The sequence below is a fragment of the Dermacentor andersoni genome, chromosome 11, assembly GCF_023375885.2.
Source record: "Dermacentor andersoni chromosome 11, qqDerAnde1_hic_scaffold, whole genome shotgun sequence".
Lineage (NCBI taxonomy): Eukaryota > Metazoa > Arthropoda > Arachnida > Ixodida > Ixodidae > Dermacentor > Dermacentor andersoni.
In genome coordinates, this window is record NC_092824.1 from 113,306,948 (window position 1) to 113,379,036 (window position 72,089).

Here is a 72,089-nt window from a genome sequence, read left to right on the forward strand (position 1 = left end):
GCCATGCACCGCTTTGCATGACGTAGCAACTCAATTCTACAGGGTGTTCCAGCTAACTTTAGCCATAGTTTAAAAGTATGCAGATGCCACGTACCTGGACAGAACAATGGTAATGTTGTTTGCCGTGGCTCGGAGATTCTCAAACTATATTTTTTCATTCCACCTAATTAGATCATTCTTAATTAATTTACCAACAGCTCAAATATTTTAATTAGATGAAAAGTGTAAATGAGAAAATTGCAGAGCGACATAAAAAACTCCCGATACAGCTTTCTGTTCTTCGATACGTCCTACATAAAAGTGTTTTTTTCGAGCGTGAAAGGAGCCCGCCACTACACGCAAAGTGTCTTGCGTGAATTTGCGGGCTTCTTTCACACTGTTACCGCACAGCATCGGTATGCGCTACCCATTCGGCCACGGACTGTGTAGTGAACCAGGTAGCTGGGAAAACGGTTAGATACAAACATTCTAACGTACATAGATACAAACATAGATATCCCATGGAAAGTGCGTGAAGTAACCTAAGGATGCCAACGCCTTAAAACGGCTTCATTTCTAAATTTCATTCTTGGGGGAGTTACGACTACTTTTCTGTATCGGATGTATCCGTTTTTATTCTGTTTGTAGCTTCTTTCGCGGGCCGATCCCGAAGATAGCGCAGCCTAAAACGCGTACCACTGGGTATGCGCCTCAGGGTATGTGCCCCTGATGTTGCCGGGTGTGTGATGACATTGCGTGTGGGGCACTATGGTTACTGGCGCTGTGCCTCTGTATATGTGCGACAGGAACAATTGCGAATGTAATGAATATGACCATGATTATGATGATGATGATAAATGATGACAAAAACTTGGAATGCGATTCACCCTGTAGTTGACGTCGATCAAACGTTGTCGCTCCAGCGCAGACTTCACAATAAGTCATGTGGTTCCTACACCCAACTACCTCCCCCAACTCGCCCAAGAAGACATCTGACTTTCATCGACTTCAGCTAGACATTGAATCGCCCTCCAACTTTTTGTTTGTTAAATAGAACCTTCTCGCAGTAAAAAAAAAATACTAATAATATAATAAGTATAAACAGCAAGCAAAAGCCGCAGACATCTCAAATGCGCATATTACAACTTGGGCACGAAAGTAATGAAACCCGCCGTGGTTGCTCAGTGGCTATGGTGTTGGGCTGCTGAGCACGAGGTCGCGGAATCGAATCCCGGCCATGGCGGCCGCATTTCGATGGAGGCGAAATGCGAAAACACCCGTGTACTTAGATTTAGGTGCACGTTAAAGATCCCCAGGTGGTCGAAATTTCCGGAGTCCTCCACTACGGCGTGCCTCATAATCAGAAAGTGGTTTTGGCACGTAAAACCCCATAATTTTTTTTTTTGAAAGTAATGAAGGAGGCTATGATCGTGTACAATATGATGGAGCTATCACAAAGGTATCTACAACTCAAAGTGACATAATCGTATCGAGAGCGGTGACATAGTGCAATCGCAGAAGCATAACAAAGTTTGCTTTTATAGAAAATAATACAACTTAAACTGTTTCTTTTATTTGTTAAGGTAATTTCCAGAAAGACTTTACAACTTTTTACATAGCTTTTCACAGAATGTCTCGGATCTATGCGGAACACCCGCATTTGCTAACATTTAACCTAATATCCGTTTATCTGTGTAATTTATGGCATAATGAACGAAAAAAAAATCGATGAGCGCTGTACAATTTAAGGGGAGTGTAGAGTGCCGCGAAAAAAGCCAGCAGATATTCAATGTAAGCTTGCAAGTTTGAATAGCGTGCGGCATCAAGGTCTCAAAATGTTCATGCGTACCACGAAGTGCTGCTTGCGTGAAGGCATCGATGAATTGCAGTTTGCAGTGATAGCATATGCGATAACGGCATAACGATCGATAGCAAAACGAAGACCGCGATGAAAGGAAACCAAACAGTGACCGACACCTATGCTACTCGGGTTAACTCTGCTCGGTCGCCTAGGAAACGGTCCCGCATGCGCAATACAGTTGTGACAGCAGCAGAATGCTGTCGGGGCCTGGCTGCGGACGACGTGGCTGCAAGCGCGGTAAGTGGCACTGAAATTTTTTGTAATAATGAGCTGTAAACTGTGTTGCGAGCATGGTTACTATATTTCAGTCATCAGAAGAGTAACTATACGTTGGTGGAAAGGAAGGCCACAATCTAATTTTGTTTAGGAAAGCTGAAAAACGCTTTCGCTTGTTCTTGCTGAAACTAATGATAGCCTTGCCATCACACACATACTCTCTTCTAGCCGATGGCATTCTCTTGTTAGCGCGCAATGGCACACGTGTGTTTTTCGGAAGCCGCAGGTTTTTAACCGACACTTGCCTTTCTACCTAAAAAGCTTGCATGTAAAAACCGTGTAAACCAACGAGTTTTATCAAACTGATATAATTGAGTCTGTTTTGTTAGTGCCTACACTGGTTTGCGCTGACACCTATACTTACAATTTCCGGCCATCATATTTTGGGCTTGTGTTTGGGCTAGTTGGAGTAGCATAATTCGAATACAGCGCTGTCATATGTTATGCCACATTGAAGCTGTGGACACGCTTTACGCGCATTTCTGCTTATGCGGACGGTGCTGGATATTTCTGGCTCGAATGCTTTCAATTGTGCTAGCTTAATGCGTCTTCCTTCCAAAGCACTGAGTTTTGGGCGCTGTAGGTGTGGCCTCATTGTTAGAATTAATTCTGGTGGCAGCTGCACTTGTGGCGATTTGACAGGAGGCTTGAATGCCACCGCCGTGGTAAGCCGCGAGAGCTGGACTGGTACGCATAATTTTGGCTTCGCTGGTCGTGATGCCATGCCTTCAGGTCACGGTGCCACCTTGACACTGTGTTTATTCTGCGATTCCTTAAATTTAATTCCCACGTGGCGTCATGTAGAAGCTCACAAATGAAAACGCGGTTAGCCTTGATATAGGAGCAACTGACATTTCGGGATGTTCTAATCAGAACCGCTGGATATACTATACTGGCCGGGATATTTATCTGGGGGCGAGTTAATGAAACAAGGCATGAAGATGGCGTTCGATCGATCATATTGTTCTGTTTCGCTAAGCATTATTTCACGCAAATTTCTTCGCATTTCTTGCAGCTATCAGAATCGCAATGCATGGTAGTTTGTTTGCCCCCTGATACCAGTTATCGCTTCTGCAGAAATGTCGCTCTTATCAGATCATTCACTCGGGCACGACGTGCTTTTGCCGCATTCTAGCTTCGTGAACGTTGTCGCCAATTCGATAGCAAGGCAGGCTTATATGATTGCATGTACTACATACAGTCGACCGATTAACAGTACCGCGCGAGCGGCAACTGGCCGGCCGGTCAGCGCCTTCTTACCGCGCCAACGACGAGATCAGCGAGCGTTGCGCATGCGCACGAAGCTCACTGTAAGCCGTGATCTCCGCTAAGCCGGGGAGCTTGCACCGAGTTAATCGTGCCAGGGGCTGTGCCGTGCTGGTACGGAAAGAACCTAACACGAAATTTGCGCTTCCAGGGTACTCGGTGCGCATGCGCTACGCTTGCCGATCTCGTCGCTTCGCGCTGTTAGAAGGCGCTGACCGGCCGCGCAGTCGACGCTAGCGCGGTACTGTTAAAGAATCGATCGACTGTGTTATCGCGACGGAATGGCGGAAAGCGCGACTTTTGGCATAACCTTGCGCCGTGTAGCTGCACCCGTTGGCAGACATTCGTCGACAAACGTCGGGCACAGAATTTGACGCAAGGAAGACTTCTCGGGTGTGGGTGCTGCGCGAGGACGCTGAATAAACGCACGTCGGAGAGCTGTTATGAAAATAGATCGTGACTATTTCGAAAGCTGAAATAGGTTCTGTGAATTTTTGCGCTTCAGTGTAACACGTAGTGTGATCATAGAGTTAAGAAAAGAATAATGTACACTGCACGGAAAAATATTTTGAGACTCTATGCAGAAATTGTCGCTCATTGTTGTCTGAGATTTGGATGTACGTTAAAGAACTTCATGCGACCTCTTGTTGGTGCATGAAGGACCTCTTGGTGGCGCAGGGGTTAGGAGGTTGTGCTGCCAAGCCGAAGGGCGCGGGATCGAATCACGGCCGTGGCGGCCGTATTTCGGTGGGGGCCAAATGGCAAGAACGCCCGTGTACTTAGCATTCAACGCACGATGAAATACCACAGATGGTCGAAAAAAAGTTGACAGTGGCTTTATCCAACGCTAAAGGGCATTAAGATGAAAGCCTGCGCGCTCACGAGACATTCAATAAACTACTTGACCTTTTCATTCGAATGCTTGGTTACGTCCCTTTGTTTTCTCCTACCAAAGGTCGTTGGTTCGAGTGCTTTAGTTAACTGTGCCTTAATTCGCCCTAAACAACATCAAAGGTCGTGGATCCGAGTACATTAATGAACTATATCTTAATTAAGTATGCCTTAATTAACTTTGCTTTAATAAACGCCAAAAGTAGTGGACTCGACTCTCGACCTTCGCAATGTCAATTGGGACCCAACTTAAAGATATGACCGGTTCGCCTATATCTTCAAGTTGGTGCGCTTGGATTTTAGTGCCGTAACGCCGCACAACAGTTTTCGGGAAAGGAACAAAGGGAAAGGAAAGCTTAAAAGAAGCATTACGTACTAATTACGGTGAGATAAGACACGGAACAATGCGACGTAATACCAGGACAGGGAAGAGCGTCACCCGCAACATTATCGATTTGCATCAGCGAATGCCTCTTTGGCTGTACACAGTACTTTATATATAGATGCCTCAAAAGTACGAAGCGGGGTCTTCTATTTATTAATTATTCGCCTCTTTCTCCCAATATTTCCTAACATTGATCGCATTCAATCTACGCTATCAGAAAAGCATTGGGCTTATGCCACTACGTTATTCATTGTTCAAAACTGTTGTGGAACTCTTGCAGACTAGTCACCCTCATCGCTTTCTCCACATTAGTTCCATCTTCCGTACACGTACCTTGAAGTTGTCACGCCAGTTTGGAGAGGGGAGTTCGCAAGAAGCGAGATAAGTGGAGCATACAGGGTGAGGCAAGTCAGCCTTGTCATCCCATGTTTGTCGGGATGTGCTGCACGTTCAGTGCGTTATCAGTGCGCAAAAGTGTTGTCTCGGGTCGAGAGAGTCCAGATGGGGGTCGAAGTCGAAGGGGCGGGTCCATTCGGGGCAGACGTGTGTGCCTCAAACTTGGTGTGTTCCATAAAGATCTTATGGCTTCATTTGCGAGCACACGAAGTTTCATGAATGAATACCTTCTTCCGCAAGCGGGATTACCGAAAGTGGATGTGAAGGAGTCCCAATGGCGAGACTAGAAATGAAATAGACTTCAAACTCTGCGCTAACCCTGACATCATACAAGATGTGGACGTGCTCGGCAAGGTGCTCTGCAGTCACCATAGGATGGTAAGAGCTCAAATTAGCCTAGACTTGAGGAGGGAATGGAAGAAACTGGTACATAAGAACCCGATCAATGAGTTAGCAATAAGAGGGAAAATAGAGGAATTCCAGATCAAGCTACAGAACAGGTATTCGGCTTTAACTCAGGAACAGGACCTTAGTGTTGAATCAATGAACGACAATCTTGTGGGCATCATTAAGGAGTGTGCAATAGAAGTCGGTGGTAACTTCGTTAGACAGGATACCAGTAAGCTATCGCAGGAGACGAAAGATCTGATCAAGAAACGCCAATGTATGAAAGCCTCTAACCCTACAGCTAGAATAGAACTGGCAGAACTTTCGAAGTTAATCAACAAGCGTAAGACAGCTGACATAAGGAAGTATAATATGGATAGAATTGAACATGCTCTCAGGAACGGAGGAAGCCTAAAAGCAGTGAAGAAGAAACTAGGAATAGGCAAGAATCCTATGTATGCGTTAAGAGACAAAGCCGGCAATATCATTACTAATATGGATCAGATCGTTCAAGTGGCTGAGGAGTTCTATAGAGATTTGCACAGTACCAGTGGCACCAACGATGATAATGGAAGAGAGAATAGTCTAGATGAATTTGAAATCCCACAAGTAACGCCGGAAGAAGTAAAGAACGCCTTGGGATCTTTGCAAAGGGGGAAGGCAGCTGGGGAGAACCAGGTTACAGCAGATTTGCTCAAGGATAGTGGGCAGATTGTTCTGGAAGAACTGGCCACCCTCTATACGCAATGCCTCATGACTTCGAGCGTACCGGAATCTTGGAAGCACGCTAACATAATCCTAATCCATAAGAAAGGGGACGCCAAAGACTTGAAAAATTATAGACCGATCAGCCTACTGCCCGTTGCCTACAAAGTATTTACTAAGGTAATCGCAAATAGAATCAGGAACACCTTAGACTTCAGTCAACCAAAGGACCAGGCAGGATTCCGTAAAGGCTACTCAACAATAGACCATATTCACACTATCAGTCAGGTGATAGAGAAATGTGCGGTATATAACCAACCCTTATATATAGCTTTCATTGATTATACGAGAAAGCGTTTGATTCTGTCAAAACCACAGTAGTCATGGAGGCATTACGGAATCAGGGTGTAGACGAGCCGTATGTAAAAATACTGAAAGATATGTGTAGCGGCTCCACAGCTACCGTAGTCCTCCATAAAGAAAGTAACAAAATCGCAATAAAGAAGGGAGTCAGGCAGGGAGATACGATCTCTCCAATGCTATTCACAGCGTGTTTACAGCAGGTATTCAGAGACTTGGATTGGGAAGAACTGGGAAGAAGATTTAATGGAGAATACCTTAGTAACTTGCGCTTCGCTGATGATATTGCCTTGCTTAGTAACTCAGGGGACCAATTGCAATGCATGCTCACTGACCTGGACAGGCAAGGCACAAAGGGGGGTCTAAAAAGTAATCTGCAGAAAACTAAAGTAATGTTTAACAGTCTCGGAAGAAAACAGCAGTTTACGATAGGTAGCGAGGCACTGGAAGTGGTAAGGGAATGCATCTACTTAGGACAGGTAGTGACTGCGGATCTGGATAATGAGACTGAAATAATCAGAAGAATAAGAATGGGCTGGGGTGTGTTTGGCAGGCATTCTCAGATCATGAACAGCTGTTTGCCATTATCCCTCAAGAGAAATATGTATAACAGCTGTGTCTTACAAGTACTCACCTACGAGGCAGGAACATGGAGGCTTATGAAAAGGGTTCTACTTAAATTGAGGACGACGCAACGAGCTATGGAAAGAAGAATTATAGGTGTAAAGTTAAGGGATAAAGAGCAGATTGGGCGAGGGAACAAACGCGAGTTAATGCCATCTTAGTTGAAATCAAGAAAAAGAAATGGACATGGGCAGGACATGTAATGAGGAGGGAAGATAACCGATGGTCATTAAGGGCTACGGAGTGGATTCCAAGGGAAGGGAAGCGTAGCAGGGGGCGGCAGAAGGTTAGGTGGGCGGATGAGATTAAGAAGTTTGCAGGGACAACACGGCCACAGTTAGTACATGACCGAGGTAGTTGGAGAAGTATGGGAGAGGCCTTTGCCCTGCAGTGGGCGTAACCAGGCTGCCGCTGCTGCTGCTGCTGCTGATGATGATGGTGATGAATTAAGGTTCTCAACGACGAAAAGAAATTTCACTTTGAGTCCCACAAACGCTATCTTTTGGTTCGCGCTTCGACTTCACCTCATAAAAAGCTGGCGGGACAGCCAAACTAAGTGAATTGGCTGCGCGAAAAAAGAAAAAAAAAAGTGATTACTCGCTGGATATGATTTTCGTTTTTTTTTGTACTGCATTCTATTACGGGGTGATCATTTTCATGTTTCTCGTAATTTTTACAAATCGCCTGTGGTTGACAGCATAATGCGTGCTCTTGAGTTAGAATAATTAAATAGGCGGAGATTACTAGCATGGGAAATCGAAACGCATATTCAAATGATTTAAGAAGCACTAATTACTATTAATCCGCTTTGCTGCGTATTGGACCCCCTTAGTGGGTTACCGACTTCTAAACAAACGCAAAAATAGTGTTTTTTTCCAAATTCAGGCTTTTATTTTGATTCTGTGCGCACCAGAGGCGAAAGTAAATGTTTCAGTTAGAGTCCTATGTAAATAGTTCCTGGTTTTCTTCCGCGACCATCGTTTGTGAAAAGTAGCGTCGGAACGCCATAACTTGTTAAGTATCAAAGAAAAGAAAATCATTGTGCGAAGCTCCTTTCTAATGAAAGAAAAATGTGCAGGAAATGCAAAAATGTAAGTTTCCAATAAATGCGCAAAACGATCAATTTGTGGCCAAAGTTTGTTTCGTACCTGGTTTTGCACCGTTTCGTGAAACTTACATAGCCATCAGAGGCGCAAAAAATTTATCCGCTCGAAATATTTTGGGTCGCATGCTGTGCAAGTATCGCTTATGTGCGTGTATTTTCTTTATGTAATTTTCAGAGCGAAGTGCATATTACTCGAGCGCCACGGTTGGGACAGTTGGCGTGAAATGGCGCTGCTTTAAGTGGGTTTCGTTCACACTCTGGAACCGTGTTTCATGTGTCACTTTTTTAAAGAAATCCGGAAGACAACGATGGCGAACTCAGAAGCATGCGATGTTATTTCCAAATAAGAACTCCGCTCGGTACGCAGTATGCAGATCAGCGTATACAAGGCGTAACGCAGGGCGGAGGAGCTCAGAGCAGATGCGTGCTTTTCCCTCCGGTAAATGCGTATAATGACCAATCTTTTCAGCACTGCATGGACTGAAGCAACTTCGGCCGGTAATTGCCACTTGAGCGCCAGAAAAGTGAAAACCACACATTAGGGTGTTCCCTCTAATTAAGAGTAGGCTGTACTTTACCTGCTTTTATTTTCAGTTTCAGTTTATTATTCTTTAATTACAACGAATTGGTAAGATGCAGTATACAGACGAGGGTCCCAAAGTCAAAGACTGCAACGGGACCCTCGGTTAATAATAACAATGTGGTGATGTATTAAAGAAGAGCAAGCTAATTAAAAGAAACAAAGACAATCGCGGAAATACAACATAGAAAAATAAAATAAATGAAAACAAATTGTAAGTATACAAGCCTATAGTGCATAAAAAAAAACTCAATACATACAAATGGCAAATGTAGTGTAATGAATGAGGTAAACTTAGTTACATATAAAACAGCTTAAGGGCATGACTAAATGCATGAAAGGCTGCAGATTTAATGCTGACGGGTAAACCATTCCACAGTTTTATAGTAGCGAGTGATGGTGTCATTTTTCCATAGTTAGAATGAACCATAGGTAGTAGAAAATTAGAGTTACGTGCAAAGTACGTGCAAACCTGGTATTATTGTTATTGATGAGGTTCCTGTTATCAATCAATTGGTATGCGAGCTGTTTAGTAAGTAATTTATAAAACATAATTATTAGATGATAGTTGAACAAGTTCGTTACAAGAAGGATGTTATTTTCACGTAGTAGTGGAGTAGCACTCGTGAAAAATCCACTGTTAGTGATAATACGTATTGCTTAGTTTTGTAAGTGCTGAATAGACGAGGTATGACAGTTATGTTTCCCCAGGAAACAATGCCATAACTAATGTGACTATGAATGAGGGTAAAGTATAATGCTAATAATGCGTCTTTAGATAAGTATGTTCTTGTTTTCATTAATGCTCTAATACCGAAGGCACAGTTTTGCTTAATGAAGGCAATGTGTTGAGAAAACTTACGGTTAGAATCCCATTTTATGCTCAAAAATGATACACAGTCGGAAACGGGAATGTGATGAACATCTAAAGTTATCTCAGGCAAGCCAGATAGTATTCTTTGGCTAGAACGGAAAATCATGAATTGATTTTTTGAAGGATTGATAATTAAATGATTGGACGAACACCAAGTAGCAATATGGTCAAGCTCATTGTTTAGTTTAAGGATTAAGGTTGTTAAAGAATTGTCACGCAACGAGATAGTAGTATCGTCTGCGTATAGTACACAATGTGCCTACTTAAGACAAGTGGATAAATCATTAATATATATAGAGAATAGTAAGGGACCTAGTATGGAGCCTTGGGTACACCTTGGTTAATAATTTTAGTATCAGAATAAGCACCTCCAAAAAAAAAAAAAGGAAGACTTTGTTCTCTATCATGTACATAACTTTCTGGGAGTTTTAGTACTGGACCGGTAATTCCCAGGGCTTCTAGCTTGGTAAAAGTATGTTATGATTAATTGTATCAAAAGCTATAGTGAAGTCCAAGAATACCGAACCAACGAAGTTACCCGTATCAATCGGGTGACGAATGCAGTCGGTTAGGGATATTAAAGCTAAGAGTCCAACTGCCATCGTGAAGAGCAAATTGAGAAGATTGCAACAAATTAAATGTCTTAAAGTAATTATTTAGGTGCTTACAAAATAACTTCTCAACAACTTGGTAAATTCGATAACCAGGGCAACGTCATTATCGAGGTTCTCAGTGGTTGACGAAATGTTCTGACGCAATACTAGTTTTGGAAATGGATAATGTTAGTTTTGGATATGCATAATGTCGCTGCTTGCACGACGGACTTAACTCGTGAGCAAACTTAATCTCCGAAGGCCTATGTTGTGCTGCGTAGTAAATTCCAGCGTAGAAAATATACGGTGTGGAAGGCTTTTAGACGCGGGAAAGCTGACGCGTGGTGGAACGGCATAGCTCAGGTCAACCATGAGTGCTTTAACCGTAGGAGTGCCGCAGCACATACGAAAAGCCAGGCGTCGGCAGGTACCTACAACCCAGATGCCAGGGGGAAAGCGAGAGGAAACAATATGCCCGAAAAGACACAAAGCTCCATCTTGTCCACTATACTCCGGTGGCCGAATGTGCAGCCGGGTACTTCACTTATACCTGGCACGACGCGCACCGTCACATGGTGCCCACGCTCAAGGAAAAAGGAAGCCTAATCCTGTGTACTGCTTCCTGCATCGCGGGAACTGCACTCTAACATTCCAAATTTCTCCAGGTGTGCGTGGAGTGGGGTCCTCGAGCCGCCTGCGGTGTCAGTTCCAGCGCCACCATATGTGCTCCTAGCCAGGCCATTCGGGTGTATGTAGGCACCTTTCTACACGTTTCACGGCGGTTTGTGCGACGCTGTTACCCTCGGTGAATGCGTTTCACGCTAGTAATATCGTAATACATCCAGAATAAGTCGTGGAGTCGCAACACACATGGTTTACTTTGCGGTAGCACATTGTCGCTGGCGCGAAGTTCCGGGCGCAAACGTGTCGTACAAGGTGCCCCTAGTGTAAAAACTGGCTAGGAAAGGGTCGGCCACATCGTCGTCCACTATGTCCTGTGTCCGCCAATCGTGCGAAACAGCAGCTGCTAAATGGGGAAGAAAGCAAACTTAGCTTGAAAAAACTATTTATGCTCCTACTTACAGAACGCGGCACGTCCAACATCCAGTCAAATACGGTACATAACTGCTTTACGCGATGGAGTCGTGTGTAGAAATACTATAATGCCTGTACCAAGTACTCTGAAATCTTGCCCTATTGAGTACGCTGAGGATTCAAGTTACCCGAAGCTCAATATTGGGTTTTCTTTCTCTCGCCACTGCAAGATAGAAATCACAGGAACAAATGGCCGACACAAAATCCTGCAGCTTGGCTGCAGCAGAGCACGACGATTGAAGCAAGCAAACATTCAATGTAAGATTGCAAGATTGAAGAACGTTTTTCCCTGTACGCAGTGCGGCATATCTGATAGGCGATAAAGATGTCGGAAACGGCGACCGCGCTTGAAGAAAAATGATGACGAGCCGTACGCTGCGCAGGTTAACTCTGCTCGGTTGCCTAGGAAACGGCTCCGCATGCGCTGTGCCGAGTGAGAGTGGCAGAACGCGATCGGCGGCTGGCTGCGCGCGACGTAGCTGCAGGTGCGGTAAGTGGCGCTGATATGTTTTGTAATAATAAGCTGAAAATTGTGTTCGCGAGCACGGTCACTGTATTTGGGTTATCACAAGAATAGGTAGATGTTGGTGGAACAATAATTTATTGCGCTTAGAAGAAAACGCGAGAAAAGGCATTTTGAGACCATAAATATCGGCACCAGCATCATATTAGACACGATAAAGGTGCTTAAAATGTCTCTATAGACTCATAGTTCGTTTAAACAAGCAAGACGAAAACGTGGGGAAATAATTGACGAAACTAATGTTACGGTCTCCATTCATGAAACAAGGCATGAAGATGTTCACTTGATTATATTGTTTGGTTGTAAGTATTAATTCATGCAGGTTTGGTTACATTTGCCGTGGGTATCGATATTGTGCCGGGTACATCGTTTTAATATTTATATCGGTTGACTGTTCGTACTGAAGCGTCGCTGTTATTGCATAACTGCTTTACACAATACGCAAACTTAGGGCACATTCGGGTGGTCATTTCAGAGTGCTCCAGAGGTACGTATCTTGTTCGGGCAGTCGAAAAAGGGTGCTCTTAGTATGTTCGGTCGCCCGGAAGGTGTGAAGCTTCTGTCAGCGTGATTTTGCCGGTGTTTGCTCGGCCGTTTAGGTGTTTTCGTAATGGTGCTGTCATGCTTGTGTCCCCCGCGTCGATGATGGTGACACGACAAGTTTTGAGTTTGTAGTGGTACGTTCAGTGCTTCTTTTGAGTCGACGGATGAGCAGTCGCAGGCGTCTCATTATTGTGCTCAAGAGTTGATGTGCTTGCGTAAGGGCTAACTTGCGAGCGACTGCAACTATTGCCATCGCTTTCGTACAGACACTAGAGGCTGACTGGGGATCCTCAACTCTTGCTCGGCTATTGATCATTATCTTTGTATTCTGCACAGTTATCTTCAATCCCACTCTTACACTCTCTCTGTTAAGGTTCTCAATCATTTGTTGTAACTAGTCTTCAGTGTTGCTGAATATAACAATGTCATCTGCAAACCGAAGGTTGCTGAGATATTGGCCGTTGATCCTCAATCCGTCGTCTTCCCAGTTTAATAGCTTGAATACTTTTTCCAAGCATGCATTGAATAGTATTGCAGAGATTGTCTCATTGTCTGACCTCTTTCATTATAGGTACCTTTCTACTTGTGGAGAATCAAGGTAGGATCCGGTAGGAATCAAGATAGGAAGCCGTGACGCGTTCTTCGAGCGTTGAGAGGACAAACACAACTTGGTCGAGTGAGATATTTTCCTTTCAGGCTTATGCAAAGCCAAACGATTGATTTTCATTAGTTTAATTCTGATATGTGGTTTGCTGACATAACGAGGGAAGACTAAGCTTGCTTTGTTGCAGGCCCGTTAATAGACCAGCGCGAACATGGAGGAAGGAAATAAACTACGAAGTAGTATTACGTCCCGCAGTCAGCATAGAGTAATTTCAGTGACCTATGGCAGCCTAAATATTCATTGTATTCATTGCAAACTGCAACTGCGGCAGCAATAACCACTGTCTTTCCGGAAGAGCGTACACTGGAAGACACTAAAACATACTGTGACGTGACCCCGTTTTGGGCCGACTCTTTCTGGCTTCAAATTAATCACATTATTCTCCTTCCTAACGCATCCTTTACCCCATATAGAGTCACAATGTTGCCATGTCTGGCTACCTTGTGCGAGATAGGGTGAATTTTCGGGAAAGCTTAGTTACAAGATGTTTGACTTTTTTGACACGAGCCGTTTTAGCCGCTTTGGTTACATAGTGTCTATGGTGTTGGGCTGCTAAGCATGGGGTCGCGGAAGGGAATCCAGTCCACGACGGCCGCATTTCGATGGAGGCGAAATGCGAAAACACCCGTGTACTTAAATTTAAAGGGACACTAAAGAGAAAAATTATTTCTTCTGCATCGGTAAATTACCTTTCTGCAACACCAAAAACACCTTTCTTACCACGATGAGACGCTTGGTAAGCCGGAAAAGGCGCAAGAACGAAAGACGCGTGGCGACGCCTCCTTGAAGTTCCCGCACCTATTCGCTGTGACGTCATGGATTTTGATGGCATCTTCTGAGGCCTACTTAAAATTATATAGCGGTACAATTTGACATTGTGTTCTAAAGGAACCAAACATTAAAAATGGCAAGTTTCGGGAACCTTTACTCAGCCAAAGTGGCCCAATTGCGAAAATATACTTTGGAAACCCTGACGTCACACTGACGTACCGGCGTTGGGGTTTCGGCACGAAATTCGAATACTTATATTTCGGCCTTCGTTTTCTCATCTAATAATCAAAATATTTTTTTTGAAATGACTGCCTGCAGGGTTCTCGAACAATGCTTTATTAGCCTAAACTGATTTATTGTTGCGCTTTAGTGTCCCTTTAAGTCATATTAAGGAACACCACGTGTTTCAAGTCAATTATTCCGGAGGCGCCCACTACGGCATGCCTCATAATCGCATCGTGGTTTTGGCAGGTAAAGCGCCCCATAACTGAATTTGGCGTAGTCAAATCATACGGCACCGGTAATGAGTTAAAACATGTCACTTCCACATTTCTTTTCTCCGAAAGGTCCAGCTTGAACTCGACTTGAGGCTGTCAAAGCTGTATGAAATATTGTGCCAACTGCGAGATTTTAACTCTCTCATGTTCCGTGTATGATGTGATGTGCCTTCCTCATCTTTTCATTCGGGTATGCATGGTGCCTCATTGAGGAGACTACTTTATGCCTGCTTCTCTGTGCGCCAGTGTATGTCTGGTGCGAAATATATAAGTCAGTATTTGCAATATTATGTGGACATAAACAGCTGAATTTACTAGCGTAGGGGAGAAGGGAGTGACTAGTATGTGAAGTGGGCATATTGTTAAGATAAGGATGGAAACATAAGAACGGAAGAAGGAAGACCGCCTTATACAAGTGTTCAGAATCGGTAAAATGAATTAAAGAAGCACTACGTGCTAATTGTGGTGTAATAGTAGACTAAACAATGCGACGTAATATCAGGTCAGGAAGGAGCGTCACCTGTAACGTCAGGGATTTGCATCAGAGAAGTCATCTTATGCTACGCGCAGTACTGTAGATCTGAATACCGCAAAAACATCCAGTGGTGTCTTTTCTTTTTTAAGTTCCTACCTCTTCTAATACTTCCTAACATCGATCTCTTTCAAACTGTGTTCTCAGCAAAGCAATGGACTTTTTCCGATATTTTATTCTTTGTTCAAAGCTCTTGTGGAACTCTTGCAGACTCGTAATCCTCATCGCTTCCTCCACATCATCTCCATCTTCCATATCCTGACCGTGAAGTTATCGCGCCAGTTTGGAGATGAGAATTTGCAAGAAGCGAGATAAGTGTGGCAGACAGGGGTGAGGTAAGTCAGCCTTTTCATCCCATGTTTGTCGGGATGTGCTGCACACCGAGTGCGTTGTCAGTGGACATAAGCCACTTACCTGATTCCACACACTGTAGCGTTTTCTTAGAGATACATTACGCAAACGTTAAAAATGCTCTAACTATTTTAGCTTGCGATACAGAGAATTTGAAAGGTCTTTATTAAAAGAACTTTTTTTTTATTGAATGTATTTAAGGAGAGGTTTGGGCTTATGTGTGGCGCCGGCTACTCCTCTTCTCTTGCGTGACAGTTATCGTCGGAAAGCTGTCATCACCAAACTGGACAAACAAACACATGAACAAACATTCACGTACTAGGTATCAGTACTGCAATGTAAATAAATGACCGCGCAATAAGATAGGTCACATAGCATACACGCTCACAAAACCGAAATGTGCATACGCAACACATGAGTTCACACAGCATGAATGTTCAAAAAACCAAGTCATTCACGCATAAGATGTTGGACATTTACATACCGCACTCTATATGCAACAAATACGAATGCTTCATGATCACGAATACACAATGAACATGTAATTAAGGGTGCCTGTCAATATTAACAATGCGAGCTATAACTACTGTATGACAGTATTTTTGCGATATGTTTGATTCCTCCAAAAATTGTACAAGGCGCACGCAACGATGGTTTGAAGTTTTTCTGTTAGCAATGGAGCTAAAGTTTTTCCTAAGGATAGTGGCCGTCTATCCAAGGCATGTAGTTTTTTCGAGAGATTCTTGCGGGGAGAATCGTGATTTTTACAGTGTAGAAGAAGGTGTTCCATATCTTCAGCCTCTTCACATGAGCATCTAGCACTGTTAGTTTATTTATCCTATACAGGAAGATTTTAGTATAGCCAGTGCCTACTCAAAGCCCATGAACTGTTGTTTCAGCAGATAGACTAATTTTAAACGGAATATTCAATTCTATTCCAGGATCTATATTATACAATTGAGAGTTCTGCGCATCATTTATGAACCAAGTTTCCTTGGACAATCTACCCCACAGTTTGTTCATTAGACATCGCGCTTCACTCGCCGCTTGATGAATTAATGATAATTCATTCTCTTGATGTGCTGCACGTGCCACGTGATCAGCTGTTACATTTCCCATGATTTCACAGTGACTTGGAATCCACTGGAAAGTTATGTCGTGTCGTAGATCTTTCGTTATGGCATACGTCTTCTGTATTTCGTATGTCAATGTGCTGTTTGCTTTTCTTAACCTGATTTCTTTTAAGCACAGCAATGAGACTTGTGAGTCACTCAGAATTACCCAACGAAGGGGCTCTGATTGCTGACATATGTACCGTAAAGCAGAAAGTATTGCGCAAGGTTCTGCAGTTGTCGACGTTGTAGAGTGGCAGTTTATAAGCTCCTTTTCTCTTGGTGTGCAGGTATATAAAACGCAGATGTAGAGCTTTGTTTCCAGCATGAGTCATCGGTATACACGTGAATGCGATCTACGTACTTAGTGTAAAGACGTGATAAAGTTAATTGCTTTATCGCAACTATGGGCATTTCACATCTGCGACCTACTCCAGGAATTGAAGTGACTATTTCTGGAAATGTTAGTCGCCATGGGGGATGAGTTGCGCAAGTAGGCCAGCATTTGTAAGCAGGCAGGAAGTTTTTGCACCGCCGTATTTCTTCATGTATGCGAGCAGCGGTTCTATCCTGAAGGTCTTGGCGTAGTGGATGATTAGCGTGTTGTGTAGCCAAACGAAAAAAGTGACGACACGTTTCCGTAAATCTTAGTGCATGAAAAGTTGGTTGACGAGACTCGGCAATTACCAAAGCACAGCAGATGCATGCGGAACACCAATACATATGCGAAGGCTTCTGGCCAGCAATCTTTGAATTGTTTCCTCTAGATTACAGGATATTCCATGTAGCAGAGGAGCAGCGTGTGCTATTCTTTGTCTAATGATTGCCGAGTGAATGCGTAATAAGGAAGAGGTTGAACTACCCCATCTAACTCCAGTAAATAGACGGAGAATGTTGATTAGAGGGTTGGCTTTCTCCTCTAATGCTTTTATTTGGGGAGCCCGTGGTAGCCGTCGGTCTATGATAATACCCAAGAATTTGTGTTGTCGCACGAGTTGCAGACGCTGAGTCTAGCACGAGCTGGAATCTCTTGAGGCATTTCCCTGTAAAAGAAAGTACAGCAGTTTTCTCATGTGAAATCATACCTCTGCTTTTCAAAAATCATTAGTGCTAGGCCAGGTGGTAGCTTTTGCTGAACGGCTTGAGCACTCGAGTCAGATGCCCATATGCACAAGGCGTCTGCATATAGTGAACAAGTAAATGTATAGCAGGCAGGATATGGGATAATTCAGCCATAACGCAGTTACACGGAAATGGACTGAGCACACTACCCTGCGGATCGCCTTGATTCACTTTATGCTCTGTGCTTTTGCCATCAACTGTTTCAATGAAGGTTTTCCTGTCTCTTAAGAAATCCGCAATTCATCTCAGTGTTTGGCCAACTATGCCCAACTGAATTAACCCATGGAGTACGTGAGTGTGGCTGGCTGTGTCAAATGCGCGCTTTATGTCTAGAAACACTGTACTAGTGATTCATCCACAGCTCCTCTCATGATCTACGTGTGTGACAAGATCTAAAACCGCATCCATCGTACACCGGCGCCTGCGGAAGCCCACCATATTTTCGGGTAATGCGTTGGTGCATTCTGTCCACCACTGCAGCCTAGCGTCTATCATTTTTTTCATAAGTTTACATAAGCAACTTGTCAGACTTACAAAGTGGAAAGAATCTAGCGATAAAGGAGTTCTGCATGGCTTTATTATCAGAACCGCTCGTGCAATTTTCCAGGAAGGAGGAAGACATTCCAGTGGACGCGTAGTTCAGTAATTTCAACACAGTTTTTGTGGCCGTAGGACCCAGGCTTTTCAGTGCAGCATATGTGACCCCGTCAGGTCCAGCTGCTATCCTCTGGCGGCACGATACAATCGCGTTCTTTAGTTCTAATGAAAACGGCTGATCGAGGTCATGATGATGTCTATAGATAGAAAAATTGATCGCTGCTTTGACTTCTTAGACAGAGTTACTGTATTCAGGTGTGTTTACTGCTGCACTTGGGCGTGTAATAAGGTGAGAGAACTCGTTTGCAACGGTCGTTTCCGGTACTTTCTGGACTGAAGCTAGAGCTCTGAATGGTTGTTGGTGCGTTGCTCGCCCGTAAAAAGAGCGCAGAACATTCGATAATATTGATTTGGGTGTAAGGGGAGTAAGTGAAGTGCAGAATTCCTGCCAGGGCTTTCTATCTAGGTGCTCCAGCTGCCGAGCCATACGATTATACATCTTTTGACGTTCTCGGTAAGCTTTAGTAAGGCCTGTTCGTCGGTATTTCAGCTCTGCGTCGTATAGCTTTGAGCCTTTCGCATTCAGAGACTACACAAGCGTAACCTTCAAGAATCTGAACAAACTTTGAACAGAGGTTTAATTTCTCTCCTATAAGCAATAATAGACTGTCTGTACCACTGACCGAATCAGCTTGACGTGTAATGTGATTTCCAAATGCCTGCCAATTGTTTACCATTGCAGAGTGCAAGTCGAAAATCGTAGTCTGGAATGCTGTATTACAATGAGAAAATGATCGCGACCCCTTGTTTCAATGTCTGTTCTCCGTGTTGCTCCGCATGCAATATCGTTTGAGCAGAACGCGAGGTCCTGGCAGCTGGAGTAATTAAAGCCCCGTAGGAACGTCACAGCCGTCATTCAACAAACACAAACCACTCTTCTGAATTGCCTTTTCTAGGTCATTTCTACGACGGTCACAGTAGGCGCTTCCCCACGTGGCATGGTGCGCATTGAAATCCCCGCAAAATATTACATCTTTTGTGTATTTCTGAAGGAGGCTCGTCAATGTGGAAAGTGAAATATTTGTAGAGGGCTGTAGGCCAAATCGACACATGCTACGTATTCTGGGATGTCTGACGCTGCGGCACTTAAGTCTGATGGCAGGTCTCTTCGAACACAGTCATCGCTCTGCTTAGTCTTGAAGATCGAGAGGACGTATAAACGTAGTTAGCTAGTCTAAAAGCGTTTTCTACACCGGCCTCTGTAATACGTAACACTGGAAAGAACTGAGCCACCAGTTTTCTAAAATCCGCACACTCAGATTGAAGACTATTCGCATTCCACTGGAATATGACATAGCAATAATTGATGCCCCGCCTGCGCAGTGGCTGATGTAGTGTTTTGTAATATCACTTGTTCCATCGACAATACTGCCTTGACCTCCGGGAGGTTATTGGCCTCTGGAATCGCGGCAAGTATGGCTTTTAAAGCAGGGAACATTGGGACGACAAGTTCAGCAATAGACGCAGAGGAGTTCGTCTGTTTCGTTACTTACTGGTTTTGGTGTGCTTGTATTCTGTCGCATGTTAGCCATGTGGTTGCTATTCTGACGAGATCCCTCCTGAACTTCTGGAGCTTGATGTTGGCTTGGTGATGTCCCAAAACATTGCCCTCGGTGTTGTGGCCCCCTTGCAACTGTTGCATATTGCCTAGAAGTGTCTCGATGCTTAGGCGCTTGCGGTCGAGGTGGTTGCGCAGGGTTCATCGTGCTCACTTTTGCTTCCGGTGCACCCCGCTGTTGTGTGCGGCCAAGGATAATGTCGTGTTGGTATTGAAGAGAGGACGCTTTGTTCTGCGGGCATCCAGAAAATGATGCAGTGTGGGGCCCGTTGCAATTCGCGCACTTAGGTTGTCTTATAGTCTTCCAGTTTTTGTGATGGTGGTCTTCTGCACATATTTGGCAGCGCCTTGTTCCTCGGCAGTTTTTCGCTAAGTGACCAAATCTCTGGCAGTCGTAGCAGCGTCTGGCTGGCCCCATATATTCCACGACTGGATGGCTAGTGAAGCCAAGATACACTCGCTCTGGTATTGGTCGGTCATAGTGAAATTGCAAAATTACACTTCTAACAAGGCGCGCTTCCACGGTGGCATCTTCTTGACGTATGTAACGGGTCTGACGTCTAGCTGATGTCACTCCTGCCTATCTTAAATATTTTGTTAACTATCTTTGTGTATATTCTAGAGGTACGCTTCTGATTTCGCCAACATTTCATATGTATAACTCCGGAATAAATGGCTTCACTAGTAAGCCAGCCACCTGTACACATAACAAACTCTTGGCTGAGGCGAGTGAACTCAGTGACCGAGAAACTTCCGTCTCTGTTCACTCGGAAAGAACCTACTTTCTCTTTTGCTAGCGCAACAATTTCCGAGGCTACAACATTTAGGTTCACTTTCCAAAACGTTCTCATTTCTTCACTTGGTCTTAATACCACAGGAATTCCCTCGAACCTCCTTTTTTATATATCACAAGAGTGAAAGGATCAGCCTTCTCATCACATTCAGTGTCCTCTTCTTCGCTAAGGGTCGATGTTTTCTCATTCATGCGGTCAATCTGATCTTCCACTTTCACCTTCGCACAGCTTGCTTCGTCCGCCATGCTCCCTGCTTTCCTTCCCGCTTCCAGGACTAGTGTTGGTGGTCACATGTAAGAGACCCTGGCGGCTCCAGGCTGGCTCCCAGGCTCGTCGGTTCCGAAGCCACGCTGTGGTACGCTTGCCACGCTTGCAAATCCCCGTTGCTGCCTTGCCCCTCCGCCACAGTGGCAGTTGAACGACAGCGCTTGGTGCCGTCGCGCCGCTCACCGTCATCAGTGATCGCTGCTGATGTTGTCTTCGAAGCCGTAAAATGTTTTCACGATAGCCGCTCTTGTGCCTGATCTGCCTCGGCAGCTACACTTCTTCCTTTTCCACAAGAATATTTACTAGAAGGGAACGAAATTCGATGCTGCATAGACGTTGTTTGACGACCGCCATTGCAATGTCGACGCAAAGGTAGGACAGATGCTGAATAGCAAGCGATGCAGTTAGCAGACAAGGGCACTACTCCGCCAACTGACGTGCACGGCAGTATTGTTAGCATGCCTTGCCGCACCGTCAGTATTACTTGCACTAACGCATCAGTGACAAATGTTTTGGTTATTTCTGGCTGTCGCTGCCGTTTGCTAGAATAAGCATTTATTGTGACAATTTTACCTGCGTGATCCGATTGCAGCGCGCATACATGTTTGCATACGCTGGCACATTCAGTTTCAGTTTCAGTTTATTGATGCGTTTGAAATGTTTACAGAAAAAGTAACTCTAGGAGGTCCCATAGTCAAAGACTGGGGAGGGACCTCTGGGCCACTATAAGCCACTATAATAATGAAGCTGTCTGGTATTTAGACACTTATTTCCTGTACTTGGAGGTCTTACTTCGCAATATTCTGCGTCTGATTATGTTGTAATAAGTATGAACTAACTAGGCCGGCAACAAGTAGCGATACTAATTACGGCCCATGTATTTTACTACTTTGAGTGTATTGTGGGTTTTTAGGATACCCTGACGGAGAACCTGAGATGGTGAATTTCAGAAGAATTTGATAACCAAAAAATACAATCTTCTTCATGCGCGCCACCTTGATCGCTGACGTTAATGCCTCAGCACGATCTGTGCGCTTATCTGATCATTCCATATTCAGAAAATAGTGACGATGATGCTTCTCTGCTGTGACACGTGTAACCTTAGAAGAAGCACTACTTCGTATGCCTGCTTCGTATACCATGGGTCACATTTCGTACCTTTCTTTGGGATGCAGCGTACTGCAAACGAGGATACCAGAGTGCAAGAACCAGCCCACATACAGTGATCGACAACGATACGGCGAAAACACGCAGTTCATCGCAGCCGTGACAGATGGTGCCATCCGTTCCATAGGAGTCGAATAGACATGTTTTGGGTGACGTCACCGCAGACGACACCGACTTCAGATTTATTGTGGACGAAACCGGTAAGTATAATGCCCTTAAACGTGGCTTGAAGCTTAGAACAGTGCAAACCCTAACTTTAAGCAAAAATTGAGCGCGAACAATCTACTACGAAGAGCGCTCCCATTTTTCAACAAACACGCAGTGTACGTTGATTAGGGCCATCCACAAAATCTAGTTTCATTTAAAGTTTTGACGTTGCAACGTTAGCCAGATAACAAATATGCTGTAACCGGAGGCAGTATACAGGCACTTTTACGTCTGTATCGAGAGCTGGCTAGAAGAGTGCACTAACACGACTGGTATAAAGATAAGTTTATGTTTAAAATGCTAGATAGCTTAAAAGCGTGTGGTAAGAAGGGGGCCGCATAAGGACAAATTTAAATCTTTAACAATAGCATGGCGAGTAGAAAGCGCATTTAGAAGAGGAAGTCAATAGATCTATTCCTGCGTATACAGTCATAGCGATACAAGTGCGCAAACAATAATGCTACAAAATCTTAAGTCACGCTATGAAAAAAAAAAAAGATGAGAAACAGCGTTACTGGCCTGTGTGAACGAACTCTGTTAGGCTCCGAAGGCTCTGCAGACTGATGTGAAATAAATAAATCACGTGTCATTGTAGATTAGCTTAATTAAACGAAATAAGAGACAGGTAGAGGTGAGGCCGTGTAGTAGCGCTGGCGTACAAAGAGAATTACAAGATATAGGAAAGCTGCGCTGAAAACCTAAGCAAGAAAAAATGTGAGGGTGATGAAAAATCAGGCAGAATTCCAGGACAGAATGCGACGCGAAAACTTTTTTTTTTTTTTCTTGCGGTGCTGCTGATTCCCCTTCAGAATCTTGGAATAATAAACTGCTCCATGTAACCTCTGAGGCTCTAGACCTTCCCATTTGCAAAAGTATAAATCCAAGAAGCGCAGATGAGATGCGGACATAGCATGCCAGTTGTGAAATTTCAAGGCAGCTGTTGCACATTATAGAGTCCTGAATATAGTCACACGGCGACGATACGTGAGCCGCAGTATAGGCAGCCCAACTTGCAGGCGGTTCACCACTGCGTCTCGGGGAAGATGGCGGATGAGACCAATGTTGCCCGATGACTTTGCATTTTAATATCTCCTATTATTCAAACAATTATTGCCACGAACATATTATTTGTACATGATACAGAACACACGCGAAAACACTATTAGGCGGTTTGAAGAAGATTGATTCAATTGGCGCGCAAATGCAAAAAGAAATACAACCAACGAATAGTACAGTAGTGCGAAACAACGTATGTGGAACAAGAACTACGCAATCGAGGCATCAAGTACACGCGACAAGTACCATTATTCAATGGTAAAGAATAAAAAAAATACTTTTCTCAAAATCTTGTGGTTCGTTAATTACCAAAATGAATGGTAGCCGATTCTACTCGGATGATATTGCGGGATTGCACGAATTATGATGGCAAAGTGTGCGGCAGGGGGGGGGGGGGTGCACTTCGTGCTTGCTTGGGCGATTTGTGCGTGAAGAAATGGTTGTTGGCAGAATAAGGAACATGTCTGTAACTACAGTGTTCATGTTACGCCTTCTGCGTAACGAAAGGTATGTGATCGACAACTTGTTTTTCATTAGTGTTACGCGGGATGGATGCTTATAGTCATGAAGAATAAAATGTGATGCGCGTTTTGAACACATCTGATAACATCCATGGGAATTTGGTACAAGGATCCAATATCGATGTCGCCATTTCTATTTTCGTCTTATGTGAGCCAGCATGCCATTCGTGCCGGCGATGATCGAAGTGACATGCGTATTTCATCGAAGATCACGTGTTAGGTGAACGCATTCATACTCACGAAAACAAGACATTGCCAAAAGCAAAGTTATATCGTTAATATTGTACGTATGAGCGAATGACGCATTCCGTGAGAAGAGGCACATTGTATTGCGCTTTTGAAGGATTAAAAACCATTTTGCATTGCAAGCGCCAGTGAAATATAGCGTTATCTGATTCCAAAATTGTTATGCCGTGAGCGTGCTTTATTCTCGATACAAGACAGAACCGTTCAAAAAAACTCGATAGACAAAGTTATGATCATTGATATAAGAAAAAAACGAGACTAACACCTATTTGATACGTTACATATTGCTGGAATTACAAATGGAATGCAATGATTATACACTTGTATTTTCAAAGACATTGATAAGCACCCCTCAGGATTTGGCAATTGCCGCCGTGCACACTCCAACCCATTCTTATTCCGTAAATTTCTCTCTCATGATTATCGGCCCTTTTGAGTAATTGTTCTAGATACACGTACTCCTGCACGGCCTCTAGGCTTTGACTTGCGATCATGAATTTTTGTTGTCTTACCAGGCTATTTATTATTACCTTTGTCGGCTATATATTATTCAACTCTACTCTTACACTTTCTCGGTTAACGTGCTCAATCATTTGTTTCATCTCCAGTGTTGCTGAACAAGATATAATCTGCAAAGCTGAGGTTGAGATATTCCCCATTATTCCTCACTCCTAAGGCTTCGTCTAATAGCTTAAACACTTCTCTTGAGCATGTAGTGAATAGCACTGCAAAAATCGTGTCTCCTTGCTTGACGCCTTTAAGGAACTATCACACATGGTTTGGGATATCATTGGCCGTAGTGAGAGTAGAAGAACTGGTGAGGCTTATACAGTGCTGACTAACGGCCATGTCTTCTGCTCTAAAGGTCTCCCAGATAAGAAAGAATACGGGGTAGGATTCCTAATCCATAAGAATAGCGGGAAACATTGAAGAATTCTAAAGTATAATGAGCGGGTAGCTGTAGTCTTAATCAAACAAAATGAGTGGTATAGATTAAAGGTAGTACAAGCCTACGCTACAACATACAGTCACGATGATGAGGAAGTAGATCACTTTTATGAAGATGTTGAATTAGCGATGAGAAAAGTGCAAACTCAGTATACTATGGTAATGGTACTTCAATGCAAAAGTGGGGAAAAAGCAGGCTGGTGAACAAGCAATTGGCAACTACGGCGTCGATTCTAGGAATGCTAGAGGAGAGATGCTGGTAGAATTCACAGAAAGGAATGAGCTTCGAATGATGAACAACTTTTTCAGGAAGCGTAGCAACAGAAAGTGGACCCGGAAAAGCCCTAATGGTGAAACAAGAAATGAAATTGACTTCATACTTTCTGCTGATCCCAGCATAGTGCAGGATGCAGAAATGATAGGTAGGTAAAGTGCAGTGATAACAGGTTAGTGAGGGGTAGGATTTACCTCAATTTGAAGAAAGAGCAAAATTGGTCAAGAAGAAACAGATCAGTCTAGAGGCAGTAAGGGTAAAAGCAGACAAATTCAGGCTGATACTTGCAAACAAATATGCAGCCTTAGAACAGAGAAATGAAGATGACATATAGATAATGAATGAAACCGTAACTTGGCTGGCTCCAGAGGCAGCAATCGAAGTGGGAGGCAAGGCGCCAAGGCAACCAGTAAGCACTCTCCCAAGTAAGAAAGGATCTAATAAAGAAGCAACAAAGAATGAAAGTGTCGAACTCACGGGGTAAGATGGAATTCGCGGAACTGTGAAAACTGACCAACAACGTGAAAATAACTGATATTGGAAACTATAACATGAGAAAGACTGAAGAAGCCATAAAGAATGGATGCAGCCTCAAATCAGTGAGAAGGAAACAAAGAAGAAGAAATTGATATTTTTTTGTCGTCATTGAACCATGAATTTGATGCGCTGGCTTTCACTGAAACCTGGTATACTGAATCGAATGATGTTGTTCGCTTTCCTGGTTATAGGTGTGAAGCGCTGTTTAGGAAAGCCAAAAAGGGGGGTGGTGTAGCTTTGTACATTAAAAACAGTTTTTCTTACGAAATAATGCCACAGTGCACAGTTTTGAGCCCTTCATACGAATCACTTTTTATTCAGACAAATGCATTCATCTTTGGCGTAATTTATCGGCCACCTTTTGCGTCTCTTCAAGAGTTCAACCTTTTAGAAATAGTATTGGGCGACCTCTCCTTACAAAGTAGGCCTGTGGTAATAATGGGTGATTTTAATATTAACCTACTAGAAACGTCAAATTCTGTCAATGAATTTGTTGATATGATGTTGGCCGACGGCTTTTCCAATATAATCACAACGCCTACTCGTATCACAGGCTCCAGCGAAACACTTATTGATCTATGCCTAACAAACAGTGATATTGGTGGTACCACGGCAGGAGTACTCCTGAGCGACATCAGTGATCACCTGTCAACCTTCTGCTTTATGGAAAGGTCAAATAAACAAATATTCGAACATACTTACCCCCCAAATAGTTACCGCGTTATAAACCAAAGCAAAATTGAATATTTTCGTCAAACCGTCTACTCTGTCGACTGGAGCCAATTGCAGCGTGATGAAGATCCTAATATTTTATACAACAAATTCTTGCATAAAAGTGACAGAGTTGTATGAATGCGCTTTCCCAGTTGTAACAATAGCAAAGTGTAGAAAAGGAAGGAAGCCTTGGATTACACGAGACCTGCTCAGGCGAATCAAGGCACGAAATAGGCTTTTCTCCAAGTTTATGAAATCTAAAGACTTGACAGTTTTGAAAGAGTATAAAAAAGTTAGAAATCAATTAGGTGCAGATATAAAGAAATCTAGAATTCAATACTACGCTCATAAATTTTCAGATATCTCCTTTGACCCTCAAAAAACGTGGCGTACAGTCAAAGATCTTCTACAGAAATCAGAAACAAATATACCTACACAAATGACAATTGGAGGAACGGTTCTGAGTGGTAAAGATCTTGCCAATGAGTTCAACAGACATTTTTTGGCATTTGGAGATTTTCCTGCCGGAACGCCCAGTAATATTGGAAAATACATGGAATATAATCTTCAGCACAGCCTTTTCTTATATCCAGCTACTCCTGCAGAGATTAATGATATTATATTAGGTTTCAAGAATAACTGTTCTTGCCGTTTTGATGGCATAAAGGTAGCACCAATTAAAGCAATTGCTGACCTAATAGTTAATCTACTTTGTCATATAACAAATCTAATCTTGACAACAGGTATTTTTCCCGAAAAAAATGAAGATGGCAAGAGTTGCTGTTTTGTTCAAAGGCGGTGCTGCCAATATAATTGGTAATTATAGACCTATATCAGTTCTACCGTTGTTTTCCAAAATAGTAGAAAGTGATTAATACACGGATTACTACCTATCTTAACAAACACAAGTTAATCTCTCCCAGCCAGTACGGATTTCATAGGAAGAAATCAACTGAATCTGCATTGCTCAGTATTAAGGATAAACTTATTAACAACATAGAAAATCAATTGTACACATTAGGTGTTTTTCTAGATTTCAGCAAAGCATTTGATTCTATTAAACATAATATACTTCTTAGCAAACTACCGTATTATGGAATACGAGGCACTTCACTTAAATTATTGCAAAACTACCTTTCCGGTCGTTCCCAGTATGTTGTTATTAATAATGCTACGTCTAATTCTGAGCTAGTAAAATTTGGGGTTCCTCAGGGGTCAATCCTAGGACCTACTCTGTTTCTTTTATACATCAAAGACATGGTATCTATCCCACAAACCCCTTCGTTATCTTTTACGCTGACGACACAAGTGTATTTTTTTCTGGTGAAAATCTAGGTTCCTTAATTCCGCGTGTAAACTTATGGCTTAAGAATCTATCTGACTGGCTTGTTACAAATGAACTCTCATTAAATGTTGACAAAACTAAGTACATTGTTTTTACCCCTGTTAACAGACCTGTTTATATTGTTGCGGGAAGAAAGCAGGCCCACGAGTGTACAATAACGTATATTTACAAATGATGGATATGGCGTTCAGGCAACTGCCAGACTTCGTCTTTCTCTAGTCCAATTCAACTTCTTCCTTCACTTCACCGTAACATCACCCTCCCGGCGGGGTAGCTCCGTCCCGGTGCAAGTTATACAGCCTCACTTAATGGGGGGACATAGGGCTTGAGCCTGGTGACGTGAACAACATCGCTGGTTACGTTGGGAGGCACTGAAGGCTGACCGACTGGGGCGATCTCATATGTCACGTCGGACAGTTGGCGTAAGATCTGGTACGGACCAGAAAAACGGGACAGTAGTTTTTCCGATAAGCCGACGCGACGTGAAGGCGTCCAGAGAAGGACAAGGGAACCAGGTGAAAAATAGTGGTCTCGGTGCCGAAGGTCGTAGCGTCGCTTTTGAGAAGCTTGCGAGACTTTGAGGCGATGACGGGCGACATCTCGGGCCTGGGCGGCTAAGTCAATAGCATCGCGAGCGTAACCAGTGCTGGATGATTGTACTGCGGAAGGTAGCAACGTGTCAAAAGGCAAGGTAGGGTCGCGGCCATACAAAAAGAAAAATGGTGAAAATCCGGCAGTGTCGTGATGGGACGAGTTGTATGCGAAAGTGACGTATGGTAAAGCAACGTCCCAGTCGCGGTGATCGTTGGAAATGTACATGGCGAGCATTTCAGTGAGTGTGCGGTTGAGTCGCTCGGTGAGGCCGTTCGTTTGAGGGTGGTACGCGGTAGCAATCTGATGTTCTGTAGAACAGGAGCGGAGCAGATCATCGACGACCTTCGATAGAAAATAGCGGCCGCGATCCGCCAGCAACTGGCGAGGGGCGCCGTGGTGCAGGATGACGTCTTTTAGTAAGAAGTCTGCGACATCTGTAGCGCAGCTGGTTGGCAGCGCTCGTGCGATGGCATATCTAGTGGCATAATCGGTTGCTACAGCAATCCATTTGTTTCCTTTGATGGAAATTGGAAACGGGCCAAGGAGGTCGAGGCCCACACGGAAGAAGGGCTCTGTAGGTATATCAATTGGTTGAAGCAAACCAGCGGGAGGCATAGCAGGCGTCTTCCGGCGCTGACACAGGTCGCAAGAAGCGACATAACGGCGCACAGAGCGATAAATGCCGGGCCAGAAGAAGCGGCGCCGCAGGTGGTCGTAAGTACGAGTGACGCCCAGATGTCCAGCAGTAGGAGCGTCATGAAGTTGCTGGAGCACGGCGAGTCGAAGGTGCTTGGGGACGACTAGGAGGAGCTCCGGGCCGTCAGGACGAACGCTGCGACGGTATAAAGTTCCATCGCGCAAGGTGAACATCCGAAGGGACGGGTCATTGGGCGAGGAGCTTAGGCGTTCCATAAGTGTTCGAAGAACAGGATTCTTGCACTGCTCTTCGTCAATATGGAGGAAGCCGGAGAGGGACAGAACACTAATGTCCGAGTCTGCATCGGTATCGTCCGGTTGATCCACGGGATTGCGGGACAGGCAGTCAGCGTCTTTATGCAGGCGCCCTGACTTATATATAATAGAAAATGTATATTCTTATAGGCGCAATGCCCAACGTGCAAGTCGTCCAGTTGGGTCCTTCAAAGAGGAGAGCCAGCAGAGGGCGTGATGATCGGTTACAACGCAGAAGCTCCGACCGAAAAGGTACGGTCGAAATTTCGCGACCGCCCATACGAGCGCGAGACATTCTCTCTCAGTAATGGACTAATTTCGCTCGGGCGTGGAAAGAAGGCGGCTAGCGTAAGCGATGACACGGACTTGGCCCTGTTGACGCTGAGCGAGGACAGCGCCGATGCCATGACCACTCGCGTCAGTTCGTACTTCAGTGGGCGCAGAAGGGTCAAAGTGTGAGAGAATCGGGGAAGTTGTAAGCCGCTCAATCAGGGTAGAGAAGGCTTTCTCCTGTAGTGGTCCCCAAGAGAAAGAGGCGTCTTTCTTAAGAAGGTCAGTGAGAGGGTGAGCGATGTCGGCAAAATTTTTGACAAATCGCCGGAAATAAGAGCATAAGCCCAGAAAACTGCGGACATCGTTCGTTGAACAAGGTACAGGAAAATTTCGCACGGCATGAACTTTCTGTGGATCAGGTTGGATTCCGGCGGCGTTTACGAGATGACCAAGCATGTCAATTTCACAGCGACCGAACTGGCACTTGGAGGAGTTTAGCTGAAGGCCAGCCCTGCGAAACACGGAGAGTATGGTTGTGAGGCGCCGCAGGTGGCTTTCAAAGTTCGGAGAAAACACAATCACATCGTCGAGGTAACACAGGCATGTAGACCACTTCAAGCCGCGCAAGAGAGAGTCCATCATGCGCTCGAATGTAGCTGGCGCATCGCATAATCCAAAGGGCATGATTTTAAATTGGTACAGACCGTCCGGTGTGACGAAGGCGGTTTTTTCGCGGTCCATCTCATCGACGCTAATCTGCCAATAGCCGGAGCGGAGGTCAATTGATGAAAAAGTATTGGGATCCGTGAAAGCAGTCAAGAGCGTCATCAATGCGAGGCAGGGGATAAACATCCTTCTTTGTTATCCTGTTGAGGTGACGGTAGTCAACGCAGAAGCGCCCAGGTTGTCTTTCTTCTTTACTAAGACAACTGGTGATGCCCACGGGCTACTTGAAGGTTCAATGATGTCTTTGTCCCTCATCCTGTCTACCTCTTTTTGTATGATGGCCCTTTCTGTTGCGGAGACACGATATGGCTGCCTATGAATGGGGCTGGCGTCACCGGTCTTGATGCGATGCGTGACAACAGATGTCTGGCCAAGTGGACGGTCATCCAAATCAAAGATGTCCCGATAAGATGACAGGAGGTGACGAAGAGCTGCTGTTTGCTCGGAAGGAAGGTCAGGGGCGATCATCTTAGAAACATCGTCTGTAGGCGTCGAGTACGGAGGAGTGGGTGACAAAGGTCCGTTGGTACTGAGGAAGGATTCAGAGGTCAAAGAAGAAACCTCAAATTCTTCCAAAGGAGTGACATGCGCTGTGGCGATACCGTGTGGCAGCACATGCGACGAAAATCCAAAATTGAGGATGGGCATGCGAGTGCAGTTTTCGCAAATCCGGACTAAGGTGCTCGGCAGGGCAATATTGCGCGACAAAACCACGTCAGTAAGCGGCTACACGACGTACTCGCCATCAGGTACGGGAGGACAGGGCGTCAGGGGGACATTTGTAGCCGCTTGTGGAGAGAGCCTTGCAAACTCAGCAGAACATAAGCGGTGTGAAGCACAAGTTGTTGCGTCGACAGGAAGCGGCAGATCTAACTGTACAACACTTGCGGAGCAGTCAATTTGGGCAGAGTGTTTCGAAAGGAAGTCGAGGCCGAGAATTAGGTCGTACAGACAGTGTTCAAGGACGATAAATAGAACAACGGTTTAATGGCCCCCAGTGGTCACACGTGCTGTGCACATTCCAAGGACAGGTGAAGTACTCCCATCGGCGACTCGCACAGTGCCCAGTACGGCGGGTGTCAGAACCTTCTTGAGCCTTCGGCGGAGAGCAGCGCTCATAACTGAAAGCTGCGCTCCTGTATCAATGAGAGATCTAACATGAACGCCATCAACTTCAATGTCCAGTAGGTTTCCACATGTAGGCAGGGTCACAGAGGATTTGTGGGCCGGGTCGGAGTTGCAGCTTCACCTCCGGGAGCTGCACCGCCTAGTTTCATGAAGTGAAGCGACCGGTTGCAGAAGGGGAAGAACAGCGGTGAACGAGAGGCGAATGGGACCTACGGCCTTTCGGAGATGGGGAGCGGCTGGATCTTGGTGGAGCACTGTCGTCGTTGATGTTCCTAGTCGGCGTGTAGGGCGAGAAAGTACGATTGTCTGGCACTTGGCGGTAGAGACTCGGAGACGACCACCGAGGAGGCAACGACAGTGTTTGCGGCAATGACGGGCGTTGTGTCCAATACTGGAACAATTAAAGCAGAGTGGTTTATCATCCGCTGTGCGCCAGTCAGCTGGGTTGCGACGGGGTGGCGGAAAGCTTTGCGTCTGGGAGCGAGCGGCTGGAGAAATCTGGTAGGTGTTTGTATGGCGGACCGAGCAGAGAGATGGAATGCCCAAACTTGCTATTTCCTCCCGAACGACCACTTGTATAAGGGAGATAGGGGGCACGCTTTCCCGACAGTCGGGATGAACTGGAGCCGGAGCCATGGCCTCAAGCTCACGGCGAACGGTTCGCGTGATATCTTCCGGTCCTGCGGGCTGAACGAACTGCGGCGGATCTTTGCAAGAAGATGTCGCGGCGGTATTAGGCAGTCGGTCGAAAGTTTGAGCGACGCGGCGGCCCTTCGCTTGTTCGAAGCGTCGGCACTCCTTTACAATTGCATCCACTGTGGCACAATCCTTACACATCAGGAGATTGAAGGCATCGTCTGCGATACCTTTCAGTATGTGACCTATCTTGTCTGCCTCGGTCATGTTGTCATCAGCCTTGCGACAGAGGGCCAGCACATCCTGTATGTACATGACATAGGATTCTGTGGACGTCTGAGCGCGGCACGCAAGTTCTTTTTTTGCTGCCAGCTGACGACCGACAGGTCTGCCAAACAGGTCTTGCATTTTTTCTTTGCAGACATCCCAGCTCGTTAGGTCAGCTTCGTGTGTGTCGTACCATTGCTTCGCAGTTCCTCTTAGATAAAATATGACGTTTGCTAGCATCATTGTTGGATCCCACCTGTTGTTGTCGCACACTCGCTCGTACATCGTAAGCCAGTCCTCGACGTCGGCGTTGTCCGTGCCACCAAATGTTCCTGGGTCCCGCGGATGAGTGAGGATGACCATTGGCACGGGCTGCTGAGGCGTTGTCGCCTGTGTCAGTTGATTTGCCATTGTGGCGGCAGGTAGATGACGTCTGCTGCGAAGTTCCGTGATTGTACCTCGCACTTCCCACCAAAATGTTGCAGGAAGAAAGCAGGCCATGAGCGTAAAATAATGTATATTTACAACCGATGTTAAATGGCGTTCAGGCAACTGCCAGACTTCGTCTTCCTCTCGTCCAATCCAACTTCTTCCTTCCCTTCACCGTAACAATATATATATATATATACATAGTCGTAATCAAACTTAATACGAGGTATAGTTTAAAGGTAGTACAAGCTTACACCCCAGCATCCAGTCATGATGCTGATAAAGTGGATAAGTTTTATGAAGATGTTTAATTAGCAATGACATTAGTGCAAACTCGGTATACTGTAGTAATGGGTGACTTCAATGCAGAAGTGTAGAAAAAGCAGGTGGGTGAACAAGCAATTGGTAATTATAGCGTCGATCCTAGGAATGCTAGAGGAGAGATGCTGGTAGAATTCGCAGAAAGGAATAAGCTGAGAATAATGAACACCTTTTTCAGGAAGCATAGCAACAGAAAGTGAACCTGGAAAAGCCTTAATGGTGAAACAAGAAATGAAATTGATTTCATACTTTCTGCTGATCCCAGCATAGTGCAGGATGTAGAAGTGATAGGTAGAGTAAAGTGCAGTTATCATAGGTTAATGAGGGCTAGGATTCACCTAAATTTGAAGAGAGAAAGTAAAATTGATGAAGAAGAAACAGGTAAACTTAGAGGCAGTAAGGGTAAAAGCAGACAAATTCAGGCTGGTACTTGCAAACAAATATGCAGCCTTAGAACAGAGAGATGAAGATACCATAGAGGTAATGAATGAAACTGTAACTAGGCTGGCTTCTGAGGCAGCAATTGAAGTGGGAGGCAAGGCACTAAGGCAACCAGTAGGCAAGCTTTCCCATGTAACAAAGGACCTAATAAAAAAACAACAAAGAATGAAAGTGTCCAACTCATGAGATAAGATAGAATTTGCAGAACTGTCAAAACTGATCAACAAAGTGAAAATAAGTGATATTTGAAATTATAATGTGAGAAAGACTGAAGAAGCCACAAAAAATGGACGCAGCCTGAAATCAGTGGGAAGGAAACTTGGCATAGGACAAACCAAGGTAATGCACTGAAAGATAAGCAGGGTAACATCAACGGCAATCTTGAAGGTATCGTAAAAGCAGCAGAAGAATTCCACGCTGACCTGTACAGTACCCAGAGGACTCAGGATAACTCCATGCGTAACAGTAATGGATAGGATACAGAAACTCCTCCTAGAGAAATAAGAAATAAATACTTGAAATACTTGATAAATAAATACTAAGAAATACTTTATAAAAAAATTCGAATCTATTCAGAATAGGGCTGTGCATTTTATTTCATGTTGTTATGACTAACAAAAGCATAACACTCATTAAACTCTACTTCTCACTACAGCCCTTGCATGATCGTCATGATATATCCCTCCTATTATTATTTCATAAATATGTCCATAATAAAACGCCATCAGTTCTGTCTCTTGAAACTCCTCATTACAGGTCACACCAACTGCACAATCAGTTCAATTTCATGCGCATTTACGGAAAGACTAATTCATTTAACTACTCCGATCTTCCAAGTGCCTTTCGCATTTGAAACAATTTTCCTAACGACATCGCTTATGAGAGTGACCAGGAAAATTTCTGGCATCTTCTAACAATGCATTTTTCAAACTCTACATAACCTAACATGTTATTTTTTCTTGGGTTTCTCATTATTATTATGCTACTATTCCTTAACTACTGATTTTTTATAGCGAAATATGTCCCGCTCGCTCTGTAATTATATTGATTATATTTTACATTGTGAAAGTTTCTTGTTCACTGACCTCTCACGTTCAGAAGCATCCGGTTTGTCCTTTGCACAATTTTAACACCACATTACTGTATGTTAGCGCATCTCATACACTGTTTTTTGTATATGGATTCAAATATGTATTCTAATTACTGTATTTACTCGCATAATGATCGCACTTTCCTGTAAAAAAAATTCATGCAAATTCAGGGGTGCGATCATTACGCGGGTTAAATTTCCCGCGAGTAGAAAAAAAATTTTTTTTCATCCCCGCGTTTGCTGCAGGATGACAACAGGTCAGCAAATAGGCGGCTGCCACTGTGTGTAGTGCGGGACACCAAAACGAAAATGGCAGCGGGTGGAGCAAGCCGGACGTGATTTTTTTTTCTCGTGAGTACATTACATGCATTGAAACAGTTTCTTCTGTATCAGTAATAAATAACATCGTTAATATTGGCAAGTTTGCGGCAATAACGTAGCCGTGTCCGCTTTGAGGGGACAGAAACATATGGGCACGCTTAGCTGCCAGTGACATAGAAACACATGGCCGGCATGCTGTGGAAACTGTGGCATTTGTCTTGACTACTATCCTAATACGGCATGTTTCCGCTAAGGGTGGGCGAATATCTTAGGTGTGTTACAAGCGTTGGCGTATGAATAGGGTACATTTCTAACGTATCAGTGTAAACTTGGCTACTATCGTTGCCGCTCGCGATTTGTTGCGTGCCCACGAGTGCAGATAAGAAAAATCAAAGGCGCCTTTTTTGTTGTTGACCACAACCATTATAAAGCCTACACATAATAAAGGCAAGTTTGGTAGCACCTCTTTTTGTCATGGAAGTGCGGAAAGTGATGAAAGTAATGAAATGGGGCATCTACTTAAGAATGTTTAGTGCGTGCAGACCGCTTGGTTTGTCTTGAAGAGTCCTTCGCGTAGCATTCGACAGATGGTAAGCGCGATCGTTATTAGCTAGACTTGGCACACGATATATCGCTCTGGCAAGTTCGGGGTGCGATCATTACACGGAAAATAAAAAAAAATTTAATTTTGATGACAAAATTCAGGGGTGCGATCATTACGTGAGTGCTATCATTATGCGAGTAAATGCGGTATTGATAATCTTTGAATGTACTCTCCCCCCTTACACAATACCTCTAGGGGTCTGTAAGGTATCCTTAAATAAATTAATAACTAGCAATGAGGTCAGAAGGGCCTTGTAAGACATGAAACTGGAAAGAGTGGCACATCCATGTAATTAATCAGGTTATCGAGAAATATGTAGAGTACAATAAGCCTCTCTATATGGCTTTCATAGATTACGAAAAGGCATTTACCAGCAGTCATAGAGGCATTACATAATCAAGGAGTACAGGCCACTTAGGTAAATATTCTGGAAAATATCTACAGATATTCCACGGCTACCTTAATTCTCCACAACAAAAGTAGCAAGATACCTATAAAGAAAGGGGTCAGGCAAGGAGACACAATCTCTCCAATGCTATTCGCTGTGTGCTTGGAAGAAGTATTCAAGTTATTAAACTAGGAAGGCTTAGGAGTAAGGATCAACGACGAATATCTCGGCAAGCTTCAATTTGCAGATGACATTGTCCTGTTCAGCAACACTGGGGACGAGTTACAACAGATGATTGAGGGCCTTAACAGAGAGAGTGTAAGAGTGGGGTTGAAGATTAATATGCAGAATACACAGTAGCCAGGCAAAGGAGCAAGAGTTTAGGATCGCCAGTTAGCCTCTAGAGTTTGTGAAGGAGTATGTCTACCTAGGTCAATTAATAACAGGGGACCCTGATCATGAGAAGGAAATTTACAGAAGAATAAAAATGGGTTTGGATCAGAGAGCAAACGGGTATCGACAATATTCTAATTGACATTAAAAGAAAAAAATGGCGCTGGGAAGGTCATGTAATGTGTAGATAAAATAACTGGTGGGTCATTAAGTTCACGGAATGGGTGCCAGGAGAAGGGAAGCGCAGTCGAAAACGGGAGAAGAGTAGGTGGGACGATGAAATTAGAAAATTTACGGGCGCTAGTTCGACTTGGTTGGCACAGGAGAGCGGTAATTGTAGATCGCAGGGAGAGGCCTTCACCCTGCAGTGGACATAAACTAGGCTGATGGTGGTGATGATCATTATAATAAGTGAAAACCTTAAAACATTCTCGTCAGCTGGTGTGAACAACAATTCTAAGTTTCTTAATGACATTTAAAGTATGCAGCTCCAGAATTCTCTCTCTTGAAACTGACCTGTATTCCTGATGATTGGAATGTGGGAAAATGTGGGAAAAGGTATTCATTTTCTTTCTGTTTCGGTGACATTCTCATAATTCTCGTATTAATTATCGACTCGTATAGGTTGCCAGTGTACCATGCAGAATCATGGAACATGCCATTTGCTGTCATACAGCTAACTTCCTACAAGATAATCAATTTTTTTAGGAGGCTTAATACAATTTGCGATAAACATTGTGTGAAACTTATAGTGGCGCATCGAACGATCTGACTATCTCTCTCTCTCTCTCTTTATATATATATATATACACACACACGCGCATATATGTGACGAATCACGCAAGGACGGTATGGTACACTAGGTGTGAAGGAGGAAGACGAAGAACAAAGGCACTGTTCAGGCGACCATGTTAGTCTTCGTCTGCAACCTCCTGCTCGCATCACACACACACACACATATATATATATATATATATATTTATATATATATATTGAGCTACTAGTATAAGCAGTGAAAAAGCCTGAAAATGCGTTTGTCTAACATTTTAAAATTTAACAGAAGACATACATATTTATTGATCACACGTGGTGAACCATGGGGGCTCGAAAAATTATTTGAATTTGCATTTCTTTTTTTGGCACTGTACAAAATTGTATACATGATACAGGGACAAAAGGCAGTGAGTGCACAGAAGTCTCTGATCCCGCCGAGTAGCAGCAGTGCAGCGCACATAAGAAAAGAGCACATTTGTTATAGACAATTTTGCTAATTAAACATGGAATTGTACTTGTTGTTTCAATGTATATGCATCACAAACATATCCCTAGTTGAGGTAATAGTATTGTCGAGGTTATACACTATGAAGTACAATCAACATAAATGACTTGCTATATTTACAAGAAAAATAGACAGGAGTTGTGTTCAACCTTGGAGAATTTTAATCCAAATTTAGAGCGAAGCTGTTCCTTCCAAACGGTTTCAATGAAAGCTTCAGTTTCCTGTAATTATATCGCATAGTTTCAAAAGTTGCCCATATAGGACTATTCCGTTTGAAACCTTGCCTGCATATAGTGCTTTGGAGGACTTCTTGCTGGAAATTTTTTAAAAAGCCAATAACTCATTAACAGTCATGTTACTTCGCTATAAGATTTACCATTCGCGCACTCCCTTCCTGCCTACTCTTCTCCCCCCACCTCCCCCCTTGCACACTCAAGTTTCCCAAGATTTGTTATCGGTTGAGCTCACAGTTTTCCCATAATGGCGGGATAAATTCTCCTTTGTTTAGTAAGACACATTCATAAAGCCCCGGATTGCTTACTTGCATAATTTACAGCAAATCTCCCAATTAGTCTTCTGTCTTTTAAATTTCCATATATTGTGTCCACACAGCACCCTTTAATTTTGCCAAATATAAACATGTGTCTTGTTTAGTTCACTGAGGACATCACTCAAAGCAAGTGGGAATGCCTTATGATGCATGAAAAATAGGGGGTAAGAAATAACGGTTTAGTCATGATCTGCAATGCTTATAGCTAAACCAGGAACATAAAAATTTTTGTCGCATATTGCACTTACTATGACCCTTCTCCCCTTTCCACGAAATATAAAAATGTAGCCAACAGCTATGTCGGGACACTGGTAAGCATAGCGCAAAGTGGCCATATCACACACTCTAACATTTGAATAGAGATATCTTTTTTCTTTAAAAGTGTGTGTTTGCTCAAACTTCATTTAACTTCTTGCAGCATACCACCAATTTTCGCTATATTTTGGCTTCGGGGCATTTATAGTTCTGTCAGGGCAGTGGGCTCAATTCTGCCTCACTCGTTACACAGGCTTACAACACATTAGAGTGCTTGCATACGTAATTTATTGCGGAAGTTCCATTTACTCATCTATCTTTATCTTTACCTGTACATCAAACATTACCTGGTCCTCTGTTTCACAATCTAGAAAGAAGCTGCTTCCTTTAGTTCAGTGGGGAGACAGGCGAACCCAATAAATCACGTAAAAAAAATGAGGGTTCAATAATTATTTGTAAAGTTTGTAAATAAGCCACAAACATTAAAACTTCGCAACACATTGTACTTAAAATGCTGCCCATTATCTGAAATACAGAGTTAGCTTGGGACATTGAAAAATCTAGCTAATAAAAGCAACATGTTACTTTCGAATACTTGCTTACAGTGCTTTTAAAGCTATATTTGATCAACATGCATTTACTATCGCACATAAACTTGGGGTATTGCTTCCGCTATGCTCGCAAATTTGACCTCAGTTGTAGTTTTAACTGTAAAGGCGCAGCTGTCTTTTCTATTAGAAAAGGCGAATTCAACCTACTCTTTGGAACATTGCTTACATATTGCCCATATCGCACCCCTAATTTTCCCCAGATATAAATAAGTATAAGATGCCTTGTTTGCCTCACCAAGGACACCAGAGAAACACGCTACGTATCTCGTATTTATTTATTTATTTATTTATTTATTTATTTATTTATTTATTTCGGTACCTTACGGCCTCCAACTGGAGTATTATGTGAGTAGCGTTACAAATCTGGGTGCGAACAGGAGCAGTTAGGACATTCTTATTTGAATGTCCTTATAAAATAGTAAACAAATAAACTGGAAAATGGAACGAAATAGAAACATTTCAGAACAAAATGCTGCATATTTTATCTTTGAAGATAACTGGGTCAGAGATGTGAACAATGTTGTCCGGAAGACCATTTCAATACATGATTGCATGTGACAATGCTGATGAGTTGAATGCAGTGTTTTTTCCCTAAAGTTGTTTCAAGGTGAGGTAACCATGCAATCGGTACGACATGCGATTCAGCTGCTTAAGAGGTAGACTAAGTAAGTGTATGATGGTTATAAACAAGTTTATGGAAGAGGCATATAAGTGCGATTGTTCTGTGAGATTCTAAGCACAGAAGGGACAAGGACTAATGCTAGTTATGCTAGAATTCGGGCTGTAGTCTCGTGCAATAAAACGAGGCGCACGATTTTGTACGCATTCAGTGGAACTAATTCAGTATTCTTGATGAGGTGACCAAATGGAAATTGCATGTTCAAGTTGAGGGCGAACGAATGTTTGATAGGTGAGTTGCCAAGTCAAACTAGGCACGCCTTCGAGGTGGCGCTTTAAATAACCTAATGTGCGGTTAGCTTTAGCAGCGATTTTTTCTATGTGGGTTGCCCATGAGAGATTAGGCAAAAAATGAACGCTGAGGTACTTATATGATGATGACAAGGTGACTGGACTGTTATTAAGTAAACAAATATATAAAAAATTGGATTGTTTGTGGCTAAATGTCATTAATCGGCATTTATCAGTGCTAAGTTACATTTACCATGATGAGCACAAGGTAGTAATGTGCTCAAGATCTTCGTGGTCGTTAACAGAGCAAATTTTGCTATGATGCAGTCGTTGGTGAACAATCTGACTGTTGAGGTGATGTGTAATGGTATGTCATTAATGAAGATGAGAAACAATAATGCGTTGATTACACTGCTTTGGCGTACGCCAGATGATACATTGTTATGGGAAGATGAATAATTATCAACTGAAGTGAGCTGTTTATGAAAGGATAAGAAGCTTCTTGTCCAAGAAATTAAGGAATCAAGGTGCAAAGAAGATAGTTTTGATATTAGACAACAATGTGGAATGCGATCGAAGGCTTTAGCTAAGTCGAGGAATAAACAGTCGTTTTGAGTGCTTTAGTTCATTCCAAGAAGTAGTTCGTAAGTAAACTCAAGTATTTGTGTCTCACATAATAGCCTCTTCCTAAACCCATGCTGTTTTGAGAAAGATAAACCGTTGCTTTCTAAATGTAGTGCCATGTTAGATGCAATAATATGTTCGAGAAGTTTGCAAGATATGTATGTCAGTGATAATGGGCAATAGTTAGCAACGCAAGTCCAATCATCATATTTGAAAATTGTAATGACTTTTCCAGTTTTCCACTTGTATGGTATCTAGCCTGTAGAAAGAGATTGTCAAAAAATATGACTGAGTATAATGCTGGAATGAACCACTACCTGTTTCAGAATTCTTTAGTTAATGTCATCGACATCGCATGAAGTAGTTAGTTTTAAATTATTAATCAATGATGCAATGGCTCTCACTGTAACGTCCATGGGGCTCATGTACGCAAGGTCATAATCAGGTGCCCATTGAATATTGGAATAGTCTTCCTTCATGAACATGTTGGTGAAAAAGTTGTTAAAAGTCTGACAGCATTCATCTTGGGCAATAGGGTAGGGTCACTAGCCTCATCAACCAGCGAAAATTATGCAGATGTTCAAGCAGCTAAAACTGTTTTCGAAAATTTGTTGGGATTGTATATAAGGAGGGTTCGTTAAGGTTCATTAAGGTTTAAGATCCATCAAAGTACGAAGGTTCCTGTGGTACCATGGTTTAGATGAGCTAGCAAGAGAACGTATGCGAGGTATATAAGTGTTCATCAACTGAGTCAATTTCTTTTCAAACTGACTCCAGATATGTTAACGGATTATTGGGAAAAGGATTGCAGAAAATAATCGCAGAAGTTCCTTCAAATCAAGGTTAATTGCATTGTAGTTTGCCCTGTTTTTATCGAACATGTGTTTGGATGTTACACTGCGTTGGCGAGAGGGCATTTTTATGGTGAAATGAAGTAGTTTGTGATCACTGAAACCTGTGAGGGTGATCGGGCTTACATTGCCAGGAGCCGACTTGAAAACACGATCTAATATGTTAAGACCGCACGAAGGTTCGGGAACTAGTTGAGTTAAGGAAAAGTCTAAGGATAGTTAAACAAAATTAATCAAGTCACAAGCAGGTGCCGTTAAGCAACTCCAGTTGATATCTGGTTAACTGAAATCACCAATTGAAAAAAATTCGGCTTTTGGGAAGTTTACCCAGATATCTCTGAGGTTGGCATATAGATCGGTCACGAAAGTGTCCGATCAATGTATCTTAATGTTCATCAATGTATCTTAACTTGAAGCCCTTGCTTGACTTGACTGGTGTCTGTCATGAGCGCGCTGAAGGAAACGCAATGAGCATCATATAAATCAAGTCAGACATGGACTTCAATTTAAGATGCATTTTTGAATACGGGGGTTAGTCTTTTCAGACTAAAAGCTTTTTTTTCTAGCCAGGCGTGTTTGAAATTAAAACTCTTTTCGCACAGGATATTGCGTGTCTTTAAATTTATACCCTTTCTGGAGGATAAGCTGTTTTTTTTTTAAAGTTCGCAAACTTTACGATTGTCGGCCTACATTTCTCGGATTTATAGTGACCAAGTCGATGGGCTCTTTCGATTTGTGTTGTTTCAAGCGAGGTTGTTCCGGTTGGCTACCATGTATGGAGGAAAGGGAAATAAAAAAGTGAGACGATCATAAACACACCAAATGCACTTTAGAGCGGTAGGGAGCGGTGTTCTCAAAGTATATCATGAAGCCCCGTAGACCCCAGGATACTTAGTAGCACAAACAAAGCCTTCTGCACAGAGGTTCTTTTGGAGCACTAGCCTAGAGCTTTTAGTTCCGATAGTGGATGATTGTTCAGTTGGTCCAACATCACTTACCTCTTGGTACTACAGCGCAGGCAAGTGCTCAACAGCCTTATATGGCCATTTGATGCTATGCTTCTCAATGTGCCTGCAAGAACTATATTTTACACAAAGCTCGTATTTTGCGAAAATAAGGAGAGCGGCGTGAGTTGTGCTTGGGCGAAATTCAACCTTTTGGGGATCATTACGGCCTGCACAATAAATTATGCATGTAAGCACTCGTAAGCGTATGTAGTCGAGTTTCTTGAGCAGCGCAAAATGTAGCAGGCAGCCGTGGCATAACTACAAACGTAACCAAGATCAAATTTAGGAAGAATGGATGGACATTTATCGCCAACCTCAGTGCAAATTTAAATGCATGTGGGTCAAATACTGCTCCTGGAGAAAAAATTTGCTAATCAAGTGTTTGAAAGTGTCATACTACATACTGAAAAGATTTGTGCCAAAACAACACACACAAGAAAGACGACGACACCATGGGCGCTGCAAGATCACCAACTAGCCCAGCAGTTAATTAACTCTTATAATGTCATACTACCATTATCTTTTATATTTCCCAGAATACTAACACAACTGTGCAAGACATCAACTTGGAATTAAACAATCGTATGGGTAACTTTATGTTTTATCTGTGGCGAAACTGTCAGGTTTTTGGCCTAATTAGAATCTTGCAAATAATTTGGTTTATCCTCGGTGAAAAAAAGTAATCACAAAACAAGAAAATAAACGGTCCTCATTGAAATAAACAAGGCACCTTGCATATAATAGTCCAACCTATAGGTGGGATTATGAGTAAAATGTAGGCAAAGTTAAAAGTATGTGAGTTAATTCGGTCCAATGAAATAAAATGCATAACCAAGGGTTGCGGAGCCTTATGAGTAAAATTAGAGGGGCAGGAAGTTGAGCCCACTGCCCTTGCATAAATACAAACACCACAAAGATCAAACTATGCAGAGTGGCGTGAAGTAATATGGCAAGTGTGTGTGGGTCAAATACAGCTTTTGCGAAGAATTCCATAAAGTGTGAGAAAGTGTCACGCAGCCAATCTGAACTACCTTTCCCACTGTACCGAGAGAACTGTGCGTTACACAAACTTTAGATTCTGTAGAAATGGGGGCTTTCTTAAGCGCAGTGTGTCGCAAATCTTTGACCATTCTGGCTTAATTAGGAACGTTACAAATAAGTATTGAACTCTGGTGGTTTTGGTATTTCTTTGCGTTATGACTTTTTTTTCCAATGTGCTTGATGGACTAAACGAGCCACTTTGTCACGTTTGGTGAATGCAAGGTCTAGGCAATGGGTGATGTGCAGGAAAAGATCAAAATGAATGGATTATTTGCTGCATTTCCAATTAGCAAGCGCTCCCAAGCGTTATGAATTAGACTTAGGAGCGATGAAGAAATTATCTAATTTCTCTGGCAAAACTACAAATTCCACCGAAATCAAATTTAGCAAAAACAGGGAGAACGCTACGGAAAATCTCTGTCCAATGTTAAGTGCCTTTGGATGAACTGCAGCCTTTACAAAATAATTCTTATGAATTGTTTAAAAGTTTCACGCAGCCGTTTTCAGCTATGTTTGCAATGTGCTGAGATATGTTACAACAAGTTTATATCTTGTGGAAACCGAAGCCATGTCAAGTTCTTTGTTTGGAGAAACTTAAGCTTCCTGGCTTAATTGTGGTTTTCACTTTTCTTTTTTGACTATATAGGGTTCCTTCTGTCTATACCGCTTTTTATAAAGGCTTTAAAAGCCGCCTTGCGCGAAATAAGCCTTCAGTTGGTAGCCGGTGCTCCACCATGTGTCTTTCTATTTACTTTCAAAGTCTGTGCCTACTAAACTGAGCAGAGCACGTTATCTCAGCTAATCACTGGGCACTCGTTTTTCTCTCTCTCTTTTTATGCTTCATACGATGTTCTTAGCTGGCTTCCCTCTCGTGTTTGGTGAATTAACAAAAGCAACTTGTTTATATTTTTTAAATATTGGGAGTAGATAATGTGCGATGCATAAGCGAAGTTCTGAGTGTGTGGCCTAATACATCCTTTGTAGTAAATGATGCATGGAAGTGATACGGATCGTTGTCTCTCTGTTATACAAACAATGCAGAATTGGTCAATTCTCTGGGACAACTTCGAACGTAAATGAGAGCAAATGCAGGTGCATAGTGAAAGTGGGGAAGGACCATGCAGGCATTGTTCTCAAGAAGTGTAATGTGAAATGAATAACTAACACCCTTTGTTAAAATTCTTTAGCGAGCGCTAAACTGCATTATATGCGACCGCTGGTTCAGACCAACCAGACAAATTATTTATTTTATTTATTTATTTATTATTAATTAGTAAGTTATACAGAGGCAACAGTTCAAGGTACGTGATTTAATTACAGCCAACAGATATTCTTACTGTAACACTAAAAAGAAACACCTTTGCTGGGTTCTGTCGTGCAAGTCCGCTGCATCTAGTTTTTTTTTTTTTTTTTGCTACATTGAAGCGACTTGCGGTTACTTAACTTGTTGAAACTATGGTTTTCGTATCTTGGGGGCGAGAAACTATAATATTTCGCTAAATGTTTACATTATTACAGCAACGCTGATATGCAAGTTTTCACGGTTTCATGAGAAAAGTAATGGCACACAAAGTCTATAATATTTTGGAATGCGGTGATTCTTAAAAGCAGTAGGAAGGCAACTTTTGAAATTTACTTAACCACTAATTAAGTGGTTAAGTAAATTTTGGTAAAACCTCGTTTCCGGCTTGTTTACAAGTGTTATAAGAGCCGCCTAAAAAACTCCCCCTCCTCTGCAGGAGGACTATCAATGGCAGATTTCATATTTACAGTGAATCTGGAGCCATCATATGGGTGACGTGTATTGAAAGAAGTGCCTGGAGCAATATTGTGCTTTGAAAATTACTGAATACTCGTCTCTTTGGTGAAGTATGCAAGGCATGGGGTTTATATTTCATTGAAGTACGAATCACGTCGTGCGAGGAACGATAAACGTGCCAAGTAATTTGTAGCCTAATAAAAGACTTCGTAGAACTTTGAGTTATAAAAGTATTCGAGTGCCCTGCTGCCATTATTCACATATCTTCCCAAATTCTTAAAGCTAGACGAGATACCAACTTCAAATTCGCTGAAAACCGTGGCAATGTATAGTGTAATCTCTATGGAAACTTTAGCATTTCTTGTTTAAATAGACATATTGCAAATAATTACTGAACCCACGTATCTTTCAGATTTTGATGTGTCATACAAAGGTCTGTAAGGTTCTCCGGTGCCCTTGCCGAACTAGGCGGGGCACATTGTTTATATTTCATGAAAATAACGAAAATGTTATGGCTAATACATGCTCAAAGTTGAAAATATGTGGGTTAATTTTGGTATTTGCAGTAAAATATGTATGGGAGTGCTCAGGCGGGTTCTGAGTATCATATGTCCTACGGTCAGCACAAAATTTACCCCGCTACCATGGCATAACTACATATGCGACTAAGATGAAACCTACCAGACAGGTCTAAAAAAATAAAATATTCACGCACAGTTTACTGCGCGTCTTTAAACTTATACCCTTTATCGAGGATAAGTTGTTTTTCTTTAGAGTTCTTTGAAGGCTGGCTTTGTGTGTGTGGGCTTTGTGTGTGTGTGTGTTTACGGTTTCATTTGACACTGTCTCGCTCCCACAACACAGGTCCAAGAAGGCCCAGCCTTTCCACCAGTCGAGCTCAATCACGCCTCCTTCAAGCAACACAATAAAGGGTGATGTCAACATGTTCGTGGCTTCAGTGTTTCACCAGTCACATAAGTAAGACTGTATGCCTCGTACACCTTTACTAAACTGCGTCGCGTACACAGCAAGAAAAATTATGTGTCGCGGAATCTGCTTCTTCCTGGCTTGAAATGCCACTGAAGACATCATTGGTGTCTGCTTCCAGTGGCATATAGTGGCCCCTGTACGCAATAGGCTGTTCCGAAATCCTTCGTGGGAAAACAGTTGACAGCAGGCCTGTTTAATTAAGCCATTTTTGCTCTCAGATTAATCACTTCAGCACCGCGGCTCGGTATAATAAATACTATATGCAGTAGGTTCGCGTTAAAGCTAACTCGAAATAATTGTGAATATCTGCTCGCTGAATGAAACGTTTGCTGTAACAGAAAGGATCTAAATAAAAGAACTCATTATTCCTGGCAAAACACACAAACCAAAAAATTTAACTGGGCCAATATCAAAAAGCAGATGTCAAAAATTAAACAGTTTGATTTTCGTGATGCAAGACGTCGCTTTAAGAACACTTAAGCTCACGAGTAAATGTTGCTTGCCGGCATTTCGCAATCCTGTGCACTGTCACGAAAGCTGGAGTTTCACTTACTTTGCAAAAGATGTCTTCATTCTCCTCATGTTGCTGAAAAAAATACGCCAAAGGATCCAGGCCATTATCAGCTAGATAATGTGTGAGCACCGCTGAACGATGTCCTCACCATAACTTTATAGACTGCAGGGGCACATCGAGGACTTCCTTAATCACCTTTTTCGGCATCAGCCTCGCGGGTTTCCATATCCTCGTCGACATGTGCATAGCTGTCTGTGTCTACAGAATCACCATTTGCTTCTTAGGTAGCTAGCATAATTTCCTCAAAGTTTGCCGATGAGGACATCTCGCTAGACTGAGTGGCAGGTGTCAGGAACGACTGCGGAAGTTCGATTTAACCGTATTAACGTTTCCTTTTAAGCGGATTGCTTTTGCGTTGGACCTGTCTGAAACCAACCAAATGTACAGTGTTCTGCGTACCCCCAAATTCGCCTTAACCGGGATCGTCTTAACAGCATCTTACTGTAAGAGAAAATGGTAAGGGTTGGCATGTGGGTAGAAGCAGAAAACACCGAGTACGTCTAAAAAATAGCGATGTTGCTGCCACATGGCGCATACGCGCTCCAGGTCTTCATGGCATCGGCCCACATCTCCGTGCCATTTCTGCATGCACGCTTGTACTACATCTACCGCTACTTCTCTTTAATATCACAGTTCATTGTCTTAAAACGTAAGTCGTAACGCCTGCCCACCGGAATGCGTGATAATTGATAGTGACTCACTCCCCTCCCCCCTCTGCCCTCCCCATGCGTTCTGCAAATGGGAGAATGGCCTTTAGTAGTACGCCGAATGAATGAATGAGTGAATGAATGAGTAAATGAATGCAACGAAATACCTCAGTTTATTAGTGAGACACTCTAGAGAAGCCCCAACTTAAGTGGATTTTGTTAGTTTGCATCCTTATGCTTGCAGCTCATCTAGGCACTGGTCGGGGACCACTTCCCGAGCACCACGAAGCAGCAGTGCCCACTGAGGCCCAGATCCACGCCGAAGGCTACAGCCGAGGTCCCATTCCAATTCACCACGGCCGAGGAGCGTCGGGAAATCTGTGGACAGCGCTCGGGGAGGAGACAAAAGGCACTCACACGTAGTGACACAATCTTGATTTTAAAGAAACAAATAAAAATAAATCACCCACACAAATTGTACTGGTATAGAGGGTCCTTCAATCACTGTGATTTCATTTAAAAGTACAAATAAAGAGAAACACAGAGTGAAATTGTACTGGTAAAGTGTTCTTCCTGCTGATTTTATTTGTTTAGGAGGATGAAGGATGAATATTAAAGCGGGAGACCTGAAGGACCAGCTTCCTTTTATTTTTAAACAGCCTTGCAAACTTTATAAATTTCACTCCTTTCCCATCTTTGGCTCTCTTTTTCCTTGTCCAGGCATTTACGAAAGTTGTCAGTACAAGTCTCTGGCTGCATTAGGAGGAAATGTAATGCAATTGTTTATCGATAAACAAATATCCCCAAGCAGGCACTCTCAAATCTATGGAGCAACCTTGAGCTACTACAGTATCTCCAGGGAAGCATTTCCACCAGTATTTAGTGTTGCATCTTTTCTTGCAGACTTTAGACTGATGTTTAAGGAATTCCGTAACATAACAATAGAGAGAAAATGTTCACTTTGCCGCTCTCCAGCCCTTGCACGTAATTGCAAGGCAAAAGGGGAAGTCACTGTAGGGAGTCATTATAGCACTGAATTGCACTTGTATAGAGTGGTCGAGTGGCCACCAGCATCCACAGTTACTACCTCGAGGTAGCTGCAAGGTTACACTTATGTTGGTACTATAGCGCATGGACCTACCATGCGAACTGACCATGCGTGGCTTTGTTACGGCGTTTGCCTGTGCTTTTTTTTTTGTGAACGACAGTCAAATAGACCGATTGACCACTCTAGACAAGTGCGGCTCCGAGTGTACATCAACATCGTCCCTGAGACTTACGAAGACACGTCCTTACTAACAAAGAAACATCACGCAAACGAAAGTGGTCATTTCAAGGAAAGGCAAGAAACAAGGTAAGTACAAGATCATCCAAAAACAGTGATGGACACCCGAGCAAGCACAGCGCTGACTGCAACCTCTGTGCAATGGTAAGGCGAATTAGACTAGGCTCCACGATCTTTCAGAAGAGGCCAAACCGTGGAGACAGGTAAAAAAACACACACACAAAAAGAACCTGCGGTGTCTCTATACGGCAAACATTCATGGCATTTTACGGCTGTGCCTTGATAATCGGGATGTCATAAGATGCTCAAGGAGGTTAGCTCGTATGTTCCAGAGGATTTTAACTGTTGGATAACGAGCAGCGAAATGGCACCTCCACCATGAGGTCACTTAAATAAGCGAACATAATTGGTCGGCTCATATATGCATTTATACAAGTCGGGCAGTAGTGTCCTTACCAGAACAGTCTTAGTATGTCACTTTGTGATAGAGTGTCACCAAAATATTTAGAAGGCTGGTCGTGAAAAATGTAAAGAAATGGATTTGAAAAAAGAAGAAAGTGCCACAATATAGGCTCACATTCCAGAGTGTGTGGACAGCTTGACACAGGCGTCACTATAAGAGTTGCCACGAACCATGAAGTTTGCTACAAAACTTGCTATAGAGAAATCTAGAGCAGGTGTCGCTGGTGTGTCGAAGGTTGACTTGCGCAAATTAGCTGCCTGACGTCATAGGCCCTCTCTCCTCCTTCTCCCTCTCCTTTTTTGTTTAGTAAAGGAGGAGCCTTATAGGTAATTGATAATCCTTTGTTTATCCCCGCAACCGAGGTCAGCCTTCTTTACGAATGAAAATTTGTTCGGAACTCGCTCGAGAAGTTTGAAGTAACGAGGGTTTAGGAAAAGGGGGCGTGGGTATTTAGAAGCATTCTGAACAAAGAAAAAAAAGGACTTTCGAGCGAGCTACTGCGCCGATTGTAATATCGCAAGGTCTTCACGCACTGCTCGCTGCAACAGCTAATCACGAGACGATAGAAAGCGTGCTCAAAAATTGTCTTGGTAGCGTGCTCGCTAAATCAAACGCAAGATTAATCATGTGAGCCTGTTGCTGAGCCGAAGTATCCGATCGGGTCGTGGACGAGTGGCTTCGACGAACGTTGGTCGTACTCCATGATGAAGGCGAGGTCACGGGCTCGATTCCGGCGCTTTGCATTTTTCATTTCTACTTTTTTTTTTAATATAGTTCCGCTCATATTTAATTAATGGCTATACAGGGCAGTAGATGCACCATCAGTTCCGGGTCAATGACTGCGTAAAGAAGCTCCAAGTCCATGCAACGCTTCGCCATTTCGTACCACCGCTCAAATGTTAGCGAAAGTAAAGCTCACTATTGTACTCCTCTTGAACGCACTCTAGTGGCGTTGAACAACTGTTGTCACTAATTGTGCCTCCAAGTGGACAAATACATACACCAAGTAGCGGTTTAGGTTATCGCTTCAGCTTTAAAAACGTCTATTCCCGTTAAAATTATTGCTGATCACGATTCCAATGATGTGGGAAAGCATGCGTCGGCCTCACCGCAATATGTATCCCAAATGCTGCGGGAAAAATACGCTTTGGTGCGTCGCCTGCACCGCAATACAAAGCCGTACAGGTGGGCTTTATCGCAGCACAAACCGTGATTAATTTGTTTCAGGACGATCTGAAGCCCCTCAGTGCGTACGCAGTTCCATCCTTTTAAACTTGGCGCCAAAGTACCTCTTCCTTATTCATGTCCGCTCCACACGTGCTCATATTTCGCTCCTTCCTATTGGACTACACCCATCGCGTGATGTAGCACTCCTTACGCATGCTTTTACGCCCTAGTGACCGGCAAAGCCCGTTGCAAGGCAATACGATGAATCATGCCGACGCTTTAGTAAGGTTAAGCAGCGCCCTCTACTGGAGTTGCGATAAAGCAAAAGAAAGGAGTGGTGTCACGTGACGTATAGTCGAACAGGAAGAAGGCGAGCGCGAGGGCGAGGCCCTAGGAAAGGAGAAAGACGGGGAAATAGCTTAGTGGCGCGAAACTTTAAACGGTGGCCTTACTTAAGCAGTGCGAAGCTTATCTTTCGCAAAATCAAGCCAAAAATTTTTTCCCACGGTCTGTCTTGTAGTGAAGCCGACTACTTACAACGACTTGTCTTACAGTGAAGCCAATCCTTGGTAAAGTTAAGCAGCGCCCTCTACCGGACAGGCGATTAAAAAAAAGACAAGAGTGGCGTCACGTGACGTATAGTCGAGTAGGAAGAAGGCGAGCGGGAGGGTGAGACCCGAGGAAAGGAGAAAGACGGGGAAACAGTTTAGTGCCGCGAAACTTTGAACGGTCGCCTTACTTGCGCAGTGCGAAGCTTATCTTTCGCAAAATCAAGCCAAAAATTTTTTCCCACGGTTTGTCTTGTAGTGAAGCCGACTACTTACAACGTCTTGTCTTACAGTGAAGCGAATCCTTGGTAAAGTTAACCAGCGCCCTCTACCGGAGAGGCGATTAAAAATAAGTTAGGAGTGGCGTCACGTGACGTATAGTCGAGTAGGAAGAAGGCGAGCGGGAGGGTGAGACCCGAGGAAAGGAGAAAGACGGGGAAACAGTTTAGTGCCGCGAAACTTTAAACGGTCGCCTTACTTACGCAGTGCGAAGCTTATCTTTCGCAATATCAAGCCAAATATTTTTTCCCACGGTCTGTCTTGTAGTGAAGCCGACTACTTACAACGACTTGTCTTACAGTGAAGCTAATCCTTGGTAAAGTTAACCAGCGCCCTTTAGCGGAGAGGCGATTAAAAATAAGTTAGGAGTGGCGTCACGTGACGTATAGTCGAATGGGAAGAAAGCGAGCGCGAGGGGGACGACCGAGGAAAGGAGAAAGACGGGGAAATAGCTTAGTGGCGCGAAACTTTAAATGGTGGCCTTACTTAAGCAGTGCGAAGCTTATCTTTCGCAAAATCAAGCCAAAAATTTTTTCCCACGGTCTGTCTTGTAGTGAAGCCGACTACTTACAATGACTTGTCTTACAGTGAAGCCAATCCTTGGTAAAGTTAAGCAGCGCCCTCTACCGGACAGGCGATTAAAAAAAAGACAAGAGTGGCGTCACGAGACGTATAGTCGAGTAGGAAGAAGGCGAGCGGGAGGGTGAGACCCGAGGAAAGGAGAAAGACGGGGAAACAGTTTAGTGCCGCGAAACTTTGAACGGTCGCCTTACTTACGCAGTGCGAAGCTTATCTTTCGCAAAATCAAGCCAAAAATTTTTTCCCACGGTTTGTCTTGTAGTGAAGCCGACTACTTACGTCTTGTCTTACAGTGAAGCGAATCCTTGGTAAAGTTAACCAGCGCCCTCTACCGGACAGGCGATTAAAAAAAAGACAAGAGTGGCGTCACGTGACGTATAGTCGAGTAGGAAGAAGGCGAGCGGGAGGGTGAGACCCGAGGAAAGGAGAAAGACGGGGAAACAGTTTAGTGCCGCGAAACTTTGAACGGTCGCCTTACTTACGCAGTGCGAAGCTTATCTTTCGCAAGATCAAGCCAAAAATTTTTTCCCACGGTTTGTCTTGTAGTGAAGCCGACTACTTACAACGTCTTGTCTTACAGTGAAGCGAATCCTTGGTAAAGTTAACCAGCACCCTCTACCGGAGAGTCGATTAAAAAGAAGTTAGGAGTGGCGTCACGTGACGTATAGTCGAGTAGGAAGAAGGCGAGCGGGAGGGTGAGACCCGAGGTAAGGAGAAAGACGGGGAAACAGTTTAGTGCCGCGAAACTTTAAACGGTCGCCTTACTTACGCAGTGCGAAGCTTATCTTTCGCAAAATCAAGCCAAAAATTTTTTCACACGGTCTGTCTTGTAGTGAAGCCGACTACTTACAACGACTTGTCTTACAGTGAAGCTAATCCTTGGTAAAGTTAACCAGCGCCCTTTAGCGGAGAGGCGATTAAAAATAAGTTAGGAGTGGCGTCACGTGACGTATAGTCGAATGGGAAGAAAGCGAGCGCGAGGGGGACGACCGAGGAAAGGAGAAAGACGGGGAAACAGTTTAGTGGCGCGAAACCTTAAACGGTGGCCTTACTTACGCTGCGCGAAGCTTATCTTTGGCAAAATCAAGCCAAAAATTTTTTCCCACGGTCTGTCTTGTAGTGAAGCCGACTACTTACAACGACTTGTCTTACAGTGAAGCCAATCCTTGGTAAAGTTAAGCAGCGCCCTCTACCGGACAGGCGATTAAAAAAAAGATAGGAGTGGCGTCCCGTGACGTATAGTCGAGTAGGAAGAAGGCGAGCGGGAGGGTGAGGCCCGAGGAAAGGAGAAAGACGGTGAAACTGTTTAGTGGCGCGAAACTTTAAACGGTGACCTTACTTACGCAGTGCGAAGCTTATCTTTCGCAAAATCAAGCCAAAAATTTTTTCCCACGGTTTGTCTTGTAGTGAAGCCGACTATTTACAGTGTCTTGTCTTGCAGTGAAGCCAATGTGTAGTATAAAATGTACGTGCTTGTCTATTAAAATATAATAATAAAATAAAAGAGAGGGAAATAGACCATGCTGTAATCATCTACCGCGAGTCTGCTGACCCCTGAAAGACTGTCACCAGAGTGGCAGGTAGAGGAGTGAAAGGAATGGGATATATGAAATAGCAGAGAGGACATACTTATCCATTGCGAGGCTAATCTTTTGACCAAACTGGCCTAACTGTTCTTCCCATGGTGTATGCTGCTGCCCACTACTTGCAGTGTCTTGTCTTGCAGTGCAGTCGATGTGCAGTCCCCTTGAGCAGCACTGCGATTCGCGTTGGCAATTTTCGCGCCTTCGCTTCCACTTAAGCTGCGTGTTCGCCTGTCCTTGCCGCCAGTTTTTGTTCCCACGCTGACAGCGACACCCAGGCAGGTAATGGAAGTGGCTAATATTCAAAAATTAGCAGAAGTGTGTGAGCACTGCTTTTTTATTGCTATCCATAACGCAACTAGCTTTCCTAACACACACACACACACACACAAACACACACACACACACACACACACACACAAACACACACACACACAGACACACTTTATTCAACGTCCATGACACCTTTGCTCACTTTATCTGTTGAGCCCAACACAGCGGCCACGGGGCATTGCATCCCGAAGCCAATTCACGTACTTACAATTCTGCGTTCCATTTTGTCAAGTGACCACCTGTGTCACCGACATGAAGACATCTCTTGAATGTAGCCATTTACGTGCGGGCGCGATGCGACCATCCATTAACTGTCACCTTTGTGATCACTCCGTTTCACGTTTGTGACAAAATACTTCAGCAACGAGAACGCCGACGAGCACCCACCAGCTGCCGCCCACCGACTTTCTCGCGAACAGCGAAGACATGTTGCTGACCATCCGACGCCAACAGCACCCAGACCCGCGTATCGGGCACGGAGAGAAGCGACCCGCGGTCGCTTCTCTCCGTGCCTCTGTGATGCATATGCAGATGTATTTCGCGCAAGGACACACGTCTGCATTATTCAGTGAATGATTATAAGTCGACTTTTGAACGAACTACTCTGCCGGTAGGAATGTTGAAGGGATTTTGCGAATTTCATTGAATTCGCTTTCACCTCGCTGGAGCAAGTAGTCAAGAAACGACGATAAAGTCCCGAACTCTTTATTGCGCATCACTTTATTTGAGAAAGTACACAACATACCTGTGGTCCCATAGCCAATGGCTAGTGCGGGTACAAAAATACATTTAAAAAGCTCTCAGTACAGTAATACAGCGAACACGAAAATTGGCGTTAATTGGCGTTAAGATACAGAAAAACGAAGCACAATAGAGAACAAAACAAAAAAAGGAGAAAAGAGATACGTTAGAGAGAGAGAGAGACAAATGTTCATTTATGAAGAAGGGAATGGTTGGCACTGCCTTCGGCTGCCCTTGAGGGAGCACGGTTCAGCACAGACGTTGCGTTGAGGCTCTTCGGCTAATATAATGGAATAGTAGTACAAAACACTTGACAATAAGCACAAGACTACAGCGTAAAAAAGAATTACACAGGAATTGACAAAGGGAAAACACAACAACCCATCACATCACGAAGCAGAAAACATTAGCTAAAAATAATAATTTTTCAGTTCTCCTAACGAATTCTGTGAGATCCTCATAATTTTACGTAGTATGCTATTCTATAGTTTAATTCCAATAAACACTAGCAGACGTTTTCCATATATACATTTTACTGGCGGGATAGTCACATTATCAAAACTATGTTTCCTAATCAGATAATTTGGAGTGCAGAGTAATGATACATGAAATGACTGGCTGTGTGTTATAACGTTATTAACGCGAATGGCTCACCGTAACTCCCGTAAGCAATGGGAAGTCCAAATTTAACTTGGAAAGCGGGGACTTACTTTGTACATAACAAGGCGAGGAAAGGTTAGAATGCGTATTGCTCGTCCTTACACTCCTCGCACGCTTGTTTCAAAATTGCTGTTTTCGTAACGTGGCCACCTGATCAAATTCACATGCCTGCTCATGGTGCGGAGTAATTGTTTCATCTGTAGCCGAGTGGTTTCGGCGAACGTTGATCAAGTTATCTGATAACGTGAAGGCGAGGTTACTGGTTCGATTTCAGCGCGTCGCGATTTTTTCGTCGACGTGGGTATATGTTCGATACTATCATTCTTTTTTTCTTACTTCAGGTAACGGGCGTGCCGAGCTATGCTCAGACCATGGCTATAGGAAACGGGTAAACATGATCGGCCCATTTCGTAGCTCATAACTGTCGTTCGCGGTAAAAACCCACCAGTGTTCCTGAGAGCAACCGCCTTATTAGCTAATGAATGCGCTTAGTCGTTTCACCCATTCGAACACATCTTGAACGATATTCATTAAATAATAAAAAAAAATGGAAGAGCGCGCGTTGGCATGACGAACCAAACCAGCGCTAACGTGACTCGAAGCCGTGCACTATAACCACTACTACGCGCATACCTAATCAGCCGTTGCTAGCCGCGAGATAAGCTCAATGTGTCATTCTCGGCTGAGAGGATTTAACGGGATGCTCAGAACGATACGCAGTACGAAAGGACTTCGACATGGTGCCTGCGATGCCAGAGACGAGCATAAAAGAAAAAAGATATCATCAAGTGAAACCCTATTTCGCATGAGCGTACTTTCATTTCTTACCAAGCACCGATACAGAGCTGATTACGCATCTCACCGTTCGAACGCCGAATTATGCCGGGCGATGAAACCTCAGATCCCCGCGACGCTACGTGTGTGAGTTGGCACCAAGCCAGCAGTGCCGATGACGTCATCAGCAGCGCTACTCGCCTTTTCTTACCTAGGCCATACATCATCCGCCGTGACAGCTGCGCCGTCGACCTCATTCTTGACGCTGTGCCAACTTTTATCACGAATCTTCAAAGTGGGGAATATACGCTCAGGCGTAAAAAGAGAGAGGAGACAGAAGCTTCGCGCCTGCTCGCGCTATCGCTGCCGCACGCCACCAATGGCGGACCGCAGGCGTTTGCCTTCGCACGACTGCTGTGCGCTGTAATTGAGGTAATGGAATCAAAAAGTCAATGACGTCTGCCAGTATGTGCGCACGGGTTTTTTTTTCTTTTTTTTTTTAGGATTGCTTTCAAACACACACGCTTGCGATAGGCTACGCAGACGCGTAGCCTATCGTAGGCGTACACGTAGCCTATCGCACGCGTACCACATCGTTCTAAGAAAGGAACAAAAAATGACCTGCGCACCATTCGTGGGCATATATGTGCTCAATGTAGAAATAGCGCAAGATGCCGTATTTCCTTTAACCTTCTAAGTTTTTATAGAATTACTTTCGCCATTATCCTGGATGTGACTGTCGGATGTTGGCGGTCAGTGGATAGCAGCAAAGCCGTACAGGCTACACATGAGAGCAGGGAAAAAAATTGAGTGCGTATTAAATCACTCGGTTACGATCTTCGGTACAACTCGTTGAAGACCGCACTCCTTGAGGTGGCCAGGACCACAGGTTCTGCGCCGACAAATAATTCCTCCAGCTCAGGATAGCCTTTACGAGTAAACATTCATGTTAATCGAGTGGCTGCAGCTGAGCACGAGGTCGCCCGTTCGATTCCCAACTGCGCGGGCCGCATTCCGTTTGGGGGCTTGGCGAGAGAACGCACGTATCCGTGTTTTGGGTCGACCTCATGAAGGTGGCCTAAATTAACTGGCATCGTTGCTTGAGGGTTTCTTATGTGGTACTGTTGTTGGCATTATTACCCTAAGCATGTCTTTGTAATGTCGTGGTGCTATTTGACTTGTATGTGATATGGCAACTTTTTCGTAAATGCATGTTAATCTTTATGTGTTGTAGGTTGCAAATGTGTGTTCTATTCAAGAGCGAAGAAGTCGCCTGCACCATGCTTGTGCGCCAAAGTCTCTATGTGTCACGTCAATAAAAGAATATTAAAGTCGAGAGCCTTCCTTCCCATTACTCTTTGCGGCGTAGCTGCGCCTAAGCCAACCGTAAACTGGCACCAAATGTCCTAAATGAGTACGGCTTCTTTCATCCGTATCCGTAGTGTAGCGGCTACGCTGTTTCCTCCCGAACCACAAGGTCGCTTGTTAGGTTCAGGACCGCATTACACTGGGTTCACAGTGCAAAAAAAGTGTACTTGGCGTTGCAAGAATGTTAAAGAGCTATAGTAAACATGCTGAGAAAGTCCATCCGCTGCGGAACCTTGGAAAGCCAGATTGCGGCTGTACTTGGGGATTATCTTTTTTTTTTTTAACAAAAAAGAAAGCGCCCGTACATCAGCAATGCTAAAGGCCTCCCCGGCGTTCGCTTTCATGGCGCCGTGGCCACGTTCCTCGCTGGTAATTCGCAGGACCGTGGTTCAAGCCCTAGAAAGCTTACGCGCTTCTCTCTTGCTTTTTTTTTTCTAATTTCACAGGGTGCGTGTGATTAAACATGTAATTTTATTCAAAGTCCATTTTCAGTACATAGCGACAAGGCCATAAATATTTAGTGATAATGTCTGTCTGGCGTACATTAACCAACCGTGTTTAAAGGGACGCTACACGCTAGCGCTAAATAAGTTTAAACAAGCAAAGCATTTCCATAAACTATATTTTATTTCCTTTTGCGCTGTTATCTCGATCTCTTGAAGGGAAATGAAGTTATAAGTTCGTTTATTATTATTTAAATCGAATTTCGCGAACATCATTGTGACGTCATGGATTTGCTTTTTGCTATAGTTTTGCTATTTGGGCCGTTCTGGCTCATTAAGAGGTCTTAAAGCTTGCCGAGTTCACTTTTTGCCTATGTTTGAATTCGATATATTCCATAATTAGCGATGGAAAATTAACGAAGCCCGAGCGGACGCCATTAAAAAGTCGTTACGTCACGGAGAGCTGGCCTGACGCACCCGTCATTTGTCTTCACGTCTTTTCGGGCTTAGCAGGCTCACACAGACAGTGTTCCTTTTTCTTTTATTTACTGTAGAAAGGTAATTTGATAACAAAGCTCGGATTGCTTGTGCGGGATATGGCGTTATTAATACGGCCTCGGGGTGCGTTTGCGAGCGTTCGCGTGTGGTTGGTTGGCTTTTGCGTCATAATGACATTAATTAGTACGTTTGACATTAAAGGGACACTAAAGAGAAACAGTAAATCAGTTTAGACTAATGAAGCATCGTTTGAGAACCTTGCAGGCAGTCATTTCAAAAACATAGTTCGATTATTAGATGAGAAAATGAAGGTCCAAGTATCAGTATTTGAATTTCGCGCCGAAACCCCAGCGCTGGTACGTCAGCGTGACGTCAGGGATTCCAAAGTATGTTTTCGCATTTGGGCTGCGTTGGCTGAATAAAGGTTCCCGAAACTTGCCATGTTTAATATTTGGTTCCTTTAGAACACAGTGTAGTCAATCTGTACCGCTATATATAATTAGTAGGCCCTAGAAGATGCCATAAAAATCCATGACGTCACAGCCACCAGGTGCGGGAACTTAAGTAGGCGTCGCCACTCGTATTTCGTTCGTGCGCTTTTTCTGGCTTACCAAACGTCTTATCGTCGTAAGAAAGGTGTTTTTGGTGTTGTAGAACGGTAATTTACTGATGCAGAAGAAATCATTTTTCACTGTAGTGTCCCTTTAATAAAGGGCGAGGGGGCGTGGTTGGAGGAAAGAGGTACTTATGTGCCACGGGGAAGCAGATGCTTTTTGTGCAGCAAAGCTGAAACAATAGAACATGTTTTCATTGATTGTAATAATGCCATAGTCTTTTGGGTTATATTACAGAGAACTTTAAAGATCGTCCTACCCATCAATCCACATGGCATTCGTCTTTTACCACCTGAACGCGATTTTAAACAGATGGATGTTATCTTTTTACTTGGGCTGCACGCAGTCAGGTTTAGTCTGTTAATATATAGACATTGTGATGTTAAAGGCCGATCTGTGTATGAATATTTTGTGGAAATGGTTGTGAAAGTACGTGACGTGTACACGGCGAATGACTGTGATGAAGCTGTTATTTCAATGCTTGATACTTTAAAACATATAAAACGAGTGTGATCTATGATCGCAAACTCTTTTGAGGCTTGTAGCCAAGCTGGTAATAATAAAAAAAAAGAGGCCGTGGCACAGTGATTAAGGCGCTACGCTGTTGTGCGTGAGGTCGCGGGTTCGATCCCCGCTGCCCTCCACATGGGGGCGGAATGCGAGAGCATTGCGCGCACGTTGACTGTGGTAAAAAAAAAAATTTGGCAACTCGGCCACGGCGTCCATCACAAGCAGATAGCGTTTTAGCGCGTAAAATATGCGAAATCATTATTTTTTTTTTATTATGAGTAATCTTACCGGAAGTATAGGGTTTGCTTGGCAACATCCGTCCCCTCAGTTTGCAAATGGCGTTCGAACAGCGGAGGGCGTCGCTCCGCTGCCTTGCCTTCAGGAATGTAAGAGCTTTTTTTCTTTGTCTGTGTTTTAACGGTGTTTTACGAGACGACAAACCGGCAGCATTAACGGAAAAGAAGCGCATTAGAAAAGCTGCGGATTCTAGCCGGCGTTTGCGTAAGGGCCCGAGCACTACCGGCCATGGGCGGGGAACCAGCAGTCGACGGCGAGTACCACTCCATTTTTCCCCTTTAATTTTGTCGTGTCCCAATTCTTATAATGCAGTTGCTAAGCTTTGCCAGTTGTTATTCCACTCGACGTAGGAATATCAGCCCCAAGCATTCGCCACCTCTAAGTTTTGGCGAGTTGTGTGGAGGCAAACACATGTAAATTCGAGGAATTTACTGCGCACGTGTGCTCAGTTAAATTTTGCGGACCACTCAAACGAGTGTGGCGTGAAATGAATGCAAGAGAGACAGTGCGGTGGTTAAAAACAAATTGCGTATTTGTCAATAAGAAATTGTTCGCTGCGTTATTTCCGTGTTATTCGTAACCATAAGAAAATCGAAAAGAAAAAACGGGGGTTCCTCATAAAATAAATTCCTGGCCACACTTCATAGAAGTGGTGGAAATTCTAATTTACACAATAACTGTTGATGCAATAACTACAGCGTAAGAAAAAGCAATACAAGTATACGGCATGTGTAGAATAAGTTGTTAATTTAGTTCAGGAAGGATAACTAGAGAAACTTAATTTCGGCGACAAAGACTTCTTTCATAATATATGGTGTACACCCTCGCAATTTTTTAACAATATCATGCGAGTGTCGACCGCAAGGCGTGTCAACGGCTTTGTAGCGGCAAGGGCTGCAGGATTGGCAACTTTATGTGCGGTCGTGCAAGATGAATTCTAGTTCGAATGTATACTGCGGCGCTTTTCTCTTTAGGGTTGCACCTCACCGCTACAGGGCCACTGACATGCCGTGCGGTCGACGCTCGCGCGATATTGTTAAAAAATTGCAAGGGTGTACGTGCAGAGTAGATGTCAGCTACGGCTGAAAGCGCTATCCTCTACCAGAAATTCTGTGGCTCGTGCCAGCTTCGAGAATCGCAATGGGCAAGGAAACACAAAGTATTCTTGGATCGTAGCGCGAAGTGACACAGAGACTAGAAGCAGACAGGACGAGCGCTAACTCTCAACTTTCACAACTCTCAAAGTTTTCCGCAACAGACAGATAGGCTCGAGAAGGCTGGTTATCCTGTTCATTTGTTATCACTAAGCGGCGAAAAGCTTTCGAAATGGGTAAAAAAGCGCTGCTAGGAAACAAGAAAAACAGAAAAAGGAAAAAAAATGGTTTGTTGTGGTGCCCTATGCACATAGGTTGTCACACGGTTTACGGAATGCGTCCAATAGATATGACCTCGATACACTTTTCTCGGTCCCCCGCAAATTGTCCATGATGGGCCCTATAGATAACTTGGAAACTTGAACAGGGGCGCAAAAGAAGAAACAATGATTGCGACGTTAGGCATGTATCCCCTTTAGTGCCGTGTAACACTGGTATGATTTATTAGATTCCACTCAAGTGCGGGAAAACTTACATTGGACAGAGCAGCAGGTGTATCAATATCAGACTAAAAGAACACAAACAATCCCTTAACAACCCTAATGCTTCACATCTAGCTTCTAATTGCTTCAATTGCGGTTGTAAACCTTTGTTTGAACACCGAAAAATCCTTTCAAGGCACAGATGCCAAACCACACGGGAAACAATTCAGGCATTTTACATTAAAAGATTAGGAGACTCTTGCGTTAGCCACGCATGGATATCTCTGTTAGAAAGCCAATTTCACTGTCGTCTCAGCAGGTGTGGTAATTTCAAGTAGTGAATTTTGTTTGCTTTTTTGGCTTCCCTGCCTCTTGATATGTGTAACTCAGTCTTTACACATGTTCATGTTCATATGCTGCGGTATTTGCCATCATTTATATATGTCGATAGTTTCAATAAAGATTTAGTTGAGAGTTAGCGCTCGTCCTGTCTGCTTCTAGTCTCCGTCACTTCGCGCCACAATCCAAGAATGCGTTACCGTACGAACTCGCCCAACTTTCTATCCTTTTGCAGGGAAACGCTTTGGTGTTGCAGTAAATGCGTTCCCGCAGCCAGCGTATATACACACTACGGAAAAGTGGCTGGGGCAGCAATGCATGTCGTTGCATACTTTAAAAACCGCATTTCGCGAAGCATTGCAAGACACAATGCTTCTAATAAACTGTTACACTTTAAGTACTGGCATACTTTTATTGCGAAATTAGAACTTCCGCTTAGTCAAACAGCTATTATATATTGAGTAAATAAAATTTTGTAAATTAGTTGTTACTCAATAAAAACGCATTATATGCAAGCAATACATTGCCATCTAATTAACCTCATAATGCCCAAACGCAGTTACATGTTAAAGTAAATAAAAGCAACTTGTTCGCCTTATTTTCTGGTCATGGAGAGTACGTTCGCACAAATAAAGAAACAAAATAAAGGCTGATTAATATGTTTTCGTGTAGTAATGATTTATTTACTATTTATTGTTTTGCGCTATCCACTGCTGAGACCTCGCTCCAGCGTATTAAAGACGCTGGTGTGCGCTAGAAGTTAGTATCATTTGCTTAAATATAATTTTTGAGCTCTAAAACTCAGCGTCTAACATAAAGGATGCGCTGGGCGCTACAGGTATAAGGCTCACTTTTACAACATAATAATTACACCGTCAAATCTTGTGAGCTACGACACGCGCGAACGCACGGTTGTGCGGCACATTGGCACGATTGATAAGAAGAGTCAACGGCGTTAAAGACGCGTGCAAAGCTTTAGTAAGAGCCGGTTTCTTGAACCCATTATGCTTTGGGTACCATGGTATATATTCAACTATACATATACTGCAAGTACGTGGTGAAATAAACAAATCAGGCCTATGCTTTTAGTTGTGCTGGTAATCGGAGAATAGCGCGCACGATAAAGAATCGAAGGTGGCGAAAGATTGTTTCCCTCTCTATCTTTCTATCACTATTTCTTTCTCAAGACAAGTTGGGCGACTTGGTAGCCTACCATCGCCCAAATAGGCATTTTTATCTGCATTCCCTTGGCGCCGTTTTATTACGGCAATTTATTTGCGCTGGGACGTTGCCTTCGCCGCGAAAGAAGGCGATGTCGCCTGCACTGAAATCGCAGCATGCTTCGAGCTTTCCTGCTATTTTGCAATACGTCTGCGCATGTGGTTGCGTGCGAGAGTGCTCACCTGATTTCGCGAGTAGCTTTAGCTTCTGACGTCAAGCCGCAATTTACACCGCTTTTTTTTTAAGGGACCACAGAGCAACTGAAAGGCTGGCTATTCGTGTGTGTGACATTCCCGCGGCTCGAACAACGTGGGGATGGACAGCCGGGTCAAGCTACGTTTCCCAGGAGACGAGGTGAGACCAACTCTTGCAACTGTTTTGAAATAATTACGCACAGTAAACATTTCGGCGTACCACCTATGCTAAATGCCTTCCTCTCCGTTTGCTGTAAAGCTCTTTCTTTTTCGTGGTTGTGTAGTAGGCTTATCAGCCATTAGACGAAATCCATACAGCTGCCAGTCTTGTGCAGAATTCCAGTGAATTTGATGTCAACGAGTTGAAAATATAAATTTGTTCCTATCGCGTTTTCTGATTGCGCCAATTTCTGCGTACTTCAGCGTTTTCTTTGCCACAGTAGCCTGCGATGTAGCCTGCACTAATAGCGCGGCTTGACTTCGCGTTGGCAGCCATTTTTACATTCGTGTGTGCATGTGACTGAGCGCAAGAAGGTTTACTTGTTTTAGTGAATAACTTTACCTTGTGACGCCAGGCCTCAACTTTTTCGACGGCGCCACAAATTGACTGAAAGAATGCTGGCGGCTTGTGTGTGTAGGACTACCCCGTGGCTCATGGTTCGAATAACGGGGGGATGGACAGCCGGGCCAAGTTCTGTTTCCTAGGAGACAAGGTCAGCGCAATCGTTTCCATTGCTTTGAAGTGAAGCAATAACGGTTAATTAAATCTTTGTGTAGCAGCTATGCGGTGCGTACCTTTGGTTGATTTTTGGTGTAAAGCGTTTTTTTCCTGCCCTATCAACCATTAGACAAGTGCACTGGAGCTGCCAGTTCAGCGCAGCACCTGGCTGAATGTGATGTCGGCATGTTGAAAACATACCCTGTTCGTTCCATATTTGGAAACGCAATTAAAAAATTGGTAAAGACACATTAAAGCATTATTGCAGGCCACTTTACGTTGGCCCACGTATTCTGATATTTGCCGGTTTATACCATCGCACCATCGGTGGAAAACATGCCGAATCAGGTGCATGCCATGAACGATAAAATTATGGCGCAAGAAAAATGTTACGCAGCTCCAAGGCACATGCTGCAACCTATTTGAACCAAACATTTTTTAATAAATGCCATATAAATAACGGTGATGCGTACAATCGTTTAATTTCATCCTATGCAACGGGTCAATTTATGCAATGTTTATGCAAAAAGTTCACCTCGGACAATATAACTGCACTACGCCGTTCCGAAACTATTACGGAATGCAAGCAGCCAATTAGGCTGATGCACCCAGTCTGACACACCTGCGTAGCGATGTCACGTGGACGACGTGTGATGCTTGTCGAGGGATAAGAATGCTGCTGGCACGTGCACGCACAGAGAACGAGAACACATTTGAAGTCAAACGTATTCGGGTCAGCTGTAACATAAAAAAAAAAGCGTGGTTCGGCAGTTCTGCGTAGGCGGTCGCAGACGGCCATCTAGGGTGCGATCTTGTACGCGTTCCAAAATAGAACGGAGGCGGTCCGTTCCACCGAGCCGCCCACGATTGGTCAATTTGAACCGTGACGAACGCCATGACGTGAATTGTGAAGTGATATCTGCTGTCAATCATTCCGTGTCGTCTGCTATCAGACGAACGCAACGGAACGGACCGCCTATTTCGTGACGTAAAGAACGGACCGCCTCCGTTCGGTTTTGGAACGCGTACAAGATCGCACCCCTACTCTCTGCTGTGGCGGCTAGTTGCTTATGTCCCTGAGTATCACTGAAGAGCGATCGTATCATTTTGGGAAAGAGTGTCATCGGTGTTCGAGGACGCACTACGTTAAAATTAGGAACAATGAAGTTCACGTTGTCCATACTTTGTTCTTGCCCGTTAGTTCTTGCCTGTTAGTAGCTTTCGGCAACTCTGTTTTCACTTGTCGCGTTATTGTTTAAGAGTTGTTAGTGGATCTCCCGGATTTGTGTTACATTATAATAAGAACCTGTTATGTTGGTATGTCATTTAGTAGTGATACGCTGAGCACGAGAACAAGGCTACGACACCGCAACGTTGACGTGACGACGTGATGTCTATGTCGTCAGTGGCACTACTTAACTGCTGTGGCTGGAAAAAGTTGCGATGTGGGGTGTCGAATGTTTATGGTTGCCACATTTAAGCAAATAGCTCTTTTTGCCTCTTTCGCCTGTTTTGGTGGATGGTCGATGGTTTGTGGTCGGACTGGGCAGGAAGGCTAGCTGGTTCTTCCATTAGTTCGTTTGTTCCCAAGATCTCTAACAGAGGAACTCATTTTAGAAGGCCCACATCACAAGCCACCGCACCTATGCTGTGGCTTGTGATGTATTCTACAGAGACACTTACAGATGGCCCACGGACGACGTGAGACCACCGAGCAGAAGCGTAACGTTGACACCTGCAGGCAGCGCTGCCATGTTGTCTCGCTTCGATTTTATGCTCCACTTTCTGCTGCACAGCAACGTGCAGAACCATATAAGGCGTTAACAATAGCATGTAACTTAATTCGCTCTTGCCACAAAGTAGTGCGACATTAAAAGCGCCTACGCAAGACCTTCAGTCGTTGTCTTGCGATTCGAGCGTAATCGTTGATCCCCGGCTTGTAGTGCACTACTCACTTAAGTATGGCAAGACACGTGCAAAGATTGCGTAAGAACCGGTTTCTTGCATCCATTCTACCTCGATTATCTTAAACAAGCTTGTTGGCCTATATTCAACAGGATGCGGCGAATATTTACTGAAAACTAGAAATAAGACCTGTCTTTTGTTCTGTTGATCACAAGGTCACGAACACGCTTAAGAATCACAGGTTGCAAAATATTGTTTCCTTCTCTTTTTCTATCGCAATTTCTTTATCAAAACGGAACACTGAGCGGGTTGGTAGGCGAAACTCATACACATCAGCGTATTTCTATTCATTCGTTTCGCGCTGTTTGATTTCGGCAATTTCTTTGTTCTTGAACGGGTATGCAGTCGGCATTTACGTCACGGCTTGCTTTCTCTTTGGCTGCTATTTTGCCATATCTCGATTCATGTGGTCGCGTGCCCACGTATTTGCGTGAATGCCTTTAGCTTCTGCCGTCAGGCCACAACTGTTTCGAAGATGCCATACCGTGAGCGAAAGAATGTTGGTTGCTCGTGCATGTAAAACTTTCGCACGGCTCATGATGCAAGCAAGGGAGGATGGACAGCCGGCACAATTTGCCGTTTCCCAGGAAACAAGATGAGAACAATTAACCACAACTAGGTACGCTCATCTAGTTACGCTCAACGAACTCTTTGTGTAGCATCCATGCGATATGTACGATCGGCTAATTTTTCTGTACATCGCGTTTTCTTTTGCTGCTCGCGAAGTCGCACTGTTAGACAAATGCCCTAAGCTGCAACTTCAGTGCAGCACGCCAATAATTTTGATGTCAGTTCGTTAAATATATAACCTGTTCGTTATTTATTCCGAAATGCAATTTAGATCTTGACAGTGCATTCAAGTGTTGCAGGCAGCTTTAGTTTTGCCAAAGCTTCACTCTATATTTGTTCTTTTTTGTTGCGGCACCATCGGTGTCAAAAAAGAAATTACGAATCAGGACACGCTAAGAACAAGAATAAAATACACAGAAGAAAATATTGTAAGTAAGTCCAGTGCCCATGTCCAAACTTCTTTGAAGTGAAACTTTATAGGTAAATGTACGCATAGGCCGTTAGTTATATTACATATAAATATAAAGCTTGGACTATGCAACGAGTTGGATCATGCAACGGATAATTTCATGAATCTTTATGCAGATTGAAAGTCACAACTTTCACCTCATACATTTTTTGTGCATCTGTTCCCCACATCGTTTAGAAGCTACACCGAAATGCAAAAACCAGATCAGGCGGATGCCCAGTGAAAGAAGTCTTCGTAGTGACGTCACGAAGACGAAGGCGACGTGTGATGCTTGTCGACGGAAGAATGCTGATGACAGGTGTGCGCACAGAGAGGTAGGACCCATTCGTAGTGACGTGAAATGTGGTCACAGTGAGACACCTGTTATCTGCAGAAGGTGCAGTTCGGCAGCTTTGCGCGGATAGTTACAGAGGGCCATGTACCCTCGGTTGTTGGGGCTACGTGCCTTGATGCTCGCCCCACAGTAACCAAAGAGCGATCTTATTATGGGAAAGAAGCAGAGTTTCTCACGCACTAGGGTCAACGCACTAGGGTTAAAGTTATGAACAGTGGAGGTTACGTTCCCCATGCTGCATTATTAGTGAGACCAGTGTATCGTAAACATACTGTTTCCACCTGTGCCTGTTTCCCTCGTGGGCGATCCTTGAAACATTTGTTCCTTGTGCGATATGTAACTTCTGTCTTACGTTCACTTCTGTTTGTGGCTTTGGGGAACTCGGTTTACACTTCTCTCGTCACGTAATTTTTGTAAGTTAATTGTGGGCTGCAGGTATTTATGTTACATTTAATTATAAACATGTAATAATAATAATAATAATAATAATAATAATAATAATAATCATAATAATAATAATCAGTGATGGCGACATGTGGTGCCCGACAACAAGATTACAACGCAACGACGTTGACATAACGACGTGACAAGGTGGCATGACCACTTAACTGCTGATGCAGGAAAAAGTTGCAACTCTAAATTTGTACAGAGCGTGCGTCGTCATTGAAGATGATAATAGAGCATCGGCGCAGCAGCGCGCACCGTGGGGTGTCTGTGGTTGCGCCCTCTAGCGAAAGGCTTTTCAGGGCCTTGGAACTTTTCACGAACTACTTAGTGTATTGAAATATCGGGAGTAGAAAGCAGACCATTATATGCGGCCTTTTTAGACATTACAGGAGCGTATGACAACGTAGACCGCAACATATTGTGGGATATTCTGGAAGGGGAAGGCGAAGACTGTCTACAGCTTTTGAGAGAGATTTACCTAGAAAATACCGTTTGCGTTGAATGGTAAGGAATGAGTAGCGAGGAGAAAGTTGATATCAACAAGGAACTGAGGCAGGGGTGCCCTATATCCCCACTGCTGCTTATGAGCAATATGGTGAGGATAAAGAGGGTGCTAGAAGAAAGTAATATCGGATTTAATCGCTCATACAAAGAAGCGGGTACAGTATTAGAGCAGTAGCTTCCAGGTTTATTTTATGTGGACGACATTGTGTTGCTAGCTAACACGCAAAGTGATTTGCAACGTCTGGCTAACATCTGTGTACAGGAAGGCGAGAATTTAGGTTTGAAATTTAGCGTCAGAAGATCAGGTGTCGTGGTATTCAATGAAAACAGTGAACAGACAGTGTTAATACAGGGCCAGGAAATACATTTGGTAAAAGAATATAAATACCTTGGTATGTGAATAAACGAAGGCAATAGATATATGGAAACACAGGAAAAAGAAATAACAGTAAAGAGGAAGAGAAATGCAGCCCTAATGAAGCATAGATCGCTATAGGGATACAATAGGTACGAGGTGCTCAGGGTTATGTGGAAAGGTGTAATGGTTCCAGGACTAACCTTTGGAAATGCGGTTGTTTGCTTGAAATCAGGCATACAATCAGGACTCGGTGGAAACCAAAGGTCAGTGGGACGCCTCGCATTGGGCGCTCACGGGAAGACTAAAAATGAAGCTGTACAGGGCGATATAGGCTGGACAAATTTTGAAGTGAGGTAAGCTCACAGTAAAATTGTGAAGAGTGACTGAGGAATATGGAAGAAAGTGATTGGGCTGGGATAGTGTTCAGATAGTTGCAGAGAATAACACTGATTCGTAGTGGAGAAAAAGAACTAGGAATCTTACCAGCAAATAGGCGGCCTATAGGGTGAGCAACATGGTAACAAAAAAAGTGAAGCTGAAAGACAGGGAGGCTGAAATAATGTCATGGGTGGCGGCAATGGAAAAGAAGCCAGCCATGAGTAACTGCTTGAGGAAAACAACGAAATTAGGAAAAAAACTGTTTATGATAACTGAAAGGGACGCTCATTACTTTTCGAAGCAAGATCAGGATGCTATAGAACGCGCAACTATAAAGAGATATAAGAAGGAAGAAGAGGCCTGTGCTTGGCGGCGGTAAAGCTAGAGAAACGATGGACCATGTTTTATTAGATTGTGTAGATATCTGCCCTGCGGTCGATTAAGGCCCCCCTGGCCTCCTTGAAGCCCTTGGGTTCAGCGAGAGCAGGGGGAAAGTAAAGATATCCGCAATAGAGATTGGTAAGAGACAATTGGAAGAGTGGCGGAAGATAAGTAGGGAAACGACAAAAAACTGGAGACGTACAAAAGTAAAGTTCTCAATAGGGGGTCAGAAAATGTGGTTGTGGGAGTTGATAGCATTTTTTTTTCTTTTTTAGCTTGGGTAGGACATTAGGCAGTATAATAGCAAGAGCTTGGTAGTGCAACCCCGTTCCAAAGGTGATGTTAATAACATCCATCCATCCATCCATATTTGATCTGTAAACGCACATATAAAAACTGACAACCATAGTTAATATGCCATGTTTTGCAAAATAAGCAGGCTACTGATTTTGTTAGAGTTCTATTATTATAGTCTATGGCTTATTACTTGAATAAATGTTTTGAGACCTCACTGGCGTGTGATAAGCAGCCAATTGGTATCGATTGCAGTCCGGGACGCTTATGGATTCAAATCGCACGGCAGTAATATTTGTGAACGGGATGGTCGTTTCCTTTGAGCAGCATAATGCAGGTTCGTTTGAAAGAAGTTTTCTGTAGATGAGAATAATACCTCAGTCAGTTAATGCGTCCAGCATTCGAGAGCCGCCACCAAGCGATAGCCGCCCCCAAGCTGATAATATTCATTCAAAGAATGTGAATATTATCAGCTGCGGCGTTTCACTGACATAACGGCCACACGTTTTCCATGGTTATTCATCTGCCACGTCTGGCCGTATAATGACATATTGATCGAAAAAAAAAAAGAACATGCTAGCTAGTGCAGAAGTTCATCACTGGAACCAAATGCAATCTGCTCGGAGACTACCTTGGACACGCAAGCGGATTAACCTTGCAGCCTTTGGCCGTGTGCATCGGTGAGTAAAAAAGCAGTGCTTCGCCTTTTCAACCTTGAATTTCTTTGCGTGCGAGACGGATAAAAGAGATGGCTGTTGTCATTCCTTAAAAGTGCGAAATAATAATAATTACATTGTACTGAAGGCACTGGGCAGTGGGCATAGTGCTTGTGAAAGAGAAGACGACGAGACTCGCTGGCTTCCCCGCTGCGCCTTAGTACCGACCTGTTTAAGCCTAGCGCTACAACCTAGAACTAGTGCTGCTAGGCAAACACCCCCGTTGTAACATAATTATTTCTTTCCAAAAGCAATTCAAGAGGCTTTTGTAATTTTGCAAGATTGCTAAAATTCCTAACATGGAGTACAGCATAAATAATAAATAGTTTAGGATGTTTCTGCATAAATGTTACACAACGATAAATTCAATGCACATTAGTGGAAGATGTACTTCTGGTAGAAGAGTTAGATTGATTGCATTTTAGACATAATTAAATATTACTGGTATCTGGCAGAAACAATTATAATCTGATAGAGGCTTGACTAAGCGCAGCCGAATCAAGTGCACCATTAAAAGAAATGTACGCGCAAAATAGTGTTGTGTGTGTGAGTGCTTTTTTGTCATGGAGCGTTTGCTTCACTGCTCTCAGTGATACATGGATCACAAGCTCACCCACACTTCCATTATAGTAATTGAAGCTTTTTCTTTCAACACCAGCCTCCAAGCCGCTGCTGATATTTGTTCACTCCTTTGGATTTTATTGTCTCCGGACGTAGAGCTGAGAATGTGTGACCACTGGAATTAACAAGGACCAAAATCCTGACAAGGTGCGTTTCTGAACACTTCACGTAGAACCGTGATTTGTTTATTTATTGGAAACACTTTTGTTTCATAATTTTTTTGCTTGCATATTTGTCATGGCTTCATTATTTTTCAGGAAGACTGACAAAAGAGAGATGATTGGTGTGCCAGCTGCCCACGCCAATCCATAAGAAGCTTAATGGTCAACATAATGACAACCGGTCCTCTTGAACTGCGCCTCACCATGAAATGTTTGCAAGTTTAAAAGAGTGCAAGTTTACACCGCCACCTTGCAAATTTGCAAGATGAGGAAGGAAGCAGTCTACAGTATTTTATCGTACCGAGAGGAAATTTTAAAATGTGAAAAACAAGCTGACTTGCTTTTAAAGTCGCTTGATGACAAACGGAGCAGTAACACATTGGGTTCGAAGTTTTCTTTTTCTAGTCAGAACCACGAGAAGCAGAACAAAACAAGATAGAAAGCTCGTACTTACTAATTCACAGACTCTGTCATCTGCTCTTTGCAAATTAGCTTATCGGGCAATAGCATCAACTATTACATGCTTCAGCAAAATTTTACACTGCGCGATGAAGACAAGAATTGAACAGAGACACAGACGCGCAGATTAAAATTCGTTTTGCCGCGGTCGTCTTGTTGACATCATCGCAGTGTTCGGGCTATCAATGTCAAGACTACGTCCTCGCCATTTGTGCCATAGTTCGATGCTGCTGTCATCGTTTAATACGTGTGGTCTTCGTTAAACCTTTATAATATCAATTTGTGTTTCCTTATCTCTTTCTCTCTCACACGCACGCACGTGCACATACATACACAAATTCACCTTACTCTAAGAAGTCGAATCATCTAGTAACACCGCGCATGTCTACCTACCTAGGTGCGAGACAGGTAGACATGCAGACGGCTATCCGCACAGTTATATATATATATATATATAACACAGACGTCCGAAGCACGCAGACATCCTAGTGAATGAGCCCACTATGATAAACTGATTCTTTAGTGCACTAAATTTTCTTTGAATTAGCCGTTCGGTATGTTCCACTGCGTATGTCACTGACACCAGAAGTGCAGAATAATAAACGTATCTAGAAATGCACCATACTTTTCTGTGCATACACCTGTCATCGCCATTATTGCATCGACAAGCATCATAAGTTGCATTTGTCCACGTGACATCTCAGCGTAAATTTCTAATACTCCGTAGCAGCCTGATTTGATGTTTGAATTTGGTCATAGCTTCTGAATGGTGTTGTCTATAAAAATAAAATATTGCAAAA

At 43.5% G+C, this 72,089-nt stretch overlaps 1 protein-coding gene across 18 annotated transcripts; it reads left to right on the forward strand.

Moving 5' to 3' along the window:
- The first annotated feature begins 1,877 nt into the window (after nucleotides 1-1,877).
- LOC126539513 (uncharacterized) lies at nucleotides 1,878-47,998 on the forward strand. Of its 18 annotated transcripts, XR_008614274.2 has the most exons (10): nucleotides 1,991-2,077; nucleotides 4,939-5,057; nucleotides 10,948-11,030; nucleotides 11,761-11,867; nucleotides 13,015-13,119; nucleotides 15,118-15,242; nucleotides 21,944-22,135; nucleotides 34,886-34,990; nucleotides 46,096-46,209; nucleotides 47,687-47,998. XR_008614274.2 is itself a non-coding variant. In XM_072285603.1 (8 exons), exons 1-4 carry the CDS (start codon nucleotides 1,928-1,930, stop codon nucleotides 13,053-13,055), a joined length of 381 nt encoding a protein of 126 aa, XP_072141704.1. In that variant the 5' UTR covers nucleotides 1,913-1,927; the 3' UTR covers nucleotides 13,056-13,119; nucleotides 15,118-15,242; nucleotides 21,944-22,135; nucleotides 34,886-34,990; nucleotides 46,096-46,175. The 18 variants fall into 18 exon arrangements, 6 of the variants coding, with proteins under 6 accessions (XP_072141708.1, XP_072141704.1, XP_072141705.1 ...); XR_008614282.1 differs by lacking the exons at nucleotides 4,939-5,057; nucleotides 11,761-11,867 and adding an exon at nucleotides 11,548-11,635 and having other exon boundaries at nucleotides 1,976-2,077; nucleotides 10,948-11,034; XR_008614281.1 differs by lacking the exons at nucleotides 4,939-5,057; nucleotides 11,761-11,867 and adding an exon at nucleotides 11,552-11,635 and having other exon boundaries at nucleotides 1,976-2,077; nucleotides 10,948-11,034.
- Nucleotides 47,999-72,089: the final 24,091 nt, after the last annotated feature.

Coding starts and splice junctions, on each gene's coding strand:
- LOC126539513 (XM_072285603.1), top strand. CDS start 1,928: ATGAAAGGAAACCAAACAGTGACCGACACCTATGCTACTCGGGTTAAC. Junction 11,031..11,760: donor CCTAGCCAGGCCATTCGGGT/GTATGTAGGCAC, acceptor TACGCTGCGCAG/GTTAACTCTGCTCGGTTGCC. Junction 11,868..13,014: donor GCGACGTAGCTGCAGGTGCG/GTAAGTGGCGCT, acceptor CTTTCATTATAG/GTACCTTTCTACTTGTGGAG.